Source organism: Haliaeetus leucocephalus, unplaced genomic scaffold (assembly GCF_000737465.1).
Source record: "Haliaeetus leucocephalus isolate CR32 unplaced genomic scaffold, Haliaeetus_leucocephalus-4.0 Scaffold184, whole genome shotgun sequence".
Taxonomy (NCBI): domain Eukaryota; kingdom Metazoa; phylum Chordata; class Aves; order Accipitriformes; family Accipitridae; genus Haliaeetus; species Haliaeetus leucocephalus.
The window spans coordinates 2889432-2961520 of record NW_010972620.1 but is presented as its reverse complement, the minus strand read 5'-3'; the positions used below and the strand labels follow the sequence as shown (position 1 = coordinate 2961520).

The following is a 72089-nucleotide window of genomic DNA, read 5'->3' as shown; positions in this document are numbered from 1 at the left end:
GGATAGTTGCTGATAGTATTCAAGGTAAAACAGAAGCTATTTCCTAACTTAAATATTTGGAATCTCTTTAGAACAAAATTCAGTCTTTTTTTTTTTTTTTTTTTTTATTCTAAGGTGCCTCTGTCATTTTTGGACTTTTCCATGAAATTGATTGATTTCTTCTTTCACTCCCAACAGCCCAGTCCTCAACCAGCAGACAGTAAGAAAGGCAAAGCACATAATATAGGGAAGAAAGCTCCGGTAAGAAAAGAGGTTTTCATTTTAAGCCTTCAGCGAGGTATTAACAACAGCAGGGAACCAAAATGTTTTTAAGACATGAAATATTAATCTACATTACCATTTTGGAAAGGTCAAGGGAAGACTTTTAAATATTCCAAATGCTTATATTTTACATAATAATTTGGATTCTTCTGACTATACCTTCACTTCCTGTGGAACTATAACAGAAAGGGGAAATTTTTCTGGAATCTGGTCATTTTTCTCATATAGAAATCAGTCCTGGTAAATTATCCAAATAAGCATTTTGCAGGCCTGTAGCACCAGCAGAGAACATGCCCTTTTGATCATGTAGGCCATAAAACAATTACCTGTAAGACTTGCATATTGTGCTGTTTCCTAACTCTGGGAGCATAACTCCCCTCTTAATCATGCTGCATTAAGCTCCCAGTTCCTGTTTGAGGTTATAGATAATGGCAGATATGATCCAGTAGGTAAAGGGCAGCAATCACAATAGTGCACAGGGCATTATTTTATATGACTCAAATGATCTTTTTTATCACTTCAAAACCTGTAGTTTATAGATGAGTTTTCCAAATAGTGGGAGGGAAATGCCATGCTGGTTTTGCTCTCCATTCTGAGACGACTAAACTATTATCAGGTGAGAATCTTTGCCGTTATGGAGTACACAAAAGAGAGGATGAATGAAAGTTTTCCTATTTTTTTGTTGCTTAAACAACACAGAATTCATCATCATTAAGCAGCTGGCCAATGTTTTCCTGGTGGGTATTTTCCATATTCTTATCAGAATATGTACTGCAGTTGCAAGTTAAAATAATTCTTAAGATATGCACAAGGAAACAATGCATTAGATTCTCTGAAAAAGTTCCATTTATTTCAATAGGAGAAAACTAAAGGAGATAGTAGTGAGACTGAATTTTAAACTGATAAAAGCACCATGTTAGTTTGAACTTTCTGGGGCAAAAAAAAAAAAAAAGGAAAAATTACAAAGTAGGCAGTGAAGAAGAAGAACTTGTTTAGGTTATAGAAGTAAAGACTAGACAGAAAAAAATGTTTTTCTAAAGATAGACAATGCTTTTAATAAAATGTAACAAGGCACAACATGCGGATGCCTTGAAAATTACATGAAAATGCAGACTTAACCTCTATCTCACATTAAATGCAGGGAAACTGCAGCATTTCTTGTTGTCTATTGCTGCAGCTTAGTGCTCCAAAAGCAACAAGTCAAATAGATTGTCTCTCCTTGCAGATTGCTCAAAATAATCTCATAACAATTTGACCTGCATTTTATTCCTAACTTTTTATGTGAAGGAACATTCATGCATCCTCTGTAGCTAGGCCTCTGTTCTGTCTGCTGTAGTTAGTTCTCTAACTCTTGTCAAAACCAATGCCTTCCAATTAACTTCTCCAGTCTAACTCAGGATTATATCCTGCTGCTTTCTGGGCAATTTAGGGTCATTCTTTATAATCCCAAATTTACAGACTTTAAAATTAAAAATCAGTGTTTGAAAAACCTACAAAAAACCTGACAACAGAAGGACACGTGAAATATTTGCTCAATGCACCTCTGCTTGTGGCTCATGTCCAGGAACACTGTTCCTGAGGCAGACAACCACATGCAGCTTTGCTGGAGGTATTTCCCCCGTATGAAATCTGTTCCTTCTAGACATCTTGGAAGATTCTAGTGTTTCTTAACACTCCATAGAGGCAATATCAAAGTTGTTGTTGAAGATAAATGAGTAAAAGCTGTTTAAAAGTGGAGAATATGTTTTTGTGGCAAAGGGATGGTCTTTTACATAGCATCCATGACAACTCGGTGGTTGTTAAAAGTGCTTTTAAAATCTTTCTGTAAAGCAATACTGGCCATATAAGAGAGAGAACTACATGACTAGACGTATTTGCAAGGACTATTCATTAGGACTTGATTACCCCTCATTCATAGAGAATTGTCCTTAAAGTTGCCAATGCAATTTCTGAGAACGGATTTATATTTTGATGACTGAATGCAGACTGAAATGATAGTGAAAAATATAAATATAAATATTATATATATACATGTGTGTAAATAAAGTGATTATTTTTGTTTTACTTTCAGCCGCAGGCCTTAAAAAGAATATCACACTTAGGTTGCCTAATAACAGGATGTGATAATCTAGAACAACCGCTACTCCTAATGCAAACAGCTTGCAACAATATGGGTCTGGAGCTAGGAACAGACATGCACTTAGCAATAAATTGTGCTGCTCATGAATTAATGGATTATGTAAGTTACTTTCTATAACTATTTTTTTGTTGTTTTTTTAAAAGGAATGTAGCTATTTGTTAACTTCATTTATTATTACATTGCTTCTAACTCTGTTTTTTAAGGTAGCAATCAAGCAAACCAGAAGAATTGTCTCTGCATTTATAAATTATGGTTGAATCAGTCCTACAAGTGTAGTGGATATGTATTGGACTGTGAGTGCAAGGGGACAAGACATGCAGACACCATTGTGGTAGCTTGATGCAGTGGGACCAGAGAGAATGCATGTATTCCTCCTCCCCAGCTGTACCAGAATACTGGTGGTGCACCTTGTGTGGGATAAGGCTCACTGGACCAAGGCAGACCTCCATTACAGCTTGTGTCCTGCCTACAGCAACTCTGTTACTTTCATAATTTAACTTTAATCATTCAAATGGTATAAGCCTGCCTGCATCAGCCAGGTTTATTCCTTTTCTCTATTTATTCAGTAAGGTTTTTCAGATCAGTCTGTGTCAAATACAGTGAACTGTTTTAATGGGCAAACATCTACTACATGTTCTACTTAACAAACCAGCTTCATTTCACATTACATCTCAGACAATTTTGAATTAAAGTATCAAGTGGCAAATCCTGTTTTGTTTTGGTTTTTTTGCTTTCACCACAAAGTATAAATGAAATAATTATCTTCTATCCACCTTGCTTTCAAGGATGAAGAACACGAAATTACTTACACAAGTATACTTCTGTAATTCCTTCACATTACTAGATGCTTATTTCTCCATTATATTATGCTACATGTGTTGTGTACTTCAAAATACCTTGACCTTTTTGTGTATTTTTACCATGGAATGTTTGTACATCCACTAACATTCATTTCATTGTGTATCAACATTAATTTTTTAATTCTTATTTTTCAATATTTTTATTTGACAAAGTTTATTTATCTCCAGCTGAAGTCTTAATGTTCTTGCCCCTTGTTCCAAGAGCAATCAGGTTTCTTTCTAAGCAGAAAGAGAAACTTCCTATTCCATTTAATATCTCATGAGATTTTGTGTATTTGGGTGTACTACAGTGACAAACCTTCCATTACTAATATCTTTTGTGAAAGCAGTTGCTTTCCTAACAGTCTGTGATATCAGAATGAGGAAAATCTTAACCAATGAATTATCAGTAATTCTGTAACTTTCTGTTATCGAACTGCTAAAAGTCACTAAAGCAATGAGTATTCTGGCACAGTTTGACAGTGTGCCCTTAATAATCCTCATATGTTGCGGTTTGTGCTTCCCATAATGATGAGACTAGTTTTAAACTAGTCTTTTTTTTTGAAAGGGGAAAGAAGCAAGGAAAGGCAGTGTCTTGTTTTTGAGCACGGAGGGTGCACTCTTTTCCTCTAGCAGTGTTTTCTTAATGAAAATGTGGACAAAAAATTAATTTTTTTTGAAAAGTGAGATTTTTCATGCAAGATTCAATAAAAATGACAAATATTGCTAACTTTGTGAAAAAGTACTGTAAAACTGTCAGTGTTGCCTAGAAAATGCTGAAATAGATCTCCCTTGTTTTGGGAGTGGCATCTTTCAGAGACTTCGGCATGAGCCCACTGGAACCCACTGTTACTTTAGGCAGAGTTTTCTATAACAATGTGCTGACCACTTAGACATAGAGTAAAGTAGACAGGTGAATGTGTGCTTATTGAAGAACACACAATTCACTGCCTTAATAGAGATACTAGTGTCACAAGATCTGTATACTTATGTTAGTACTCTGGGTTTTAAAGTATTACCTTCCTTATCTTTTATACTTTTTACTTTACTTTCTAGGTTAAAGGAAAATATGAAGTACTCACTGGAATGTTCAAAAGTCCTGACGAAATGGTTGACATGTATGTGGAACTGATCAATAAATTTCCTTTTATTATTGCATTAATAGATCCCTTAAGAAAAGAGGTAAGATACCACAGCGCAGTCCTTGAAAAATTGATAATACTGTTAAGTGGCATATCACTGAACTTTTCACATTTTTACAAACCATATAAAATATGAAGCTTCTGTTTTCAGAGTCTTTAAGCACAAAAATATCCCTATAAAAATGTATTTAACAATTCATTTGCATATCTGTAATTGACAGTAACTCTAAATTTTTCTATACTTTTGACATAATTCCTGACAGAAAATAATACTGGCATGAACAGAATATGGTCAGTACAAATATTTTAAAGAATTACAAGCATTGGGGTTTTTTTCTGACTCTACTTGCTAAACCACTCACATTTTTATTACATTTTCCTTCATATGTAAACAAATAATTCAAATTATAAAACAAAACTATAAAATTCAAGTGATATATAAATTATATTATATTATATTATATGGGAGGAACTAAAAATTGGACATAATTGTATATGCCTTAGAATCACCTAAAAAAATTATAGCTGCTATTCTTTATGATTGAGATTTATACTCAAAGCCAGAACAAACCTGTCACTGGCAGCAATGCTCGGCAGAATTTTTAACATGGTAGTAAGATACTGTGTATTTACCACTGTGATCAAAGTTGGAGGAGTTAATTTAGTGTGGCCAATAGATTACAACAATAAAGTAGAATACTATTAAGCATGCTATCACGTTATAGATGGATGAAAGAAACAAATTGCATAACCTTAAATATTAGCATTTATACATAAAAGATTAAGTTTCCATCTATTACAAAAAAGAGAAAAACTTAATTGTAGCAGAACCTACAATTGTAGACCTAGATTCTTCACTTGCACAACTTAGTAAAAATTTGCTTTTGCTGTCAAATTGCACACTTTATCTTCTTTAAAATAAGTACATGGGGTTTGTTTTCATGAACAAAACATGAAGACTGTGATTGAAGGGGGATGCAAAGTGATGTTGTCTTTGTGCATCTGCCCAGTGCCTGAATCAATAATTCGAAAACGGATGAACTGCAAAATCCATCTGATTTTGTTCTTAACTGGAACTTTAAAAGTTTATTTTTCTAATATCTGTGTTTACTGTTACCTCACTCTGGTTAGCCTTGCCTCCCTGCACTGTTTCAGTCTGACTCTCTCAATTACCCGTGTTCCAAAACATCAGATTATTCCCCACTCCTGCCAGGCCTGAGAATCCTTGAGAATTCTTATGAAGAAACATATTTGCAATATGAAAATCTGCAGGAGAATTACAACAGGTAGTGAAGTACAGTTTGAAATAGAATACTATTAAGGGAGATGCCTTTCCTCCTCCTCCCCCCTCACAAATCTACAGTTTACCCATGCCCCATCTTTGCCACAGATAATTAGGTCCTTAAGGATTAGCCCTGGTACCAATTCAACAATTCATTGCCAGACAGCAGACCACTTTAGTGCTTAAGTTTTAACATTTGTTCAGGTGTCAAAAACTTCATTTTCACTTACATGTGGGCTTGAAATCCTTATAGGAATGGACCCTTAAACAGTTTGCAACTATGTAGATACAAAAGTCTCTCTGATCTGCAGACCAAGAATTATTACTGGCAGAATTATTAACTAGAAAAGTAATTTTTTTTAATGTAAGAACTTTGCATTCTGTGGACACAAAGAAAGCAAATTAATTCATAAATTTCTTCTTTCAAATTATTTACATGTCCTTGTCCTTTATTTATCCTTAAATCTCAGTACCATGTAGACAGTGCATTAAAATCAAGAAACAAAGACCCTAAAAAAATGGAGCTTTGCTGGAAAGAGAGCATTGTAGTTTCCTGTTCCCTATGGGTCAGTCTTACAGCTCTGATCATCCTGTCTTGATAGGTGTCATTGAGTCTATGACTGCCTCCTGTTTCATTATTTTATATTCAAACAAATCTTATGACACTTAAAATATTAACACAAGAATGACTACTCTGAATATTCCATTTAAATTAAATACATTTCAGGAAGGAAATCAAAATAGCAAACTCCTAGTTAATTTAATTTGAAATATTTTAAACTCTACTTGTATGCAACTAGCTTGGATTAATTCCAGATTAGAATTTATGTTTTCTAGCAAAATCTTAAAATCCAAGCAAAATTCCAGTGGTATGTTTTTCTTAGGTGGACAGATTTAAAATACAGTATAAAATATAATATATTTATATGAAGGGTACCTTTAGGATTAAATCCAAATTTTTTTTTTTTTTTTTTTTTACCTCCTCAGTTAGGCTTTTCATTCAGTTTAGTTTTTTAAACTCCAGTTATTATTGATTGTTTATGCAGGACAGACAGCAATGGAATAACATATGTTGTGCTCTTGGTTCCAAATGTTACCTGATTGCTGAAGATGCTGCCAAATATATTTCCCAACTTAAAATTGATGAAAACATAAACATACCAATGTGCAGTGGTGTTGTCCTAAAATATATTAACCAAACTAAGGTATCAGACCTCATAGAACTTACTGGACTTCTAGACGGTGAGTAGAGAGGGGAAAATGCTGACTTTCAAACGCTGCAAGTCAATAAATAGTGTTGTTACACCTGTAAATATTACATCTTTTTATTTAATTATTGCGACTTCTAATTTAGAAGGTGCTTGCCAGCAGAAACTAGAATTCATGTTTTCATTCACAAATCTCTGTTCAGGAGCTTAAAACAGCATTCAAGGCTTCAACTATAGTAAATTAATACACTGTGGATGCTTTGAATGTGGGTGCCCTTTGACATTGCAGCTCAGTGTCATGCAGTTAGATATCAGAATAAGACAAAATAAAAAAAGATGTAGTTGAGTAATCTGAATTTTGACTAATACTAGTATTAATAATTAAGAAATCCAACCAAGTCCAAAATGTTTAAAATTGCAGTTTATGTAGATTATTGACTACGTATTATTGAGCCTTTGTGGTAACAGTACTAAGAACTTGTGCAGTTTCATATGTAAGATTTCTCTTTGTATCAATTTTTCTTTACTCATTTTTAAACCCAAGGAATAGATGGACAAATCTAATATATCCAAGTTCCTTCCTTATTCCTTCAAAAAGCCCCGAATCACTATATCAAAGCAAGTAAATAGCAATGTAAAGATTTAATTCAGTCAGGATGGTAAACTCTTTTTTGCAGTGAAGAAAAATCATTACTCTGGTAAGGAGGAGCACATTTAAAATAAATAGAACAGCTTCCCAGTCTGTAGAATACATTACCAGACAGATCAGTGAGAGACAGAAATTAGGATAGGTTGTTAGATATTCCCTTAGCCATGCTGAAAATAATATGTAATGTTAATGTAACAAACTAATAGAGTTTACATTGTTACGAGATGGGTTTTGTTGCTTTTACTCCTGTTTGTATTTAAGCTTAGATAGCCCAAGGGTAAAAAAAAAATGAAAAGTCCAAACAATTTCTGTGCTGAATATATAAAATATACACTAATGAAGGTTTTACACTCCCGTTATATATAGGTCAAAGACATATTACCATATTAGGAAGTCCAGATGGAGAATCTTCTGATGATAGCCTTGTGGATCTGGTAAGTATTGAAAGCTGTTCAATTGCAGAATTGCCAAAACACTGCTTTTAACATGAACTATTTTTTAAGGAGAAAGCCTGTTTCTGCTTGAGAAAGAAATAACGCTTTACAAAATGGGCTTTTTCTAGAGAGTTGCCTTTTTTCCCCACAGATAGTTAATCTTTGAGTTTAAAGAGAACACACAGGAAATTTGCCAAAGCCAGGAGTATATTCAAAAGTGTGTATGATCTCTTTGGTTGCATTAGGTTATAAAAAAATCTGAGTTACTTAAAACATTTCTGAGTAGTAATAATATTTTAGGCAAAAATTCTGAACACTAATATATTTAGTCTTTTTGTATTAAAGCTACATTTGCAAATAAAATTTCACTTCATACGCCAGTGAAAATTACTGTTTGCATCCACAAATCTTTCATTAAGAGATTTTATTTCTACTTAGAGGAGGGTTTTTATCTGTAGAAAGATAAGAGTGTTAAATTAGAAGTAGGATAGCATGCTTAATAATTAAGAATGACTTCAGTTCCCAAACCGTGTAGTTTTAAAATATGCACTTTCTTGTTTAAGGCTGTTGGACTGGGTGCCAGGTTTATCAAGTTGGGAGGTCTTTCCCGCGGAGAAAGGGTGACCAAATACAACCGCCTTCTTGCTATAGAGGAAGAACTGGCCAAGAATAGAACGCTACGTATGAGCTTCTTTCTTACTTTGTTTTCAGCTTGCAATGAATACGAGAACAAAGATTGGAGGGAGAATGATTGAAACTGCACCACAGGAGGGAAGCGAAATCAAAAGACTATAAATAAGTGGTGACAAAAAAAACCTAGGATAGCACTTGCCACAATGTATATTGTTGTCCTAATGGATTATCTGTTTACTGAATGTTAAAATAGACCCCTTCTTGAGGAGTAGCCTACATTAAGCTTTTTCCAGAATTAATTGGTTGGAGTCTTGAAGACCACAGTGCAAAAGGAACAAAACAAAAACCATGCATATAACATGCCGAAAAGCTGCCAAAATGGAATTTTAGGCCAAATACCCCACCTCCCTCGAGCCCCTAAACATATATTGCTAACAAAACTTCATTTCACAACCCTCCTTTGTGCGTTACCTTCCCAGCAAAATGTGTTTGGAAAGCTACAATTGCACGGGTAAGCACTAAATAAAACCGAAGTTGACGATGCACGTTCAGCCTTAGCCACTTGTATGCATCTGCCTGCATTTCAGAATCTGCATCTTCTTTTTACACTATATGCTACACTGTTAAATGCTTGACAGTTCATTAGAGCCACTTCTCACTTGCTCAGGTATCAATCAAGACAGAATAAAGGCATACAGTCTGAAGGCGAGGCAGAGAGGCAAGGAGAGGAAGAAAGGAAGGAAAGGGTTTGCAAGAATTTATTATGCCTAAGAAGAAGAAACACGAAGGAGATCTAAGTCATTTTACCCTCTTGTTTCTAATAATTTTCAATCTTCTGTACATAGGATAGCAGCACTTGACATGCATACTGTAGAACAAATGTTTTATTTAAATTTTTTTTTTAGTGAAAATAGTCTGAGTTTTCAGAATCTCCTCCTTGCTCATATATAATCATTGTAAAAAACAGAAACATAGACAGAAATTCTTCTTTTGCTAAGAAAGTAGTTTCACAGAATGCACTTTTCAAAAACAAGACAGATAATTATAGAACTATGAATTTTAACTGCCTCAGCAGTATTAATATATTCCCTATTCAAATGGCATAGTCTAAACAAAAGAGCTCCAGTTTGACAAATATTTAGACCTGTATCTCATAAAGTGAAATAGCAACAACTCCCGAAGCCGTTAATCGTTTGGCAGAAATAAAATCCAATAACTAAATCAACAGCAGGGAAATACTGAGATAGCATGTCTGAGCTGCATACCAAACTCTTCATTTGGCCGGGCCGCGAGCTACGGAATACACTGGAGAGCTGAGAAGTAGAGGGCTCTGTAAAGTGGCTCATCGACGGGAGGTGACACTGACCCATCAGGAGTGCCCCCCAGGAGTGACTGAACGGGGCACGCAGCTGGGCCCAGCAGCACCGTAACAACAGGCGTCCTGGGCTTGCCTGCTGCCTTGCCCCCTCTCCCTACGAGTAATTTGGGTTGCGCAGGAGCCTCGGCCTAAGCGGCAGCCCCGATGCCGATGCTGTGTTTCAGCCACCGGATTCATCTGGAGGGTGCGTGTGAACTGCTTGCCACCTGAAGCACAGACCCGCCACCCCTCTGCTGAAAAGTAACGGGTATAGCTGAGACGTAGTCAGCGATGGGGTGGGCATTCTGTAGGTGGCAAAACGGGGAGTTAGGTGGTGAGCTTAGGGAGGAAAGAGTGTCACAGCATTGGGAAAAATAGCAGTGAGAAGAGAGCTGAAGTGGTAAGCTACAGGAGCAACATCCGAACGTGGGCTTACATGAAGTTGTTAAAGGCTGGGGTAGAGAAGCAGCACAGTCAGCTCATGGGAACTTTTGCAAGAGCACCAGGGCAGAGGAAGATGGGTGTTCGAAAAACGGAGAGCAAGGTGAGATGATTAGTGAAGAAGGGAATGCAATAAATATCCCAGCTCAGGCTGCTGTGCGCCATGCCCTAATCCTGTAATCAAAGTGCAGGACTGTCGCTCCTTTGTTTCTAAGGACCAGACTTTTAAATGTGTTTAGAGACTCTTGTAAGCATCACGTGGCATTTTAAAAAAATCCGAGTGCACCAGAGAACATTACAAGAAACAGGATTACAGCAAACATAAGAATGAGTTTCTTTTTTCTCTTCTATTTCAGGTGAGGCAAATCTTGAATTTATTGCTTTTGCTGAAGAACCGCAGCCAGAAAAACAACTTTACAATGTACTTCCTCCCCCAAAGCAGGACTCGTTGCCTCCACAGCTCTTTCAGCCAGCCCTGCAGGTTCGCAGCCTGCCTGCTCAACTCCCAGAGAACAGCACACTGACCTAGGTTGTCAACATTAACTTTTGAGTAAAATTCTAAAAAAAAAATTCTAGTAAGAAACTCGTATGTTAACTATTCCTTAATCCATTTATTTTCGAGCACTTTAGCCAAACATTCTTAAAAGCATTCAGATACTAGCTTCTCTTTTCCCAGGAGACCATTGCTTTCAGCTGAAACCAAGTTAACTGAGCAGTGGCTTTAGTTTGAAAACACCACAAAATTCTGTGCTGTATTTACAAATTGACAAAACAAATATCTCTGTGTTCAGTCCAAAACTAAATGTTTGTTTTGGGAAAGTTGAAATCTCTCTCCATACAAAGAGCAAGCTATTGACAAACAGTAAAAAAACCATTTTACAAAAAACAAAGGCCTTGACTGTTATGCTGCTCCATCCCCCCACACACCCTCAATGCTGCTCTTAGATCTAGCCTACGAGGGAAATTTTGCTCCAGTTCTAGCTAGCTATCAATACAAGCACATCAGTGCAAACCCCAAATGTAGGACACAAAGCTGTAATTGGCATCACTAGGAAGCTTGCTTCAGTCGGAGGCAGGGAATAACAAGTCAATTTCACAAGGTCTGGGAAACTTGTCAGGAGTCTTTTTAATAAGCAACAGTGAAAAGATAAATAATTTATGTCCTAGGTAACAAACAGTTTAAGTAAAAGAAATACTTCTTAAAAAACTTCTGGGTTTTGTATAATTTGGAAATTTGAACATAAAATACAGCAGCAATAATTTGAGGAAAAATACATATATAAAATGTTGCATTTTAAATTCAGTGTAACAGATACCCAAGTGAAAAAACCACCAGAACCAACCACCCCCCAGAAATGAAGATATCAATGAGAGACAAATTTCCCCAAGTTTAGGAATTATAATGTAGTTCAGTAATTAGATCAAGTCCAAGATTTTCGTAGCAAACATGCAAAAAACACCAAAAAAGATGTGAAACTACCACACTCGTTACTATACTTTTATTTTTAGGAAAAGCACCATAGTTGCATGCAGAGCCAAATCAACAAACTCAGAACATTCATCCTTCAGTGCTATTACTGTTTCAAATCATTAAATAAAAAATATTCCAAGTGCATTCAAGTACTTTACCACCCAATTTCAGTTAACACCAATCTTTAGGTAAATCCCTGATTACATTTGTTCATTCATTATAAAAGAACGAGATACTGTGTTGAATTTAAAAAGAGACTACAATGGAATGTGAATTGGCAGTGGAGCAAATCAATTACGTACCTATCTCACTGTCTTCACAGGCAATAAGGGCTGAGGGAAACTGGGATTTGTGTCATCAAATACAGACATCTAAAGTGTTACCTAGTAAAGAAATTAATGCCACCAGTGTGTACCAGGCTCAAAGCAAAGGCTTATTTGTTAGTGCTGCGAGCTTTCAGCTGGGAGTTCTCAAAATGTTGATTCCAGATAACTTGCAATCCTAGAATGACTGAATCCCAAATCTAATCCATACTCACGGGAGCCTAGGATAAGGTTTTTCTGCAGCAGCAGTAAACACAAACTCCGGTTGCAGTGGTTCCAAACTTCGCTATGTAACACTGAAAAAAATACCAGGAGGTAAGTCCTCCTCTGAAAAGCTTTTCATCCAAAGGAGAGCACCAATCTCAACCCACAGACTTCTGACTTTGGCTATCGTTACCAAAAGTCTTGGTACCAAATGACATGCTGCACTGCCTCTGCTTTTCAGTCTTTGGGCTAGCTGTCCACTGAGGAATCTGAAACAGAAATGTTATGCTTGTGCTTTTAATTTCCTCACAAAGGTGTGTGTGCAGACAGCAGTAAGGAGACCTACAAGATCTTGGTTTAAGTAGATATCAAAATATTTTTAAAGCAATGTGTCTAAACACTGATTTTTTAATAAGTAATAATACCCCTCATACTAAAGCTGATGCGTGTGTAATCACCTTCATAGGGTCTAACCCAAATGTGTCCAATTCATGAGGGATGCAAGGGGCTTCTAGCAAGCTTTAGAATGGACCTTTAACAAGGCAGCTTCTCAATAAAAGAATAATTTTAAAAGCCTTTTCAAATACAGTTTTAAAGTAAAGGTAACTGATTCTTATCTAAGAAAATAATAACCATTCCTGCAAAATTAAAATGGGAAAGGGATTCTGAGTGATACATAGTTATTTAATACTTTAATGCATATAACAAAACTGCATACAAAAGACCATTTCAATCTATATTATTGAAAACTGTTTGGAGTACAGACCGTAGCCCCTAGTAACACACCTAAGCAATTTACATGTCCAGATAATGACTCCCAAAAGTTACAGCCTTTCAGAATAACAATTAACAGTTAGAACTGTCTGTTTCTTTTATTTTCTCAACATTAGTTTCTTTATGTGGCAGCTTCCTTTTTTCTTCTTTCATTTTATTCTGATTCAGCGTGTTTTCAGACATCTGATCCCCACTGGTGGAAACAGGATCTAAAACTACAACGGATTCTGTCTCTTTTTCACTGCTAGAAGCTTTTCTTGTCAATTCTGTATGACTAGTTGATCTAAAGGAAAAAGAATAAAGTATATGAATACAGATAACAGTTCACATATTTGGGAGAAAGAATATAAATATACAGAAAAACATTTCTATTATTAGTAGCACGTATGACCAGGACAGGTCTACTACACTAGTAAATAGATTCATACATTTAACAGCAGTTACATACAGGTAGTAGCAAACAAAGTGCAACAGTCACATTACTCTTCCTGAATCATTTGTTAAGCTAGCCATGGAACATACTCAACAGGAAAAATGAACTCACAAAGCACTGAAAAAATCCTTAGACTTTGAAAGAATCAGTTTAAAGATAGTCTCAGGAATTTATTTTCCCTCTGCTCATCTGAGAGCTGGATTTAGGTTCCCCATAGAGAAAATGCTACCAGTTCCTGTAGTCTGTAGGCTAACAGTCCTGCAGCCTGAAAGGAGAACGCGGCTTCTCCTCCACACCTCCGTCCCAGAGCAGCTTGCGCAGGGCTTTCCCTGTACTACACTCTACACTAGGGCAGGGAGGTAGAGGCAGCGTAACCAGATTTTCCGCTGTGGCTCGGCACCAACGGGCTGCTCATGGTCTCACTGGGAGAGTGCAAATGATTTCTGAAAATTCACCGACTGGATTTTCTGAAATACAGAGGGCGTTAGACCTACATTCTGTACTGCAGAAATGGGGTTACGTCTTGATTGCTTGCAGTGCAGGGATTCTTGCAGATAAAAAGCCCTCCGAGCGGGGAGAGAGGAAGGAAAGGTCAGAGACACCAGGGTTATTTGTAGAGGCTCTGGCATCGTGCTATAAACAGTAAAAGCACTCGTCTATATTCAAAAGCTTTGTACTACTGTTGAAAACATGCAGGCAAATCCTTAGATTAGCTAGAATGCACCAGCAGAGAACAAGGCAAACACCGGGAAAGCACGACCTGAACAAGTCGCAGATCGGGGTCCTTCAGCTGCCGTCGTAACGCTGCTGTACGGGCAGGCAGGCAGCTTGGAAGCGTGGGCTCACACCTCCTCCGCCGCGCTCCCCAGACCCCGCCGCCCCGTGCGCCCGAGGGCACGTAACCAGGCATGCTTCCAGAGGGCAGTCACACGCGCGCGCTGGGCCCATCTTTAGGCAGGGCCTTACACATCAGCATGAACACCGTATAGATGTCCACGCCAACACAGCTACGACCACCAAACTGGGCAAGCGCAAAAAACCCTAGTGCAGCGAGGTCCCACACGCACCCGTGGGTGTGTGGCTCCGCTCTCCTGGGAAGGCTGAATGTAGAGCTGCTGAAGGCAACTGCATTTGCTAGTCCAGAGCCTTTTATTTTTATTTTTTTTAATTTTTTATGCTTACTCATAAGGAACAGCCTTCCGTACTGCTAAGATAACACCCTTGAAAGGAAAAAGTAGAACCAACTAGAGGCCAGCGAAAGAAATTCAGCTACTGGATCCATCTGCTATGAACTGCCCTTTATTGTGACAGTCTTTGTCCTGGAGAAAATGACAAAGAAAAAAGAGGTCACCCCACTCAACAATTAGAGCACAGGGCGGAGAATGTACTGGCTCCCACCTGACGGGGAGAGAGTAAATGTACAGGTTAAAAACAAATAAATAATCACAGAAACAACAATTGTTGCACTTTCCATTTCAGGAAGAATTTACTCAGCTTGCTACTGAAGCACTGGATATAGCAAATGAAATTCCATGTTCAAGCTTTAATTACAGGAATTGTCTCTAATGTTAGAACTTTGGTGTAAGTTAATTAATGCAGAAATTGGTGCTAATAGATACAGTTTCAGACTCATTTGATTATCATCAGAAGCCAGTGATTTCATAAGGAAAATAATGCTTATTTTATGCGAAAGTTGCCAATCATTCCAGAAAATACAAGGTGGGGTATTTTGAATGTTACAGCAAATTAAACTTTTTAAAGCAGTGTAACCAGAAGAGGGTTATTTTAAAAAGTGCTACCTCTGAAAAGCTGATTGCCCAACACTATAAAAATGGTCACAGCCATAAATGCCAAGTTCATTTTTATTTCACTTTGGAGGTAACTATCTTTCAAATCCCAACAGCTGGACTATTTAATACAATCTGGTGAATCAAAGTATAATTCTTCACTGGGCTCACAGTGGGGAGTCTGCATTAGTGTATGGCAGCATTCCAACAACTGATGCACAGCCAAGCGCTCTGAAGTCTGTTTCATTTATAACAAAAATGGATAAAATGGCAATCATATTTACCACCTTCAAAGGACAGAAAAATGAAAGATGTCGATATAAAGTAGTTTAATGGAGAAAACCAGTGATTAAATCAGCGTTTCAAGCATAAAAATAAGAATTACTGTTCAGACTTCCTTGTACTAGCATTCCCTTCTTCAAATCCTTTACACTGTTGCAGCACCAGCCTGACAGTGCTGCTGTTACAGCTGAGGCATTGTTAAAAATTATTAACCCTGTTTCTCAGGTATTCATGGCTCATTTTCAATAGTTTGTCAAGAGCCGAATGCAGACATAATAAAGTTTCAGTGCAAGAATGAACATAATTTTGGTGCTCCCTTTCAAAAAACAGGTTTTACTGCTACAAATAAAGCTGGGAAAAGCAATTAGTACAGATACAGTTAGCCACAGTTTTGAACAATTACAAATTTGTCCAGCCAAAGTATTTGCATTTAGTTCTATGCAAAGCTCTTCCCTCATTAAGATTGTTAATGTTGTTATCAGTATTCTTGTTATTTGTCCAACTATATACATAAGCCAGAAATTGAAAACCTAGTTCTGTTGTACCCATTCATACGTAATTGTTCATAAGTCTGCGTATATTTTTATGACTAAACACATAAAATTTGTACTGTGAAATCCAGATTTAGATGATAAATGCATTTTAGATTAATTGTATGGGATGTGCAAAGTCCCATGCAGTACTGAGGGCTGCTTGTGATATAAGAGTATCAAAAGCGATATATTCTATTTATATAGTTACGGAAGCTACAGAAGGTGTAAAAATAAAGGGTTACGCCTGACGGGCCATCTGTGAACTAGTACTGCCATACCCTTTGTAAATAATTTACAGTAGGAGTACAAAAGGACAAACTAAGGATTGGATTGTCCCCTGAGACTTGGATTTTCTTCGTTTCCTCTGGTTAATATTATAATCTTGGTATTATTTAACCTTGCTTGGTGCTCTATTCGTGAAATCATTGTAATATGTTTCCATTAGAAACCAGAATTTTGTGTAAATATAATGGAAAATTTTATTGGATGAAGTCCCATCCAATTTTCTAACTATATGTAAAAGCAGAAAGCTAAAGGAAACCATTCAAGGAAAACACTGTAGGGAAATCTGTGGGGTTTGCAGCATATTTAGAAAATACTGTCAAAAATCTGTTCCAACAAAGACTGGTTTTGCAAGTACGTAGCATAGGCAGGGGAGACTCCATGCAGATACTTACTGCCTGGAATCTGAGATGGTACGAATGAATTAATTTCTGCTACAAAAGCTGCTACTAACATGGCATCAAATTAGTGTACTTTGTCTTTCAGTGAGCTCCCTAATCTAGTGCCATCATCCATCTTCAAAGCCAAATTGCTTTCAAAACCAAAATAAAACTCAACCGGTGCTATTCCTTACTCGCCAAAAGATGAGATCTGAAGCATTAAGCTAATTTGACGGTTGCTCACCACCAGTTGCTTCTTTATATCATTTAAAAACCATGCCTCCATGTCAATTATAGCTTCCTCTTTGCCTAACTACCTCCCACCCTGACCCCAGCATTCCCATTTTCCTACAAGATCCCCATAACTGAGGACAAACATCCCTTGTGCAATAAAGCTCACACTCCAATCTGTATGTCCTTTCCAAACTACCACGCTAGGAGGGTTTGCCAAGTAACAACAGCTCGCCTGTCCTGTGTCAGACCCGGACCAACCAGCCCACGGTGTCAGGCTGTACAGGAGAGTGGGTCTCAGCTCAGCGGAGTGCCGTCGTGGTCTGTCCGGGGCATGCCAGACCACAAGAGGCGAGTCAATTTTATCCTCAGTCAAAAACCTTTATTGAGAATAAAAGCTGAACTGCAGATGTGTTTATTAAATATCTTAGAATTCTTAACAAGGCAGGGGAATACAACTGACAGGACCAAAGGCTAATACCGAACAACAGTAAAAAATAACACCAATTCCAAGTCTTGAAAGTCTTCAATGAATAGAAAATTCCATCACACTACAGTATTTGTCAAAAATAAATTACAGGGAATACAAACAGTGACACTAGTGAATTAGTCTGTTGGTCCCCCCCCTCTGATAGTACCAGTACTATCTATAACACCAGGCATCTGTGAAGAAAGTGCAAGAAACCTTCTCTGTTTCAGGAATGCCCCTGCTAAATCTAGCTGAGTAGAAAGGTGGTCAACATTGCAGCGAGTAGAACGGAACTGCAATCTTTAGTATGGAAATTGTTCCCATTTTTAGGTGCTTTTTTGAAAGTGCTCAAAAAGATTGGCAAATTCATTTAAATGAGGGATCTTGGAGAGCTTCTACCTGCACTGAGAGAGCACACAAAAAGTACACTCTAAGAAAAACGCGTGACAGTAGCTTTTAAAACAGTTAAAACTGAGGAGACCCCAAACTTCCAGAACATCCCATTGTTTTCTTCATTTGTTGTTCAAACTAAATTGCCCATGTTCAAGCTGCACTGGAAAACCTTTGCAGTTCTGTCTAGCTGAGGCTGAGCTGCTTCCCGCAGAGCTGGTAGATGATTCAGAGGTACTAAGATTACAGCCAGGAGAAGGAGGACAAATCCTTTAATTGTATAAAATCATCAGATTAAGACTAACCCTCTCTGTGGTTCACTGTGTTAGCGGAGAACTCTGCTGCCCAGAAACAAAATGTTTACAAAGTGCTGGAAAAAAAACCCCAAACCCAAAACCCAGGGGCAGAGCCAGACACACCTTTCCCTTCTGTGTCTACACACCGCAGGGAGTCAGGGGAACTCTCTTTGCTCCTAAGGGAACTAAATTGTCACCTATTCTCTTCTAAGCAATTGTCACAGAATTACACTCATGCTGGGTTAAACATTTGGGAAGAGATTTGCAGAGGAAGTTACCTGAATACTGAGGTAAGGCCTCAATTTCCCTACAGGACACACATTATTGATGTCTTCCCCCTCAGCACCACCTCAGCAAAACCACACATTCCAAATCACCTCCTTAATGGCTTCAAACCCTTCTTCTAACAATCTCCTACGCTGAAATAACAGCTCACCTAGTGGTTCGAAACCCAAATTTTTCTTCTGAATTAAGTTCTCCGAGCTATCATCACTTAGTGTGGTTACAGGAAAGTTTCAGAATCAACCGGTATTTGTCAACGTTACAACCCTTTTCCACAACCCCTCCTTTGGCTACTGACACGAGTGGCCCAGCTGATTCAGCTGGAGTCCAGTGCTTTGGTAACGCTTAACCACAGGAGTAACCACGTTAGGTGCGGAGGCCTACCTCAGCCAAAGACTGAAATTCCTTACCCTGTGTGCATTTAGGTTGGATCGTCACTGACTCGGGGGTGGGGAGGATCCAGGGGTTTACTCAATGAGCTGACTTCTGTCTACATGCTGTTCACAGGTATATTTTCAAGACTGGGTCTTTTTCAAAGGCGTCCCCTTCTTTCTCCACGAGAACAGGTGTGCTGAACTGTTACTCAATGTGAATAAAGAATGATGAATAGGGCTGTTTGCATTTAAATGTCTGTATTACCTCCTCCTTCAGATTACAAGACTTAATAAATGGATGTTGCAGCAAAGAGAGATACCTCGTGCACAACTATTCCTAAGGTTTTCTATAGGAAGCTGTACATTAAAATCCAGGTGAAGAAAAAAGAATAAACACTGCACTGCAAGAGACATCTGGTAATTATTAGACATGTAATCCTCTACTGTGCTATAAAAGGTTTGCTTAGCTGCTGCAAACAGTTGAAGCAGGTCACACCTTTGTCAGTTCTCAAGGAATTGCAAATGATGAGACAGCTGCATCCTTTTACCTCAGGTGTGAATACGGAGAAGAAGAGCCACAATAAATCTTTTGTATGCCTTTGTCATTTAGGGTATCTGGTCAAAGCAGCGTACTGTTTGTTTAGTTAACACAGCCTACTTTAGGAAATAGTGTGGTGCAACAGGAGCAGATGCGTAGAGGGAAACAGCCTGTGTTTCAGACCCATGTCCTCATAACACACGTTTCAGGGGGGTTATTCACTGACCGAGCTCTCTTGTGGCCCCTGGGCCAGTCATTAAAGGCTGGATCATGTCTTCTGGTTTAGTTTCACTCACCTAATGAATCCAGGGATCCAGTTTATGCACTAAGACCACTCCAGGATACAAACCAAAGCATAGCAAATGGGGACAATAGGGAGATTTGCTTCAGAAGTGCTCTGCTGATCCAAACTAAACTGCTAGTATAGCTGTACCCAGGGAAGCCCAGAAAACTGCCTAATTAGAGAGCCAAGTTGTCAGACATGTTAAGACAAATGAACTTCCTTCTGATATCTGCTTCAAATGAGCCCTGTTTCAAAACAGCGCTTGCACACCTTGGAGTCTGGAGGCTGCTTCTACTAACCTTTGCTGCAAACAGTACCCAGGAGAAAAAAGAAAAGTAACTGCACTTCAACATGGTATGAAGCATCTAGGTTATTTCTGCTCCTCCCTGCCAGCCCAGCAGCAGAAGAGTATGAGAGCCCCAGCACCTTCCCTCTCACTGGAAAACCATCCTCAACAATCAGCCTTTCCCATTAAGCAGGTTTACACCAGTGACTGATGCAAAGCAGCCCTGCAGCACTAAGGAATCTGGCCCAGCACATTTGTTTTAAGGCTTTAAACAGATAAATTAAAGTGAAATGTGTCTTTTAGGATGTCACTGTATAGGCAAGCTGAGAAATAAATTGAGCTTCACATATGCTTTTATAACACATAACAACTGTGACTGTCAACACAAGATCCTTTTCACTGTCAATTCACCATGCATTCTGTGAGACCTTGGGGCCTGCAATTATTTCATTTCCTTTCTTGTAAATGCAATTTCCACTTAGTTTGGTGGAATAAAGGTAGGCAAAAGGTGGTAGGAGTTGCTGTATTTTCTGATTAAGGTTATCTGCTCAACATTGTAGAAATCCACAAACTACAAACACAGTATTTTTCAAGAAGAACCTCACCTTTCTGTCAGGGTAGCAGTTCAAGAAAATGCAATGGCATTATTCATGTCAAATTAACTGTTTAACAAATCTTCATCTTTCTGATTAAATTAAAATGAAGATCATCTTTCTTCTAAGGATACTTAAATGAAATAAAAGGGGAAAACACATATGATTGGAAAAGGCATTCTGCTTTTAAAACTTGGTGCAAATTAAAGAAAATTGTAGAGCATAACAGGAAATTGGGCTCTTTATCCATTCAAAAATAAATGATAAAAGTACCTGCGGAGAGCGAAGTAAATATCAGTTCATAAGAATAGATGTGAACTGAATTTCCAGTTCATTTGTTGTGACTTACTCTTTTGAACCAAGCAACAGACACTTGCTAGAATTGGTACTGGTGGTATGTTTTAACTGATAGAGCAGGAAATCAGCGGTTTAATTAGCCATGATTACAATATTCTGCTGATCTGATTTGTCTCATCTATTTCCTTTTCTTGAAGTGACAAACCAACAAACAACCTGGCAAGGCAACTGAAGCAAGTGCACAGCCTAAGTTCAAAAGGAGCTTGGTATTGTAAAACAAACCAATCCTCCGTGGATCTGTCAGAAATAAATATTTCTGAAGCAGGTTTAACTCTTTGATGCTTAACTGGCACCTTGGGTCTTCAAACTGTTGTGACGAAAGATTATTCTGCCACCTGTGCAAATGCAGCACTAACTGTATTTTTTGTTTTTGAAGAATCTTAATCTTGAGATTTCAAGGTAATTCAGAATTTTTAGCAACAAACATTTAAAAGTAATAGTCAGGACTTGTTTTGGTCCAACAGATACTGCCCCACACACCTGCATATAGACCAATATGACTTACATGACTCTATTTTTCACCATATCATCCTAGAATGACCTTTTTTTTAAATCAAGACTTAACTGTATAATTATCATCCCTCTTCTCTTCAGGATATGGAAAAAAACCCTCAACCTTGCTATTCCTTAAAAACTCTTTGAGTTCTTTTTTTTGGCAGAGAAGATGAACTTTTTTTTTGAAGAATGTTCACAGATTTTATAGGAAAAGAACTTTATTACAGAGAGTTTGATTTCTACCTCCATGTGAGGCTGCAAATTATTTAAGGAGTCAGTGGTAAACAGCTGCAGACTGTACATTTATCCTGTTAACCAAATTTGCTATTAAATCACTTTCAAAATGCACCAGCTAAACAGATCTGGTACTCAAATATATCTAGAAATCCATATTCTACTTACTGTAATGTAGGCTTGAAGCCCGTGACACCCTTAAGCTGGTTAGAGACAGGACCTGAGTCAGGTACTTTGGAACTGAATTCCGTCTCCAGGTCTTTCTTGTTCAACGCTGTTTGTGCAGCACTGGCTCCCAAACCTAGCACAGGCAGAGATTTTGATTCTGATGTGGCCAAGGTTCCAGTGGGACCTAAAACCCAAAGAAAGTTTAATGCTTCTGTTATCCGGATTGACTGGTCTAGAAACAACAAATAAGCACAGCAGAATTCAAGCTAACTGCTTGGAATTTTAACGAACAGCATCCAGTGCATGCAGAGTATCAAAATACTGTATTTGCAGCTTCTGCTCTCCCCACCAGGATTAACCCTTTCTTGTACCACAAGCAGGGCTTGCTATATTGACACAGTCATGCACTCAGTCCCCTTGCCTTCTGGGATGGTAAGTCCTGCTGCCCACACAGCGCTACCAAGTCACAACTTGCCAGTGCTCTCTCAGCCTGAAGTGCAACTGGAGCAAGAGCCAGCCCAATGACAAAAAAGCCTGTTCTCATACTAATGAGAAGTCAGTGAACTGTCTACCTACAAAGTCCAAGCTAAAACCATACAGTGACATTAAAACCAGCCACATCTGCATCGACTATGGCATGCACTTACACTTGCACAGACTGTGTTTCTAGCCAGGCAGAACATTAACGGGTTCTTACCGATGATGATAGTAAAGCATAGCTTTAAAAACTGCAGGCGCTTGCTCTGCAGAAGAGGTTAATTCAAAACATTAGTCCTAAATCCTCATTTCTCTGGTTACCATTACTTTCAAGAGTATTTTCACAGTAGGCTCACACTATTAGCTCCAATAACAATGTCTGAGCTCCAGGCAGGACAGAGGAACCTGTGTATATACGGCTGTGTGCGCAGAAAATCCTGACAGAGGCATCTCTTGGAGAAAATGGGGATGAAAAGCGACAGGTGTGATGGGGAAGTGAGTCACTGTAGAAGTAAGCAGGGTTCTCCGTAATGGCTGAAATGGCAATGGTCTGGAAAAGAAAGTAAAGCTTCAAGAGTCACTTAATGCAGGGAGAGGAAGAGGACTACAAAGGAGTCCAGCCACTTACTGCCACTGTCCTGGTCAGTGGTTACTTTCCGGCGTCGCAGAACTCGTTCCAGCTCTGTTTCACTGCTGTCTGTTTCAAGGGACTTCAAGCTTCGGGAACTAGTTGATTTATTCAATGTTTCCTAAAGCAAGAAATAGGCATGAAAAGCTCTCTGAGGACCTATTATGCCTTGCCAAACATCTCACGTGCACAACGCAAGAACCTTTTAAACTGCAGAAAAGCAACTGCAGTTCTAGACCGGTGTGCAAAGCTCTTCCATTAGTACAACAGCGAGCATCTGGGGATTGGCTCACCAGTCTTCCCTCCCCTTACTTGGATTTCCCACTTTAGAGATTAACCATACTTACCTACACATTAGAGGGTTGATATCAGGCTTGAGAGAGATGCTCTGGATCACTACTGAACAAATTCTGATGTTTGCAGGGAACTGCCAATTTCCTCCATCTTAATATTTAAAGGATCTTAAAAAACTGCTACAGCGTTATCAAGCCCATAATTAACCTCTATTAGCAAAAAGCCAAAGATCCATATTTTACGGCTCCAGCATGTTTTATATTTTAGCGTGGTCCTTTGTTGCTGCATCCTGGTGTGCACACGTATCTGTAGAAGTCAGTACGTACTAGCTGCAACTGCAGCACGTCATTATATCCTATAATCCAGCTGATCTGTCGTAAACCTGACCCTATATCCACATACTTCATGGTTTCTCTTACGCAGAGAGTTAGATCTCAAGTTGAAACAGTTTTTTTATACATACAAAATAGAAACGCATGCTACTGCTGCCTTATGCCAAGGTTAGTATTTTGTATCAGTGAAGCTGCAAGCCCAGCAGCACTTTTCTTAAAGGGGGGGAGGGGGCAAAGGCTTTAATCAAAGCCTGAAACCTCCCAAACTTGCCCACAGGAATTTTAACATGCACATAGTGCATACTGCATGCATTTCCCAACTGACAAGAGTCAGTTACTGGATCAGCACCCACTTGACTGTAAAATTTCCCCAAAATGTTTACAATGCAACTGAAAATTTGGGACCCATATGCTATTTCATTCTCCCTCTGAGTCTTGCCATCTTTAGCAATGCCCAGGAATCCTGTTTATTCAGCCTTCCAAAACGTGTCAGACTTGTATAGAATTTTTCCAGAGCTTAAATAACATATTCTTAACATCTTTTGTTGACAAGCACATAACTTCTGAGCAGAAATAGCAAATGACAAAGGAAATGGCATCACAAGTTGCAAAAGCTGTGCTACTTTCAGGATCCCAGCAAAGTAACTCTAATTCTAATTCTTCACCCCTGCCCCCAAATTAAAATATTTTCTTTACCAACTATTTGAAATTTAACTGAGAAGGTACATTATTAATTAGTAGTATGCTCCAGATCTGTACAAATGTACATGTACGAAAGCAACTTGAACAACGAGTCACTCAAACTCTGCAATTTGCAGAACATAAATGTGTTTTGTTTGTAACAACTATATGGAGGTCTACATGAAATGCATAATTAGCATAGTAACAACAAACGTTTACTCCATCACATCCCACCCCCATGTTTGTTGTCTGACTGTGCATAATGATTGGTCTCAAGAATAGACTGGAATTGGATTTTACACAGTTTGTCTTATACTGCAAATATCCTGAAGGGCTCAAAAGCAACAAGCTAGATACAGAAGTACAGTGACTGCAGGTTTCTCTCTGCTTCCCCTGAGTACATAATCAAGTCTCCCCTAATGGCAGTGATACAGTGTCAAAGAAATAAAACAGCTATTAGAAAACGAAAGGACCTTCGGCAGGATCATTCAGCCCAACCCTCACTGGTCCAAACAGCACACCATATCAAACTATTCCTATAATTAGAGTTCAATTTAAAACATAATCTCTGTGTTGCATTTTCTATTTATCTCCACATTTAATTATGTGTCCCTCTAATTAGAGCTCGGCATTAAGGTCTGGTGGCTCTCTAGATCATTTCCTCCCTTCTTCCCCTGCTTTCATGTGACTGGAGAACAGTAAGTTTAACACGTCATTGGTGCCACACTCGTGATTTTAAATCACAGCACAGGCTGTGGCTACCCCCTCTGCTGTACTGCCTTGCATCACCCAACACAATACTGAAGTTATTTTTATAAGGGCTGTTTAGGTGCTATTATGGATGATTAGAATAATTAGCCTTACCTTCTGCAGAGTGGATGTGAAGTTCATTGCTTCAATACGGGCAGAATTTCACCATATTTCACCTTACAAAGGCAAAATTTCACCTTGTGCGCCAAAGCTGCACTTCAACTTTAAAAGCTTCAGGGTCACAGAAGTCAGGGAGCAAGAACTACAGCTCCTTCTGACTGTTTGATACAATTTTAGCACTCATGCAAAAGAAGCAACCAGTTAAATAAGCAATGCAATGTATGAGTAAAGGACAGAACAAGAGCAAACTTAGCATGTTGCTCTGAGGAGGACCAAATACATGCCTGAAGTTTTTATTTAGTGATAAATGGGTATGTGGACAGCTATTCAGAATCAATTTTGTCTACATATAAATGCAGACAGACTAGAGAGCTCTTACTCTATTTAGGCTACGTCTACACTAACAAGAAATTCGGTGCCTCAGGAGAGAGCAGGAGATCAGAACAGTTGATGAGGAGAACCCTACATCTACTGTATGTGCACTCCAGGGGCTTTACTTTGGACTAGATATATTCAGCTGCTTCTCCCTCCCTAAGCATCCTCACTGTGAGTACTTGGAAAGTTTCCAAAGGATCTATGGCAGATGCAGACCATAACATCCCCTCTAGTGGCAGGAACATACAAACCCAGAGCAGAGTTAACAGGCTCGTTTCCTCCAAAATACATTCTGTTAGCAAGACCAGAACCAATCTTTCAGTCAGACCAAAGTCAAAAGTGGAATCGGCGATTCACTCCAAAACTGCTCTACAGCTTCAAACCAAAACACTAATGCAGAAGTTTCAAATACTTAGCTATTTTGCACAGAAGGCCCTGTCAACTCAATGAGAAGAAAAAACTGAAATATAAACTATGAGTTTTCTTACCAGAATCCCTTTTAATTCTTTCATTGCACTTTCAGAGGGCTTTGGTGTTTCTGGCTGTAAACAAACACAACACATGCATGTTAAAAAACATGTGAAATGGACCGTGACAGACTTTGTACTTGAAGACGGACATCGCACAAGGGTCTGCTGCACAGGCATGCAGTTGTATTATGTTCCTCTGCTCCCTCCTCTCATGGGCACAGGTCTAACATTCAATCTATTTTCTTATACAGATGAAGGGAAAAGCCTTAGCTCTTAACACTGTGAATCACAGCCTATACATAAAGAAAGAGTATGCTTTTGTGAAGATGGTAAGCAATAGCTCCTAGAAGCCAAATTCAGGTAATAGTGCTAAGTGCTGCATAAAGGAAGAAATACTACTAAATACAGTCTACTTCTTGATCACCCCTTTACCCAGTTCAGTTATTCTCTCTGTGCTTTTTGTTTCTCAGTAGCTATTTGTTTACAAGATGTTTGCTTTAAGTTCCTTTCTGTGTCAAAGAAACTGGACTTCTATTTACTTACTGTTGGCTTCACTTCTGTTTCTGTTCTTCAGATATATGTTGCTCTAATTCTGAGCAAAGCAAATGAGGTAAGTGAAGCAAATGTATTCTTTTGAATGAATTTTACAGAAAGCCTGATTTATTTTCAGTGTAAATTACTGTACTTCACTAATATTGCTCTGCTATTTATTCCAAACCTTTGTTTTAGGCCTGCTTGACTGGTTGACTGGTCTCAGATGAACTCCCTTTTTAATTCTGTCCATCATTTCTTCAACAGCTTGTCTCTTCAGATCCGTAACTTCTTCACCTGTTCCAAAAATCAAAGAGCATATCACATTCCAGATATGAACAACAGAGAAATAGTACAAAGAAAAAAAACATGTTAAACAGATGGCCTCCTAAACAGCTTGCTTGCCACATACAGCCAGTTACCATAATCATAAATTAGTTTTAATGATGAAACAGCATTTACATATACAACGTACTTAGTTATACTCCATGCAGTAGGTCTTCCTGCCTGTACGTGTCATGCATATTGCTCATGTACTACCCAAATGCATGGGTTTTCTCAGTTTTATTAAAAATGAAAATGATAAGCATAAATATACAGGCTTTTTTTTCTCCCCATAAGTGGGCTGTTCACAGGGTCCTTCTTACAGGACCACTGTCTGACTCTTAATTTTCCCCACCACAAAGAGGCACTTTACCTTACACTGCATACAACTATATGGTAGCAGAAACCAGCAACCTCATGTCTCGTTAACAGGAATTCTGGTTTCTGGATACAGCGCTATTAGTGATCTTTGCTATCAGCTAAACTGTCACAAGCTCTTCAAGGATAAAATGCCAATCTACACAAACTGAGGATCCAGCTGTGGACTTCGCAAACACCAAACCGCAGTGCTTGTAGAAGTTTGGACAGAAGCAGGGCCCAGATCCCGAAAAATGCAAAGCTCCTATAATTGGAACTTGGGAATTGCAAAAGCTCAGTGCTACAGGCTGAAGCACCAAGCACTGAATAATACGGCCCCAATTCCACTGTATCTCTTCACTGTGGCTCAGCAGAAATTTCTACAGCTTCATCAACACAGGCCAAGTTCATAATGCCCCATGGCGAGGCCTGTATGCAGCCCGTCACAAGACTACCAAACGCGTCTTATATTTCACATGGGTTTAAGAACCCGGCTGGAACAACACACCAATATTTCAGACTGAACTAAAACCACACATCTGAAGAACACTGCATCTAGTTAAAGGGCAAAACTTAAATACCATGAAAGGAAATGGTTGCTTCTTCAAGAGATTCAGTATCAGGACTGCAAAGTGTTCAGATGAAACGGGAAACTGTGTGATGAACCTAAACAATACCTGTTAACTTATCAGTGTTCTGGATAACATTAACAAAAGACACTTAACGTGCCATACCAAAAGGGAAAAAAAAGAGTACTTAAAGCAAATACATGGAGAAATATGGTTGACACTATTCAAAGCTGCAATGTTGTACCTTATATAACAGTAATTTTAAATAGACTTTCGCTCTCTCACTTGTCAGGGTACTATTGATGATTCATAGAAATGCAGTTTCTGTATTGTAAGCTGATTTAATGTCAGGCTTTAATTTCACAAACAGGCTGTTTCAAATATAAAAGCTTAATTGATGGTACGGGATAGAAACCACTCATTCTAAGTCCTTAACAAGGGTCAAAACAAGCCTCAAGTTGGATATAATAACTAGATCAAGAGAGAACTTTCCCCCTTTTTTTATTTTTATTTTAAGAACAGCTCAACTATTAAGAGAAGAAGCAGTTTATATGTGATTGAAGAAAGGTCAGAACTGTTAAAGTTTGCTAATAAATAATGAAAGAATGGGGTGTAGAGAACTTATAGTGAATTTCATAGTATTTCCCGCAATCACTGTTTGTAACAGTCTCAACAAAAAGGTGTAATCAAAACATCTAGGACACTTCAAGGTAAGGAAACCTGATAAATGAAGGCAACATAATTGAACTTTTACTGAAAGATAAGATTGACTCTTCATCAGAGATCTCGGTACAAGGTCACTTCTCTAATTATTTCACCCAGACCAACAACCTCACTTCTCTCAGACTGGTAACCAGGTCCCAAAGATCCCCCCAGGGACCTGCCCAAGTCACCCCATTCCTCAGTTCCTCACCTGAAAAATGGGAGGGGTAATACTTCCTTCCCCCACTTTCTGCCTGTTGGTCCCATCCAACAAACCAGCCATGCTTACATACCATTACAGTCTGCTAACAGCGTTTTTTTTAACAGTTATATCCTATACCTAGAATTTCAGTCAGGTTCCCTTCTGCAGCCCCCTTCTTTGTTTAAGTGGCAGCAAATAGGTTAAGCAATTCACTACAAACAAACTCCTGCTGTTTCAGAAGGAAGATAGGAACAGCGAGAAAAACCTTGGTTATTTAACTGGCAATGCTTGTCTAACTAGCTCTGACTCCTCAGGCACTCATGATCTGTACTTAAATCCTGTTCTCAACCTACTAATCTTCCAGCTTCCATTAACAACAATAAAATGCAATTTCAGCTGTTACTTTGCATGCAGAGTCACCTTAGTGCAAGATTCTGTTTTGTTTTAGGTTTTCAGTATTGTTAAAGGATTAGCATTACAGTCAACTCCCAGTGGTAATTTTGCAAGATATGAATTGAGGGATGAAAACTGAAGCATTTAACAAACTAGCTCTGCGGAGAGGCTCTGGACAGAAGAAATCAGAAACAAGAAGCCATTTGGAAATTGGAAGCTTCCCTGTATTATGCTGTATATAATCTGCTCTCCGCTTAATGCTTGTTGGGTTTGTTCTTTTGCCTCTTCCAGATAACCTGTGGAAGTGCAAAGCCCTGCACACACTGTAGCTGCAGCTACATGCTGTAGTGTCTCCAGTTTGCAGGCACAGGCTGAGCCTCTCAACCCTGCTATGGTGCAACTACTACAGGCAGTACCAAACTGCCAGGGTGGAACTCAACAAGCTGCACGGAGTCAGTGTAACAGCATGGGGCCTAAATTGAACCATCCTGTTCTCCCCATCCCTCTCATCCAGCACATCACCATACCCAGCTAAGTACTTCTCTCGTCAGGTCCTTCTGTGAGCCTCTAAGAAACTTGACCACCCTCTTCCCAAGGGAAAAAAAAAGAAAGATTACTTTTTCTGCCACATCAGTGAATGAAATCAGCTCAATGACATCTCTGATAAGCATTAGAGCCAGAAATAGGAAGATTAGAACTTTTCTTCAGTTACAGCAAGTGCTAGGTCTTCCCTAAAGGTTTTTGATCTGCAGCCTCAAAGACTGTTCATACTAAAATCTACTGGAAAAAGTAAATTGGATGCTGATCATCAGCTCAGTTGTAGAGGCATAGATGGCTATGAGGGCTACACAAATTTGCTTGGGATCTTGAGGAAGCTTGCAGTAGAACAGAATAGAATAGAGTATTTCTGTTGGAAAGGACCTACAACAATCATCTAGTCCAACTGCCTGACCACTTCAGGGCTGACCAAAAGTTAAAGCATGTTAAGGGCATTGTCCAAATGCCTCTTAAACACTGACAGGCTTGGGGCATCGACCACCTCTCTAGGAAGCCTGTTCCAGTGTTTGACCAACCTCTCGGTAAAGAAATGCTTCCTAATGTCCAGTCTAAACCTGTCCTGATGCAGCTTTGAACCATTCCCACGGGTCCTGTTGCTGGATACCAGGGAGAAGAGGTCAGCACCTCCCTCTCCACTTCCCCTCCTCAGGAAGCTGTAGAGAGCTATCAGGTCACCCCTCAGGCTCCCTTTCTCCAAACTAGACAAAACCGAAGTCCTTAGCTGCTCCTCATAGGAGTACCAAAGCTACAGTACCAAAGATACCACTTCCTATCTCAGAGCACATATACCTGAGCCGGAATCACATTTCTGGACTGCAAGGTAGATGAATACGCTGGGACATGGATAGCAACAGTTACTGTTGACAATTATAAGCATTTGCATCACTATCTGTACCCACAGTTCGTTTTCACCAGCTTTATCTGCAGTACCTAGTGAATAATCTGCAAGACTTGAGAAAGGATGAGCCATACCTGACTCCTGCTGAGGAGGTTTCTCCTTCTTGCTCACATTGGTGTTGGAGTGAGATCTCTTGCGAATCATTGACATGAGAGACCTTTGAGAAAATGAAACTGCAGATTGTCATTCTGTCCTGTATTACACACTGTTAGAATGAAGTTGAACATGACACACAAACAGCTTGCTTATACCTGATTATACAGCTACTTACAAAAGACTCATTTAACAGTTCTTGAATGCAGATGTATGTACTGAATTACCCCCCACAATTCCTCCCATCAAAATGCACCAGAGAAATTTATTTCTTTTTAACAGACATTAGGCACAAATCAAAACACTCCAGATTTGAATATTAAAAGACAGTGTCTCATTGTGACACATGACAAATTGAAGCTGCTCTGGCATAATAAAAGGAAAGAAGAGCTGTAGATATTGAAGTATTATTCTCCAGAGGACACTTAAATATGGTGATCAGTATCTCCTCACCAACTCCAAGTTTGTAATCTTCTTACAGTGTCAAATAATTATCCCTTCACTATAGTCAAAACGTAGAAGTCCAGACAAGGAAATGATTCATCTTAAAGCCCAAGTACAAGCTCCTATGCACATCTGATGTGTCAGTGGGGCCTATCACTCCCTACTGAACATTGCTCCTTACAGAGTAGAGCGACCCACCTGACATAAAGGGTCAAAACTCTGCTCCAGACAAGAGCAGCATCCAGTGCTTAGGCTCTGAAACAACCTCTATGCACATAAACATCACAGTGCATGAAGGAAATACTCTGATTTAGCTACCACAGGGCTTAAAAGGAACAGTGTTATCTATTCCAAATAGTAAAGGGCACAAACTTAAACAAACCAAACAAAAAAACCCCACAACACCCACACACAGTTAATTCATGCTACACATTAGTGAGAAAGAAGCGAGCAAGCCAAATAAGTTAACGGACGTAAAAGAAGCAGAAGACCAAACGCAGTTTTTCAGAACATGTTTAGTATAGATCTCTAAAAACAAAGCAAGATGCACAAAGGGATGAATTCTCCCTACTAATCATCTCTATTCACACATTTAACACAGCAGTGAACACAACTCCTGTATGTAGTATCTATTACAGAAGGCTAGAAAGTGTCATCAAAGTCCATTTATTTTTAAAACCAAGCAAACAACATGAAGATTAGCTGAGTTCCTAAAATTTACTAAGCACACTTTAGGGCTCAGTTAATTAATTTGGATCTAATGCCTGATACATAATATATTGGTCAGCCTCTTTCACAGTCCTTTGCAAAAATCAGGCTTAATTTTGATAATTTCACACAAAACTGCTTGATGATGGGGTGGTAATTTTCTGGTGTTGGTTTTTTTTTTTTTCTTTTTAACTTATGAAAGCAATTGTGGGAACTCAATGGAGTCTGCATTTTCGTCACCAGTACCCGACAGGAAGGGACACACTGTAATCCAACATATCCTTTAGTTCAAAGGGGTTTTCTTAGCAGTAGATTCAGACAAGCATTTCACAAGTCTGTAATTACAGCTATCAGGTGAATAGAAAAAAATAAATCTCCTAAATTTAGAGGAGACAGGTATCCCTCCTCCTCCAAAGTCACAATCTAGACAATTTGTTAGGCTTGGCAAGGCAGACACTGTTCAAAATTGGTCAGGGTGTTAGTCTGTTGGCAGGTGGGGCACAGAGTGCATCCTGCTGGTAAAGAGCCCAAGAGAGATGGAGAAAGCCTTTTTTTCTTTAAAGACACTCTTCCTGCTTGGATGCAAGCTTATGTAATGTATTCTGCTTCAGCAAAGCATTAATGCTGTGACCCTTGATTTAAGCACTTACCGTATAGGGTTAGGAGGAGGGGGAGGAGGAAGAGGAGGAGGGGGCGGCGGTGGAGGAGGTGGTGCAGGATTTTCAGACTGCTGTATTCGTTTTTGAAGTTCATCAACTGCACAAGAGCAATAAAACAAACTAGAGCGAGTTCTTGGTTTCTCACATCTGCTCTGAAAACCAACTCTGATGGTTTAAGCAAAACCAGCTACTAATTAACTAAAAACCAAACAACAAGACTAAAACACACAGCTGCTACGAAGTCCTATTTTTGACAACATTTTCTAGCAAGAACAATGTCCTAGATGCACAGGATTCTCATTAAACCAGTTTATCTCCAACCTAAGTTACTTTTGAAACTAAAATGACACTCTCCCTCCTACAGGATTCTTCATATAAAATGATAAAGTAGGGAAAAGTTTATCGCATTCCTGCAATGGTCTATTTGAGAATGAACTAACAAGAGATGAAAGAAATAGAACAATTTCAGCTTCCACACTTATCTCTGTCTTGCTGATGGTGTGGGTTTTCCCCATAAAAATGGTCAAAACCAAGCAGTGGGCAGAATGGATTCTTTCTCTCCTGTGTTTGTGTCAGATCTAAAATGTCGAAATTACTTTCCTGCACCTGAAATGTTGTCAAAGGCAATTAACTGGGGAAGGGTAGAAACAGAGGGAAAAAAAAGTCTTAAATGTCTTTAGGTTACAAAAATTCTTAGCAATTGTTCTGAACACAGTGCGAATTATGGCAGAAGTACAGAATATGATTTCCAAAGTAGATCTGGTTCTTTGTTCTCGTAATGATGGATTCAAATTAAAATTACAATCTTTAACATTTATTTTTAAATTTAAAAAGGAAAAAAAAAATAATCAACTGAGTGAGTTTAAATTCCAGGTACAATCTTTATGCTGATAAATTCCTTATGAAGGACAAATAAGCCTGGAAGGAAAGAATCTGCTCTGAAGGTTAGATTTTTTTCCAAGGCAGCTGAAGAGAACTCATGTGCTGCCTAGGCATATTTTTAAGGCTAGGTAATGGGAAACTCTAACACAAAGCAGTTCCAAGCAAGACTGCTAACAAGCTTAAAGATAATCCTGCTCTTAAGAACATGTTTCGGAAAAGCATGGCTATACGTGGAGTCTTAACTAAGGATAGGGACTTTGGCCTCCTCTGAGGGGGGCTCAGATGCTTCTCTGACCAGGTATCATACTTAAAACTAGCACCTGCTTAGACCCTGAGCTGAACAAGGACTGAAAGCAAAGGCACATGGAAATACTTAACCAACATTCTCTATAGCGAGGCCATACACACCAGTGGCCCTTTTTAAAGGCAATTTTAAATAAAGAGCATTCGGTCAGAAATTTCCTCATTCAATAGATAGGATGCAGACAAGCCAGGCACCATCCTGACAGCAATAACTGTATGAACACCTGCACTGCAACAAAATCCCTCCTAAATACTCTGTGAATCTTTTCTGCCCAAATTCTTTGGGCATTAGTTTAAATCTTTGAGACAGACACACACAGTAGCTAGCAAGACTGTTTCTTTCCTTTCAGTCACTTGACATGGAACAAAATATTTGACTACAAGTAAGAGATTTAGATGTGTAATTCTTATGGATATGAGCCATAAAAGCTCACCGGATTTGTTTGGCTAACTCCTTTTGTAGGGCTCTGAAGGCAGTACTTACCCTTCTAAATATCTGTTTAAAAAAAAAAAAAACAAAACACTCCCCCAGACCCTCTCACATCAGCAGAAATTGTTTTCTCACATGTCAATATGAAGGGCTAAATCATGTCTTTATTTTCACTGGTGTCTTCTATTGCAAGACTATTAAATGGTTAGGTAGCTTGATAATTATGGGATGTTTTTGTACAATTCATACAATGTAGTCTCCACAGTCTGATAAATCACTGTGCATCTTTGCAAAAAAAAAAAAAAAAAAGAAGAGCAGAGTTATCCCATTTTACTTATTTTTAAAACTCGGTAAGAATACATTTTGACTGAATATGAAGGATTGTGTCTTTCACATGGAAACCCACTCACATGTATCGATCCATCTCGGGGCAATCTAACAACATTATTTTTATACCTTATGGAAGTTTTACAAGGTTATTCTCTCACACACATTCTGGACACAACTGTTCTGTGGCTGTACTTTGTCTTGTGAAGCACAGGTCTGGATCTCAGCTACACAAAAGCTGTTGCTTCTGGGGTCTCAAACATAACATGTATAATTCGATTAGACATGCACCACTCGCATCCCCCCAGCTGCACATCTAAAATGAAAGTTATTACATGATTTTACCTGAATGCTTTAGGTCTCTAGCTTTTTCTTCTGAGTTCTGACACTTGAGCTCTAGTTCTTTTTTATCTTCTTCCAAAAGTTCTAGTTGCTGTTTAAGACGACTAATCTCCTTATGCAGTGCTTGATTCTCTAGCTGCTCTTCCAATTCTTTGATCTGCAGTTGGCAAACAGCATTCATTACAATAAAACGTATTTTCTGTCCTTTCTTTTGACAAATAATCCATTAGGCACAGTTATTCCCAAAACCATGATGTTATACTATAGGAGTGAACTACAAGTCCCAGAAAGAGGACAATTTTTGAATGAGAGCTGGACAGATTTTTCTGAAAGATGTCAGAATTTTCTGTTATGATCCTAACTTGTTTTATCTCTTCTTTAGAATACATCTTTAGCTCCAAAGTACTTAAAGCTATAAGATGTTCCCTTTTTTCTTTTTATAGAGTTTTTATCACATAATTAGAATTTAAATTCAGAACGTTTCTTCATCTGAAGCACAAGAACATTGACATTTTTGTTCTCTTACTGACTGCTTCCACTGACAGGCTGGTTATTTAAACCCCCTTGTCTCAACTCATGCAGATGCCAGTGGGTGAATTATGGAAGATCAAGTTTAGAGGCAGCATTGAGGTGCAGAGTGGCAATCACTTCCCAACTCCCTAAATATATACATTTTGCTCTAGACTTCAAGGAGCCAAAGATGCAGAGGTTTTCTATGAACCAGCAATTATTCTTCCAAAATACTCATTCAGAAGCATGTGAGATTACCTATAGTCTTAGTATGGCTGCATTGATGAAAATACAGGAACTGTCTACTTATTCCTAGCATTACTCTATTACCAGAGTTTTAAGAACAGGCCTCACAGCTAAGGGAAAACTCATTTTCAAGCTTTCATGTGAAGCAATGGTGTTTTCTCCTAGTTAGAGATTGACCTAGTCCAGTTTCAAGGAATGTATTTGTTTAGATCCTAGCACTTCAGATCCTATCACACCACTTTGCAGCATTCACCTAACATTTCCCTGCTCCAGTGTGTCTGGCTCTTCCTCATGCATTTCTTTAACAAGTGACCAGGCTACTAATGTGAACTGCCTACCTCTCACCTCCTGGTCTTCTTAGCTTATCCCCAAAAAACACCCTTTACAGTACTCAACGTCCAAAATATTCTCCTGTCATCTCTTCTTCACTTAATGGAACTTGACTTAATGCTTGTAATTGCACTTTACTGGCATCTGGAATAAAATACTTACCTAAACCAGAGCCTTCAGGCTGAAAAACCTTCAGGTTTTGTACTCATGTCTTACCAGTGACCCAGAAGAAGGAAATCACAATCTCGTCTGAAGTTTAGTTTTTAGATTGCAAACTCTTATGGGGGACAAGATTTCAAATAATTCTGAACATAACAAATACATGATACTCCTTAAAATCACGAGGCTTTCAGACTTCTGCACGAGATGAAAAGTAATCCTGTTTTACCTTTTGTTGGTGTTGAAGCCTCTCTTCTTCTAATGTGTGGGTTAGCTTAGCATTGTCATCCAAAGCCTTCAAAAGCTGTTGATCAGGAGCAGAATTTTGCAGAAGCAACTGACTTTGCCTTTTCATCTTGTTTTGTTCAATAAACATCTGCCAAAACAAAACCCACCCACAACAAAAACAATACTTAAGCACAGTCTAATGCTATCCTGGAAAAAATAGCACTTGGAAAGAAAATGAAGAAATTAACATCATGTTAATATGGTAGGGATAGTGAGGAAGAAGGTGAGAATGAAAAGGAAAGGAAGTTTGAGGTAAAAATTACAAGAGCTAAGCTCACACTGAAAAGAACCAGGTGTCTGCCAAGAGAATCACCCACTGCTACACCTCAATTACCCACATGTTAGTGGCACTCAATTTGAATGCATCTCTGAATTTTGTTTCCTGTAAATGGGAACAATCTGATCTCTATTCTGGGAGCTCTGGAGAGATTAAAAGAACTCTAGGTGGAGGAAAAAACGCCTAGGAATTCACAGGCTACCTCCTCAAACACGTCTGCAAACCTTAGCTTAAAGCCCATTTATTTGAGGGTTACCTGGATATGTGAATGATGGAGAGTCTTCAGGAAATGAATTTCAGTTCGTGTTTGTGTCATCAGTGTATGCACTTGCCCCAGGAAAAGGCATTTCAGGGCAATTTCAGCCTTTTAGCTGATCCTTGTGTTCTTTCCTCTTCCCCAGTTATATTTTTGATGTGGGGAAGGGATACGTTAGGGGATAAAAAAAATTAATCAAAAATTCTAGAGACTTGACACTGATAAAAATATCACACATTTCTCTAGGCTTCACCTAAGAAGTGCAGAGGATGTCAGCACATGCAGTTTCCATGAGAGGTATGTTCCTTCCAGACTGTTTAAGAATGAAGAAAAAAAAGATTGCTTCCTGCCAAAAAAAATTCCTAGTGAATTTATTCTGCATCTTGACATCTCTTTCAGGTAGAGTGTTCCCCCCCCAGGCAACAGGGGCTTCCACTCTTGACAAACTCAGCTGTGCCTATTCTTACAGCAGAAACAGGGATTGGGTCATGCTGAGGTTTCAGATGAGTATGCACAGGTCAGCAAAGCATGCCACTTATGGCAGGAGAACAGAGAACAGCCTGAGAATGCAGACACTCCCTCAGACTGTAAAAACACCATTGTATAGAACAGCAAAAGCAAAAAGATATTTTAAGAATAATTAGAAATACAAAAGTTCCATGAGATCTTTTCAGGTTCCCACACTATTTATTCACAAACCAAAATTACAGATACAACATATGGTTTCTTCCTGTCTGGTGCTACTGCAATGCTATGCTAATTTTTTAATTTTTTTTTTAATACAATTGGATTTTAAAGAAATATCAGCTGTTGCAGTTTCATGGCAAGCATTCCACCCAGTGCTTTGCACGGACACTTCAACTGAGTCTTCGAGCAAGGAACTCTCTCTCTAGCCGTACATACAGACCGAGAAGCCTGCTGACTGTGCTGAACTTTTAACTCACAACGCAGCCTGCTTGACCCTGCGTGCCAAGAAGAGTCAATTGATGCGGCCTTAAGCTAATAAAACCTACAATGAACACTTCACTGGGTAAAGCTGTGACATGGGGGTAGGCAAGAAAGGACTGGAAGTATTCGATGAAGAGGAAATGATGAATACAGGCTCTAGTACTATACTTCGTTATAAAACAAACAAAAACAAATTTATGACAATACACAGGCCACTGTGGCGTGGTGCAAATGTGTGCCGGACATCAGCTCCCTGTCCCAAAATTTTGCCAGTCAAACCAATTATGCTTGTGTTACCTTACACTAGTAGGGTTGTGGCAAAAACAATTCAAAGGCAAGAGAAGTTCAGAATCAAAGCTACCCACCCCAACCCATAAAGATTTGCCTTTGTACTGCAAATCATCTACTTGTTTAACATTTTATCTTCTTAAAAGAAACAGCATCTTTGAAACATCATACTTTAGAAAGGCCTCTAAATCACTGCTAAAGAACTCAATACTGTCTTAAAGCCTCCTGCTTTCCTGTTAAGTCAGTCAAAAGTTATTTAACCCTGACAGAAATAACATCTCCCTCAAAGCCACCTTTGGCAAACATCGCAGTTTACCTACTGTGAACCTTCAAAGCAAAGTGAGAACTTGGGTTTCATTTTTTTGGAATCTGAAAAATAGTTTGAGGTGATAATTCCAGATTTTTGCTCCCTGAGTTTTTGCCACTAAAACCAACAGAACCGAATTATTCCATCCTGAGTGAGCAGAAAGCTGCTGAAACAAGAAGAAATCAAGTAGAGCAACCTGATTTCTTCAACTTGAGCAGATACTTCACCAAATGTAGAAAATTCATATTCACTTTGTTTCATGCTCTTCTGCAACAAAATGAAAAAAAATCCTTTTGAAGACTTGGGTGAAAACCTTTTCATTCAGAAGTTTCCACATGAAGCCCTGCATTTTCAATTAGCTTTATAAATTGCTTTCATGATATTGCAAATATGTTCCTGCTTACAATATACGTGGAAGTGTCTTCTGCACCACAAAAAAAATCTTGTTGCTTATAACAATGCTGTAATTAGACACATGGGAATCAATTTCTCATGCGGAGTCCCATCCATTTCAGAAGTTACTCACACATGTCCTTGAAGTACTAGCATATTCCAAATGGAAGGGACAAAACTAGACAAGACGGTAGTGGTAGATAAAGCAGAAAGCAAGCTGGTGATAAACTGATTGCAAGTTTTTGAGAGGTTGCTCTGTGTGTTTGACACGGTACAAAAAAGACCCTTCAAAATTAATTCTAATTTAAAATTTAAAAAACAATTCCTGCTTCAGCAGGGCAGAAACCTGGCTGCCTGCACAACCCTGAATATTAATTAAAGTGACTGCTGAAAGGGCAAAACAGCTACTAACAGGATTATTTGGACTAGGTGGAATTTAACCCATTGATGGATTAGTTCCGACTTTACCACCTGCTAGACAATTATCTGCAGAGTATCCCAATCAATGCTAGAAACGTAAGGCAATGCTGTAGGAATCTACTGAAACCAAAGGCAGATCACAAAGGACAACAGTTTGCTTACATATACCATTTTCATTTAGAAAATCTCCAAGTGTTGTGCAAACCAGCTACGTCTATTTTCCTCTTGAGTTTACAGACAGAAGCTCCAAAGTGCAGGAAATCTGGGACTCGGCCACTTTCCATCAGCAGAGTTTGCACAAGAACTGGGGACGGGGAAAGAGAAGGGGGCGAAATCCTGAAAATAACAGAAGTTTTTCCCTTGACCTTAATGGGGCCACACCTCATTCTCAGACCCTTGCTCTAACCATTACCATACAGAGCATTCACTGCAGCTGTTTTTTGTTTACACCAGAGCTGAAAAAGGAATTCTTCCTCATTAAAAAACTTAGAAAGCAACTCTGTTAGTGTCAAGTCCCTGGGAACTTCGATCGTCGTTCAAGTAGCGTTCAGGGTATAACTGGATGCTTTCCAACTAACTTCTCTCCCAGGAGCAAAATGAGGCCAAAGGAAATGCTTTGATGTCCGTATCTTGCTACATTTCCATCTACACATCATTTGGGTACTCACTCTGTAGAATAACTTTTTTGTCTTAGCTACAGCTTGAAGGGGGAAGAATGTCTCAACACAGTAGCACTCTTATAATGAGGTAATCATTGGCTGCATAAAGTAAAATAAAAATCAGTGGCAAATGCTGCCCACTATGAATAGAATAAGAAACGGTATGTAGCAAGGCAGAGTCAAACTTCGGAAGTCTCAAACAGAAAAGAGACGATCAATCAACTGAGCAGTTGGTCCTGATTTCAATCCTTGGCAGCACTGGTCCATCCCCTCCACATCCTAGTGAGAAATCTTTATGGAGTGGTAACTCACTCATTTATATTTGTCTTAGTTTACAGGAGCTGATATCTATTGCATTATGTGTACCCTGAGGCATTATAGTCTTGTGTTCAGACCTGAAATAAGTCTCAACAGAGGTAGGGTCAAGGTACTTTTATCTCCCCAAAAGAACAGGCTGTTTGAAGGATTTTATGTGATGGGGGGGACAGAGTGATCTTGTCCGATTATGGCTTGAAAGGGCACTAAGTGGCTTCAAATTCAGGAGGTACTCAGTTTAAAATATAAATCCAGGTGTGGATTTTAGTTCAATGACTAATCAGGAAAATTATATATATAAACTCTAACTTCTAACTGTTTACCTGTACTGTACTATATTTTATTTATATTAACTTAACTGTACTGTATTATTACTGTACACCTGGGCTTCTGAGCTTCACTGCATATAAATATTACAGCAGGAAACAATGGCTAGTGGTTTTTTTTTGATACAAGAGTTGAGAAACAGATGTATCTTATTAAAACACATTAAGAAACACACCCATAGTTTGGACATTGAACTAGAAATGCTCTCTCTACACTCAGGCTCAAAGCTGCACATCAATGGTATCAGCCTCGTATGAGTTACAAATCCCTTGCAGTTTAGTGGGTTCATAGGTGTCTGAAGCGCTACTCAGGAAAAAAAGCTACAACAAATAAATGGGTTCTGCAGTTAGGACACAATCCAGAAAACTTACTTCAGCACAACCTGAATTCTAAGTGCATGTGGCATTACTCTTGATCTAAAAATTTTTTATCTGGTGCTTATATTCTTCCCCGCCTGGGAACTGCTTCTATGGAAAGTAACTGTCATGTGATGTTAGACAGAAAGAGAAGACTACCCAAACGGCTAGTATCAAGGGTATGGAGGGCATAGGACAAGACTCTAACAAAGAAAAAAAAACCAACCCCCAAGTGAAGTATGGAAAACCAGAGCAATGCATTTCTGACAATGTGCTATGACCTTCATAGACTTCCTCCTTCAGAGAAGCCAAAGATTCAAAGACTAACCCTAGCTGGATTTTCAAACTTCCACAGAAAACTGAGCAACATGATCATGAAAAAGGACATATGCACAGTAATGGACAGCCAACACTCACTCCTCTCTCTCTAGGTGATTCATAGTATTTTATGGTTAATAGTTTTTGTTAAGACCTGCATCAATTTTAGACTAATAAAGATATAATAGTTGCTTTAGTTATTTTGCTAACTGCCAGACAACTTCTAAAGGGACTATTTCTAAAGAGCTACAGGACGTAGCATTCAGAAGTTCTGTGGCTCAAAAGAAGAGGTCTAGTTTACTCAGAATGGGGGAACTGGAGTAGATGAGTTAACCCTACTTCTTGTCCATCATTTGCTTCTCACCACAGAGGTGTTTGGACCATGTGTTTTGAGTGTGAGAAAACTGAATCCCCATCAGCATTGTGCCTTCCTTAAAAACACAGTATTATTTATTTTACCAGCCTGTCCTGTACAATAGGGTTTTTCAAACTATGGCACTCATTCTTCACTTATGAGGCATAACTGCCCAAGGCCCACAATAAAGGGAAAAAAAAAATATATCTATTTTTACTTATTTCTTCATTTCCTGCAGTTAACTGTTTTCTTGGTAGAAATATAGTGATACATTCTCTAACGCTCACAGCCTTACAGCATTTAGACACCATCTAATATATTCAGCAATAGATCATATACCACATGAAAAAGGAGGAAACCTCTTTACTTTTTTTCCCCAATAGATTAATTGCCTGAACAAAAAAGAGAAAGGAAAAAAAAGAGAGAGAGACCAAAGGGATAGTTTCCCAGAGCATACCTCTGTTACTGTTTCAGAAGCCTGTTCTTGGGAAAAAGCTTGATGAAACATATTAGTGTTACATCATGCTTCAAAAGTGGTAACATTCAAGCTCAGGAGAATTCAGGTACTAACCGCTTATCATGTCTCTTTAATTATTATGTCCAGTTCAGTCAGCTGGACTGCAAATTAATTATCTGCAGATACCAGTTGCTGTTGAACTATCCTTGGTAATGCACAGAGTGTGGTACTTGCAAGCACTGAGTTGCTCCATGAGTGCTGGTTTTGCAGTATCCACTCACAGATGTAGAATGTTTATGCAAAAGTCCTCACAAATTAACCCAAAAGGTCACAAATGCATCTGAGGAAGAGTTCTTTGGGAGCTCATGTCATCGAGATAACCAAATCCATCGCACACAACCTCATGAGTAGCGCACACATCTGTTAAGAATGACAATAATTTTTCTTAAGTCTTATAAAATGTTAGACACCTTTTATCTTTCAATAAGGGAAGATTCAGTCCCAGATTAAGTAACATCAGCTGTGCACTGGCCCAGGCACAGGATGCAGGCATTTTGAGGTAAACAAGTTACATGCAAAGATGATGTTGTGTAATAGTCACTTAGAAACACAGACACAGGCATGGTATGCTGTTTTAATGAATGTGTAAGTGTTGAGAATTAGAGGGAAAGTCAAGGAAAAGGTGAACAATGCACATTACAGATATCATAGATTTTTTTAATCCATCTGGATCACAGTTCCTTTGAACGCAGCCTTTCAAACTCTCAAACCACAAACTATTCTACAGATAACCATAAACACTTGGGAAACCCTTCTGGTTTTTTTTCCAGTTGTGTGTTTTGAGAAAAAGCCTATGCTAGCCTCAAAAGTGAGAGGAACCCCAGCAAACCTGCTCAGCAGTTTGACACTTCATTTCTATTTATCCAGGACACAGAGGATAGAAAACAATAGCTCAGTACTAACTTTGAGAGCACACTGCCTCTTCTCCGGGAGGTTTCCAGAGTAACTTTAGGTGCAGGGGTTGTCTCCATGCCAGCGCACACGACAGTAATAAACTGTTCACTTTACAAAATATTGTTGCAAGGCAGGATGTATGCTTAATAAACCTTTTATGCCAGATTATTTTGTTAAACTCCTGGGATTTTTACATTGCTAAGACTTTCAATTCACTTCTCTCACTGTGTTCCTCCCCTTTTGGCTTGCTTTGGCTGTATGTATTGTATTTTGCTCATCTTTGTGGAAGAGTGCTTTTCAGGGCTAGCCTCTACATTACTGCGATGGCCTTCAAGATACTCTCTGCCTTCCTTTGTTTTACTTATAAACTGCTCCACAAAGAGCTGAGAGATCTTAAAGTGTCTCTTAAAACATGACACTAGAATTCTGGTAAAGCTTGCCAAGATTCCTCTGTTAACAACCCTGTTTTATTCAGGTAGGTACAGATTTTTCCATGCCCCCACCCCTTATACACTCTATTTATTTTATGCAGATTCCTGTACCTTTCACAATGGATTGTGACTCACTTCAAACCCTCTTTCTTTTTCCTTCCCCCTCTCCACACCACGGCTGACAATATTTACTCAGTTTCTTTAGAACCTCTAAAGAGCACGAATTCTAATGTTTGAAGTTGGATCATTTTTGATTAATTAAATATATATTATGGTGGTGCCAGCAGCATGACTATAATTAAAGCTGTATGGGATTTTTTTTTTTAAATCAAAAGCTCTGATTTTCAAGTGTTCGCTCACTCCTATATGTGCTTGCTCCCTCCCTCTCTTGCTCCTTGTCTTTCCTCTCCCTCCCATCTGCGTTCGCTTCTGCACACACGCTCACCCGCCCATCATCCATATATCACACCTGCACTCCCAATTGCTCACGTTCTGTGGCAAATCCTCCTCACTTGTCAGAAGGGCAGGACGCCAAGGGCATCCCTTCAAAAAGCAGCCTGCACCAGCCACTGATCCGGTCTCCTCCCATCGCAACCGCGATGCAACCCTAGGAGGGCAAAGCTAAAAGATGAAGCCAGGCATGGAGAAAAGGGTCAATCTGAACACATGGGCCAACTCCCCCCGTGAAGGCAAGCTTCAGATACCTCAGCCCCTTAGAAAGGTAACATGCCCACCACCAAGCAAGCCCCTCCACAGGCAGTAAGCCCATATTTCAGTAAGCTAAAAGACACATCTAGGCTGTTTGAGATGTCACAAACAGAAATATGAAACACTAAGACGTGCCATTCTAAAGTCTATGCCATGGCGCTGCGGTGACACCCGCGCTACTTGGAGCCTATTTCCTTTCTCAAAGTGCTCCAAACAAGTCGAGCACAAAGCATTGAAGGTGCAGTGTTGACCTTTACTCAAAGCTATTCCTTCTCCCAACATTGCACAGCTTATCACAACCAACTATTGCAGCTTCTGCAAAATCCAAGCAAAAATCCAGCAGGATTTTTGTTTTTTCAAGAAACATTTTATAGAGACAGAGAAAACATGTGGCTGATGAAAGCAAGCAGAAAATTCCTGCACATCTTTAGCATAATCCAAACAGCTCCTGTAAGCACATCATCGAAACCTCAGCTCTCAAAACACAGCTGCGACCTTGCGGCATGATCCATGCGAGAGGACGCTCATACAACTTCACCCGAGCATAAAGCTTTGCTGTTGTGGATGCAGTTGTGGGCCAGAGCCTGTCTCTCTAATGTCTCAGGTCACCAAAAGGACACCATCAAGTGTGAAACCAGGCCAATGATAATAGAACTTTAAAGTAATTTGAAATGCTACTCGTTCCCCAAACAGAATTGAGCAATGCCTTTGTTGTCACATGCTGTTGTATTTTTAAAAACTTTCCAAAAATCGTGCTGAATAGCATAATACAAAAGGAAAAGAGGTAGGTACACAAAAGGAAGACTAACACAGGCCTGAAGCTCACTGTTCTAATGGCTCCATTTTGGACTGGAGAACTTCATGGAATGAAGAGCCTCAACTGAAGAGCTACACTGTCAATCTGTAACAACAGGGACCCATATTTTCAGAAAAGACAACAACGAAGTAAAGACAAAAACCAAGAAGTACTTGTTTGCAAATAATCAGCATTTCTTTGGCATTGTACTTAACAGCTTGCCTATCAGTCAAATATAAAAAGTACTTTAAATATCATCTTTCAAAAAGTATAGGTGTCTAAATGTTACAGTTATGAATCTAAACCGAAGCAACAATCTGGTCCCAGAGTATCAGATTATACTCTTTTATGGTCTGAAAACCAGCCTAACTACGCATTTATATATTACTCATTTCTGAGAGGTGCAAGACCTTTACATACAATCTTCTGTTGTCAGTTAATGAACAGAAGCACATAATTGTTCTTTACTTCAGATGATAAAGCAAAGCAACAGCAGGAGATGCAAGATAGATACTGTAATAATGCATGCTAAATGAACATTCTTAGAAATTTGTTTTCTGAAAATAACAGTTCTGCAGATATTACAGTCAACAAACACCGTTAATAAAACAATAATGCCTGCACAATCTCAGGAGGTTTAAAAAAAAAAAAAGCATTATAAAAATAGTTATCATAAAAGCATGGGTAATGAACAAATCCAGGTTTCCTAAAATTTAAAAATAGTTGCAATAAAGTAATATTTTGTAACACAGACTGGTAACAATATTGAAAAAAAATCAAATGAATATTTAATAAACATAGGCAATATTTTGTTTAACAACCTTTGGTCACTAATAAATGCCTGTATCTTTAATAAATTTGAATGGAATTTGCAGATCTCATTTTTATTTCTGAAAAACCACAGTGAGCCTTTGATCAAAATGTGAATGGCCCAATGGCACTGAAGCCGTGGCAAAGGGAGGTATCCAGTTCTGCTCAGCAGAGGAATTTGGGCTTCGTCCCACAAAGCTCTGTAAAAGTGGGGTTTGGAGGAGGCTGCATGTACAGCCTCTTTGATTTCTGAAATCAATCCTCTTGAGTGATTTCTCTCCCACATCTCTTGACTCTAAAAGCATCCTGAAAAGTCCATCTCTGTACTGAAAATTTGGGAGTTAACAGGGCATTTTAATAATTAGTAAATAATTTTCATTTCTATCATTTCTTATTCCCTTGAGGGGAAAATGTGTCAGCTGCTTTAGCTTTGCCTGTTACATTTTCAACATGTGGCAGAAATACTGACAATAGGCAGGAGACTGCAGGTATATGTATACATACCAGTTACATAAATTTAAATTTACTTCAATTACAAGTTGACTCATTGAATGATTGACACTTCAGTAGTGGAATTGATAAGCAGTAGTTTTTCTAAAGCTAGGTTATACCATACACCTATATGAATGAAAGAGAATCTGCCAAAGCTTAATACACGTGAATTTGCAAATACCTTTCTCCTCTAGGGTGAGCACCCAAGCCTGTTACTCAAATGCAAATTTTCCTATTAACAGAAAGAGAAATTGATCTGTACCTAGAAATTATTAGGTTTCTGCCAAGTTAGCTCCTTCAGTGGGTTTCCCAAAGGGTCAACGGAGTGACCTTGCAAAGGAAAGAAATGGGAAGAGTGGCAAAAGGTGGAATAAGGAGAAAGAGAGCCAGCACCCTTGGCCCAGGTGCCCTGAAGTTCTCCAATGTTTGTACAAAGCACAGAGAGAGAGAGCTCTAAGGCACGAGACAGTGAGTACAAGCAACATCAGGGTTGACTTCCTCATCCCATCTTCCAGATTTCCAAATTTACTTAACAGTTCATCTCAAATCCCCCAAAATGTGTTTGTTTAAAATCTTGCTATATGATTCTGTTCATATCCAAAACACTCAAAATACCCAGCAAAAACCACAAGATTAACAGAACACAGTAAATCTATTCACTGTTTTCTGTACGGCTTCAAAATGTATGCATGCCTTACAATCGCTGACTGAATGCAGTTAGCTGTAGCGGAACTATCAAATACATTTTTAAATTTTTTTTGAGAGAAAAACAGCAGCAGCAAAGACAAAAAGCAAAAGAGCTCTCTGCTCAAACAAAGCTGACTTCCTGAAGGCTAAATACCTGCTTCCTGGCAGCCATGGTTTCAAAATCTAAAATCTACTTCATATCAAATGTTAGATGTTTCCCTTATTTACAATATTTCAGTACTGATGACTCATGTAATTTTGATACATAATGGCTTTCTTTAAAACCTGAACTCCCTGAAAAATTATTACTTAGGAAGGCCAGCATTTATTAAAGAAAATGTTGATGCATAGCTTGGGATAGAAAAGCTCGAAAATATAACTCAAGTGCAGAGCTCTCAAAATCCAGACTGCAAATAGAAAAAGCACACGAGAAAAAACAAAAACAAAAACAAAAAGAAAAACCCCCAGAAAACAAACTCATGATTTTATAGGGCTTCAGTCTATCAAGAAAATGAAAGAGTTTGTCAGCATTTTCTAAGGCAAACATTGCCAGTCACAAGCCATCAGAGCAACCACCAGCCATTCTATAATACTGCCCAGTAACTCATTTTCCTCTTTGGGCATTTATACCTTTTCTAAAACACGGAAACAATTTTTTTCAGCTGGAATGCTCCCTGCAACAGGTTATTCAAAAGGCATATGTTAATAGCAGCCAAACTTGCACAAACTCAACTAATACTGTATTTTGCAACGCTTTTTTTGTGAATTCACATATTTTTCAGGAAAAACACAGTGCTTCAAATTATATCACTAGAAAGACAGCTAATCCTTCCCAGATCCAACCCCTACATATACCACGTTGAAATGTTGTGGCTGACTAAGCCCATTATCAATTTAAAGCCTCACTTTAAAAGGGGAAAGAGGTAAGACTGCATGGATAATTCTGAAGTGCTTTATAAATGCTGTTGAAACAGTAAACCCATTTTACGGATGAAGTACAGATGTTAGTTAAGTAGTACGTGGACATTCAAAGTCATCTTTTGTACGAGAGCTGGGAATTGAAATCAAGTCATCTAAGCTGGCAGGGTTTTGCCCAGTTACAATGTCTTCATTTTATAAGATCTCTTTTTCTTGACTACTCACCTCTTGTGCAAACGACTCTGCTTTCTTCCGCAGGTTCTTTTCCAGTTCAAAGTTTACGTGAAGCTCTTCATATTCCTCTACTGCCAGCACAGACACTGTTTATAAGAATAAAACAAGATCAGAAGTGGAATTAATCAAAATAAGAAGAAAGTACTTACTGCTTGATTTACCCAGGTAAGCTGTTACTCCCTAGTACCATGAATCCTTAAATGAAGGTGTAACGTAGTTTTACATTTCCGTATACAGTCTGCTTTGCAATATTTGTCCTGTTTGCTCTAAACCTCACCATATATATGCACAATTACTGACCTTCTGAATAGAGTAATACTCCTCCCATCCAGACTCAAGATCTCCAGTAACAGCCATCACGTAGCACAGATCGTATTTTGCATCTTTGGGTGGAAGCGACCAAAGACTCAAAAGAGCCTTGCTGAATCTACCAAAGATTATTATGTTATTTTGGAGGCACCTGTATTTGCCTTCCTGGTTGGAGTGAGGCTTGATGTGTCCCCTTACAATAGAGATTTAAAGGAGTCTCAAGAAGCAAGCAGTGCAATTTTATGTTGCCTGTATTTAAACTGTGCTTACAAAAGTGAGGCTCATACGGGTGGCTAAAGCTAACCATGGCGCACGCTCCCCCAAACCATTCTAAACAGTCCTCAGTCCAGGACAGCAAGGATCATTTGTTAGTACTCAAGCATCATTTATTCTTAACATGTCTCACTGACCACTTACATTATCTTGGTAAGCTTTAGCTCTTACTGGCTGAAGACTAGTTTGCAGGGTGATGACATTGGATTTCTAACACTAACAAGTTCCTTGCTTTTTTGGAGATGAGTGTAACAGTTTTTAAAGCTACATACAGTAAGTGGTATTTTAGACAGTGGGATACACACCCCAGCCCACCTGACTCTCAAAATGATGTTAGCTTAAAAAAAAAAAAAACCAAACCATGCAAAAAACCCCAACAGACAACCCACACACTTAGAAAGATTTAAGATAAATTCACCAACGCTGACTGAAATGTATTGGTTACACAGCTCCAAGACAGTGCCACATAGACATGGAATACAGTAGGTATTGAACAGATACTTTGGTAGCTCATTTCAAGCATCCAAAAAAATCTTGTTTTATGTTGCCAGTACATTAGGACCTAGCCTGTATAACTCCTAATTCCTAGAAAACAGGCAAATGTGAAACAAGGGATTGTTCTTTTGATCATGCTTAGAAAAAAGAAAACATTTCAGAAACTTTTCATCTGCCACACTATCCCATCAAAAGCTTCTTCAGGCTGATCTGTCTAATCAACCTATCTGAAGTTTGGTGTTTTACGAGTCTTCAAGTACTGCCTGTCATAGGCTTACGCAATGCGGACACATGGAAGAGGTAAGAGATGAACATTTGATGGAAGCTTACAGGATATGCCCTACTATATCTTGCCCAGACCCGCTGTCCTCCACTTCACTAAAATGCAACGCGCTTGCCTTTTCCTCATCCCCCTCTGAACATACAACGAGTTGCTCCCAGGTCTTCAGATACTCAAAATTATTAGCTGTGGACATTCTGAAATGTCCAACTGAAAGGAAGGCTGATGTAACAGTTTAGGAAAACAGGAGATTAAGGCTCAAACTCCATCTCTGTGAAGGACTGCCTTCCTGCCCTAGTTTGCTGCTTGTGTCACAGAGCAAAAAACTTTCCTGTTCTCATATATAACTTGCTATTTACCCTGTCACATTTTCCTGGAGTACAGACAGTCTAGAATAATCCATGTGTTTATGCAGTGCCTGCAGCAATAACGCCTACCGTCAGATCTGGACCACAGTCACTGTTCTTTAACCTACTCTGTACTACAACATAAAAGCTCTGAAGCTTCTGCAAAGGATGTAGCAAACTGTTACAGAACCTGCTTAGACCACACACCTCTGTTACATTTCTCCAACAGTTTTTGCTGCTTATTAACTTCTGTTGTCAAAACAGCCTTTTCTTCTTTCACTTTATTCACCTAGAAAAGTACAAAGAACAAATAAAAAATAAGACTATTTCAGTTAGTGGCATAAGGTATATAGCACATACGTAATGTAAGCAATATTTTGCTTTCAGTAATTCTGTTTCTTAGGTTTGGCTTGATGTTAGGGCTTCCAGTGTGATGGAAAGCATTTTTACCCCAACTTACAGACCTCATAACAGATGTCATAAGAGGGTTATGAACTAAACCTCCCATGGCCCAGTCACATGGCATGTACCAGTCACAGCTGCAAATATAACATTTTTGGAACCTTTCAGGATGAGGCGCCATAGCACCTTGTTGAAAAGTTACTAGCTTGCCCTTGACTGTTTGCGGTTTGATACAGCCAGGCTGCTGGTTTGGGTTTTTTTCCTGGGCTCTGTTTATTGTCCAAGAGCGGTGAGCTGTGTCTTTCTGAATGCAAGTGTTGCATAGACAGGAAGAGCCACTAAGTCCTGATTTGCATCAGTACATGGCTTATCCAGTTTTCAAGCAGGAATGAAACTCTGCTGGCTCAAAAAGCCAATTTGCTGGTCTAATTACCATGACAGGGCACTGCCAATGGCTAAACTCAAGGATACGCTCAATGAAGTAGCACCAGTGATTAAACTGGACATTCTCCAAAAGTGTTTCTTGCACATCTACAGGTTTAAGGAAATCCAAAAATCCCCTCAGGCTGTGATGGGTGAGGGGCTGTCAGGAAGGGGAGATGAGAGTTATAATATGGGCATTAGAACAGATCATGAAAAGTCATGTGCCAGCAATAGCAACAGACCAGACTCTGACACAGAAGGCCCCTTCTAGGCATATGCCCTAAGTGGTCCATCATATGGGAAGGCCGCGATTAGATGGTATTCAATTAACTTCACAACTGAGCATTTTTAGCAAAATTAGATACAAAAAGTACAGACTACACGCTAACATGGTCTCGCCTTCCATGGTACAATACATACTTCTTCAATTACTTCTACAAGTTTGCACCTCAGGTTTTCCAGTTCAATGGCTAAGGTCTTCTTTTCCTCATGAACAGATATGATTTGATCTCGCAGCTCTACAGTTTGAGGAAGGAAATGAAAAATATATTTTATTCTTGGAAGAAAACAACAAAGGAAATGTAATAGCAATCCAATTACAATGGAGTATGAAGCACCTTGCCTGCATACAAAGCACCAGTTGTATTCAAGGTGCATCCTCAATAATTTAGGAACTTTGCGTAAGTGTCAAGTAACAGATCTATAACTAGGCCACCGTTATAGATTTACTCTATTGAGGTAAGCTGCCTTGCTCAGTACTGCCGTCTTTATTTGCATTCTGAATGATTCATTTCCTGCCATAATGGGGCCAATCCTGCCACCACAGAGTGTCCTCAGTCCTACTCAGGAGACTGTCACATCACAGAGACTCTGGTACAGAGGTAGCAGAAAGCAATTTTTAATAGGTGTCCTTTAAAACAAATTAATGCACTTCAATTCTTTTTGGATCATGAGTTCTCGTCACAAGGGAAATAAACAAAACAACAGGCAGTTAATACTTGGGAGGTTTTCACTGAAGAAATTGTCCTGAACAGCTGCCAATTTATAGTCTTTGTAACATTATGTGAACAGAGTCAGAATATAACCTTTACTGATGGAAGAGCTAATACTTGTAATTTTCCCCTCAGAATTTTTGTTCCTTAATTATCAAAATATAAAATAAATTAAATTCACAATGGAATAAAACATTTGATTATAATCACTTCTTAACGTGAGATCAGTTTGCATACATAATGTATCAAGGTTTAGGGTAACATAAAAACACCACAAAAATACAAATTTATTGATATATATTAGCTTCCAGTAAGTGCTCTCATTCCCCACCTGCTTCCAGTATTTCATAGCACTGCTGTTCGTTGAATACCAGCAACAAGTTGAGAAAATTGTTGCTAATCAATTGCAGATGATGATGACATGCTGGATGTCATTCTTTTTGGTCTCACCTCTTAGCAATGTTGATTCTACCCCAGCCCCTCCCTCCCATTCAGGAGCCTCAGTTTTATTTTCCTCCAAATTAAAGGCACACACATTCTCAAGTAAACGAAAAGACTCGCTTTCCCAGAAGATTCTTGTACCAAATCATCTGTTTTATGGATTTGTGCTTTCCAGTGAAGTTAATGGGAAAAAATGTCTCACTGACATTTATGGTAACTGGACTAAGTGAGGTCTTACAATAAATATATCAATCTCATACAAGGAAGAAAGCATATCCATATAACTAAATCTTTATAAATATGTACAAAAAATGTTTCTTTTCAGACACAGGGTATGCACTAAACTGTTTGACCCACACAGCTGAGTTTTCACTTGTTATATCCGAAAGGTCACCTAAAAAGAAAAACAAAATCCAAAACCTATAAATGAATTTCAGGTACTACTCTGAGACCACTCTACACTTCCATTAGGAACAACAGCTTTATTATCACCTTTCCCTAATGTATGAGATAGCAAAAATAGAGGCAGATATGTGAGGGACACAATTTTAACCCTTTAATAAATGAAAGGGTTTTAATCAAAGAGCCTCAGACTGTACTACCTTATTTGTATACCCTTACAGAAAAGTGGTGGGAAGAAAGGAATCATTCCAAGAAACATCCAATATTTTACTGAATGGTGAGAAGGCTAAAAGACTTCCAAGATTCCCAACAGAAAACACAACTGCTTAGAATAATAAACATACGTAAACCAGATTTCACCTTGGGCAACACCACAAAGCATTGAGGGGAGTCTTGAAAACACATCTTTCATTGCATAAGGTCTTTCACTTAGCAGGTAATCCAAGACGTAACTTCAGATTTTTCCCTGAAGAAAAATGCCATGTAGCTTGGCTTAGGCTAGGGACACAGCCCTAACACTGCCTTTTGGTGCATGTTGTCAGATCACTCTGCTACCATACACACAAACGCTTCTCTCCAGGCACAGGGATGAAATATCTTCCTCTAGCAAATGGGATGCCAATGCTTTTAAAATATGCAGCACTTGTTAAAAGTAAGGTCATTAAGATTTAATAATAAGGCCAGAGAGAGGAGCAGAAGCCAGAAGTTCTAAATCCTCCACAACATGCCACATTTTGTTCTTCAGTGAATTCATCAGCAAGACAGAAAGCATATACTTCAGAATCTTTCTTGAATTATCTATTTGACCCTGCTACCCTCCTCCTAACCACGTTCTCTGATCTGCAGCCAGAGACTTTGCTGTCTTTAAATGTATCCTTGACATCTTTCTCCAATAAAAGATAGGAGGAACTCCAGTCTTATTTCCGATTCAGATGGGTTGCATGGTGTGGATCATACTGTTCTCTGCCCCTTTTACTACATTTATAGGATGGAAAACTGCTTATTATAGAAGGGTACTGTGACATCTGATTTCTTTGGTGGGTTCTTTTCGTGGGTTGGCGATATTTTTAAGCATTTTTAAAACAGTCATTCTTTTTTCTCAGTGATACTTTGTACCACTTCATTGAGGCTGCTGCATTCAAACAGAAAACAATTAACAAGGTCAGGCTGAAAGTTCAGGACAGCTGTACTTAGACATTATTTGCTATTGTAACTTATTATCAGAAAAAAAAAAAAAAAGAAAGCTTTTTTTTAAAAAAGTGAACCACTTAATTTCTTTCTCTGTCACCAAATGCAGAACGTGGGCATTCCCCTTTTTGGGATACTATGATATAACAATATACAGCATCACAATTACTTCATCACAGAGTTAGATGAGAAAGGAAGGCAGATTTTGGATTATAGAAATATGAATTGCCTTTCAAAAGGGAACTAGAAATTTCTTAATAAAGCACAGATTTCTTTTATCAATGTATTTCCATGTTCCCAAGCCTTGCTGTTTTACCTGGTCCCTTTGCTTGTTTGGTAATAGCTCTGGAATATGAATGAAGTTAGTGCATACAAAGGTACACAATGGAAATAGAAATGGAGAGTCCTGTCTTACAAGCTTTGAAATAGTAACAATGCAGTTGACCTTGCATTGCAAGGTGACCTTGTCCTTCTGCTTAATTTTTACTTTGTTAAGGATCTGAGGAAATATTTCTTTTACCAACTCAGTAACGTTGAACTCTCTTAGCTGTGTAGATCCCATTTTTTTATTGCATTGTAACTTACTTTGCAGGCTGTATATGCACCGTATACCTTACACAGTATCACTACAAGCCTACCATGTTCTTACGGTATTTCCTGGAAATCCTTTGATGACCACTCTCAGAAGCATGACTCAGAGCCAGTCAGATCTCTGGTCCAAACCACTACAGCCATTCTTTAGAGAACTTTTGCCTTGTATGGTAGTGTAGGCTCAGCAACAACGCTCACCTTTTATTTGCTGCTGACAATGCACAGAATTGCATGATCCAGAGTTAGCTTCTGTATCCGTGGATGAATCGTCCTCATCAATGTTAATCTCTTCAGTGATAATTTCTGGGCCCAGTTTTGCCATATAAAGCATACTAATTCTTTTCAAGGTCTTATTTTCTTTGTTCAGCTGAAAATTGAGAAGCACAAACAGTAAGAAGCTAGTTAGTCTGTCTTTAAGCTGCTGTACAAGAAAAAAAAAGTCAACTGTTTTTTTTTTCTCCCTTATCATTAAAAGATCTATCAAACAAAGAAGAAAAAGTAACATTAGATTAAATGCTCCATTCAATATTAAAATGGTCTGAAGATGGGAAGCTTGCCCACTTTCTCCTCTGAGGAGGCTTGAATTCAACATGATCCTTCATCCATGCCTTTCTTTCCTCTCTGGTACTTCTGATTAATAAATACCCTGTGTAGGTTCAAATCAAACCAAATCAACTATCAAGCTTACTTAATGCTACACATTCTTTGTGATAGCTGCTTCAGCTCCTTACCCTTTAGCATGTACCAGCATCAACAGGAGCCCTAACTGAATGACCTGAAGAAGGGCTTGTGTTCCTGAAAGCTCATCTGATTTTGCCAGCTATATCAATTAGTCAATTAAAAACTCTTACCTCCTCCTATGCCCCTATTTAGCTTATAAACTACAAACACCACAACTACTATACTCCCAGTCATGACAGAATTACCTCAAAACTTTTTTGAATTATTTTAAATTCTCAGAAATTATTACTGTAAAGTCAATGTATGTAAGATGAAAGCCATATCATAAACCAACTCTTTATGGGTCAAACCACAAATCAGAAACCACTCTGGGTTGGATGCTTAAACACATGACTGGTTGGTGGATGATACAGAAGAGGTTCTGTAAGGCATCTCCATTTTGATCAAGGTGCCAGGAAAAATTGCACAACAGGGATTGCTGCAAATGTTTCACTCTCACCATTTCTTTCACTGTCTTGCATCTAGACACCCCATGCCAGCAGCTCTCAGCAAGCTTAGCACAGTCTCAAGGGTGTTCAGGCGTATGTTGGGGCCACTGCCCACCCACCAGCCAAGCATTCCTTGTATTCAGGTCTAAGAATGAGACTTGATTTTCTACTAATGGTGTACAACATGTCGAAGTCAACATGCACTTCAGAAGTCTGATATTTACTTTCAAATAGAACATATACTGTACAGTTAGGCTGACCCTGAATTTTTACCTGAGCAATCATCTTTGATCCCCCTTTTCCTCAGCCCCCAACTACAGGAGATTTACTAGAGAACTTCCTCATCTCATTCCCAAAGAATGAAACTGAGCAAGTGGGAAGGGTGGTGTGAGGAATCTTACAGGGTTTAGTCAGCTCACAGCAACAAACAAAGCAGCTTTGGCAAAGCAGCCCCACGGGGTAAAGCTAGTCTTTGGACTGCCCCTGTACGTGCGTTACAGGAAAAGTGCAGAGAAGAAGAAAAGTTGCATAAATACGTTCATTTTCTTACTTATATGCTGATTGTCTATCTTATGAATTCTAATATAGTGTCATTATGCAAACAATTAAGTAAATACCTCCAGAAAGTACATTGCTAATGCATCTAAATTAAAGTGATTTCTTGCTGGTGTGATTTTTACCATGTCTAAGGATGTACTTTGGGCAGGGGATGGGGGGGCGGGGGGGGGAAAGGCCGTCAGCATTGCTAATGAAATTTGGTTCAAAATTGCTGTAATCCATTTTCTGATGAAGTGGCTCAGATGCATTTTACACAACCAAAAATATATAAGAGAGATAAAAACATTCTTTAATAATAATGCACTTCTGATGAGATGGAATATAGAAAATTACACACTTGCTAAATTCATCAGACTAGACGCAATCAACAGAGCAGTGGAGGTCACCTTTCCCCTGCCCTCGCTTTGCTTTCATAAACAATCACCTGAAATGTAATGCAGTGGTTGACTTTTTCCATTTGATTTAGACACTGAAATGCTCATTATTGTTTTATATCTCACACAGGACAGTTCTAAAATTTGTTTTCCATTTAACCTAAATGCATAAAAAACCCTAGATATCAAGATGCTGGTCCATGACTTACTGTTCCAAAATAGAAACTAAATTAAAAATTTTTTTTTTTCTTTAAATGCAGGAATTGTATTTTGCATCTTGCATATGGCTTACAGTTTTTGCCACTTCAAAACAATTTCACAGATCCACAAGATTATATGAAAACACATATGGGACATGCATATAATCTCAAGTTAAAAAAAAAAGAAAAAGAAAAAAGAAATTGGTTGAAACAGAATCACCATAATTCTTCTCACCTTAGAAGCCAAAGCCTCAGCACTTTCACGGCACGTCTTCTCAATTTCAAGATGGTTCTGAATACAGTTCACTTCCTCAATAACCATGTGAGAAACTAGGGGAAGAGTTTAAAAATTAGTCAGTATTTTCCTGCATCTGACACATGCATCCTACAATCAGAAATACTACATCTTTTTCTGTTAACTTTCTATGTAAGCATTTCAAATACAGGGAAGTACATACTTAGATAATCTCCACGGATAGGAACTCTTTTGAACATTGAATATTTGGTTCATTGCCTTAAGCAACTCCTTCAAGCCATGTCTACAGCATTAGAGGGGGAACTGGAGAACTGAGCATAAACTTATGGAAGTAGAAGGCCAGCAGGAGCCTCCCTGACCATCGTCATTCATCATCTTTATTTCATTAACACTTGAGGAATCAGAGTGAGACCATTAGATTGTCCCTTAAGATTGCCATCATAATCCTCTTGAAAATTTGGTATAGATGCCATTTTCAGAAGATTGGAACCTCGATATTTTTAAACAGCAGGATTAACTCAGGTGTGTTACAAAGATTACTTTCACCTTCCAGTCTTTGGGTTTATATAGTATTCTAAGTATCATCACACTTGCTAAACACACTGTACAAGAAGAGCTGCAGGATGGACATATAGCCCAGGCCTGGGGCAAGTTTACTAGGAAATGGAGAAAGGGGTTAAGTGACTGAAGCCTCCATATTCACAGTGCCTCCTACAGCACGTGCTCCAATGAAGTCGAATCATTACTACAGCACAGTTCCTTCATCTCTTTCTGCCCCATCAGCTTCAAAGCTTCCTGCAGCAGCTGGGCTACACCCTGATGGATGCAATCCTGATGGAAACTCAACATTGCGTGCACTGACCGATTTTTGACAGCCTCAGCTGAACAACCCAAGTTCTGTATTACTATGTGGCTGTAGTGTCTGAACTCGTTCTTATTTGAAGTCTCTCTGTGCTTGAGCATGCCCTAAAATAAGCACCATGGTCTCACAACCTAACCTTCACAGTCCACAGCAAAGATTCAGACACCAGCATGCCACACACAATCTTCCGTGAGACCAGGGCCGACAGCAAGCTGACTGCATCTGAAATACATGGCTATGCTAGTACATTTGATGTCACAGCTGAAAGAGCAAGAGACACATCTGTCCTTTGCACTTACAGGATCCCTATTACAGCAGTGGGTACACATCACTATGTCAAAGATACACAATATTCTTAGAGTGACCAAAAAGTTATGGAACAAATCTTATATTGCAACATAGAATACCAATGTGAGTTAGAGGAAATATAAAAGCACAGATAGGTTTTGGTTTGCAATTCCCCTCAACTTCCAGCAGTACATAGCTACTTTACTAGTGTTGGAAGTCGTCTTCTAGTGGCAAGCTTCAAGTCGCACAGGGAATCTGGAGCAAAGCAGAAAACGCAACAATAGTTTCCCATTTCTCAGGCTAGCACCTTGCTCATCAATGCAACTCCTCCTGGCACCCTTATCCATCCTAAGGAGCAGACTGGACCCTAATTCTGCAAGTCATTTCATGGCGCAGATTCCTCTTCAGCCCGATGTCAGATTTTCAATGTGCAGAAAGGACTGTTCACAGCTGAACAATACTTTGGAGTAGGAACAAGGCCGGCAGAATATCATGTAAATATGGAGGACTTTTTCTAGTATGTCCTTTCATTTTCATGAAGATAGGCTTTAAAAACTAGTGATTTCATACCACTGGGTAGAAGATCCTGCCTGCCCTCTTCCAAGACTTTTGCCTAAAAACTGAGGAGATATTCTTAATTTCTCTTTGATATCCAGAGGTCATCTTAATGACTACAAAACAGGACTTTAGAATAGGAAAAAGCAGGCTGTTAACAAGTGTTATTTATGCAGCTTTATTGATACTTAGTTAATATTAACTAACATTTTCATTGACAGCATAGGAAACCAGCAATACATTGGAGTTTGCTGTCAAATCAGTAGCTGCATGCAAGAATCAAGTTCTACAAAATATGAGCAGCCAAAAAAAAAAGAGCAGGGCAGAATATTGGGAAACTATATTCACGTGAAGTCTTCTAACAGCAGAGCAACCACACCTCTTTCTTTGGTTGTCTTTTTATTTCCATTTTTTCTAGCTTTGGAGAAATTATCTGCTCTAAGTGTGCTGTACCTGCTACATTTAATTTGAGAGAGGAAAAGCCTCAGGTAGTACATGTCCATATCTCTTCTGTTTTTATTCTACCTAGCTCTGGGAATTTGGAGTAATGAAATGCTTTGGGCAGGATGAGGGAACAGTGGAGATACGGAGCTGCTCCCATTTTACAGACAGGATTCTAATAGCCTCAAGCAAGGCTAAAGTTAGGAAACAAGGGTTGGGCTCACATGGCAGAACTAGGGATTACTCTTGGTTCATTTAAACTTAATTAACCTGCAATTATGATTAACTCAGGGGAAAAAAATCTTTCCAAATTAAATACAAAATTTATATTATTTCCTAAGTCTGTCCAAAGTTCTTATTATGTCAATATTAAAATTCATAAAGCAGCACTAAGTGGCCTGAAACATCTCTAACCTTGACAGTTTTTTTCAGGGGTAATAATAATCCGCAGCAAATGCAGGCCAACCAAAAACCACTTAACTAATTAGTAGTTGCAGTCACCGAGAAAACATGAATCAACACTGTTATTACAAGTGGCACATTTGAGTGGCATCTAATTATGACTTGATGAGCACGATACTTGCATTATCAACATTACTACTGCATCCCATCAGGGACTAAAAGCCGCTGATGGCATTGACTGCGAGAAACTCCCACTCAATGGTACTGCAGCACCCAACAATCTCCTTGGCAGGGGCACCCTCACTAAATGACATGTTAAGCGTAATTACTGGTAGACATTGTAAATAAACAGGATTGGAAGTGAAAATTGTACCAAGTGCATAAGACACAATCTGACACATTGGAAGTGGCAGCCTTAATTGAGAGTTTCTTTGACTGCTCAAGATCATTTCAACTGCATTTCTCGGAGGACAGTGATTATAACTGTGGAGACAGACGGCATAATGGTATCAGCACTGCTGACAGAGCAGTGAATTAAATTGTATCTGCTGTTGTGTGAAAGCCTTGATGAGAGGTACAGATCCTTAGTGGTCTTATCATTATAACACAATGGTCATGTTGTCATCAACCTTGCTGGCTCCAATTGAAAAGGAATGATTGTGTGTTGAAGCTTTCCCCCCCACCACCACCTTCTATCTCTTGTGCTCAATAGAACCAATTTTCAGAGAGCTATGAAATCACGCAATAGGGCCTAAAATGCAGCTGCTTGGCATACAAACGGGGCCCCATTAAACTGGAATCACACACAATATGTGTTTATGCCAGGAGAACAAATAGAAGCTGAGTACAGGCCAAGTTTATTCACAGACACAAAGCCAATGTAGCTCTTCATCAATATAATTGCCTTTTATATTGTCGTTTAAATAATGGGCTCTATTATTGCCTTAAAATCCTAATATTCCTGGCATTTTATCACTATGTTTACAAGGTATGTCCTTTAAAAATGTGAAAGGAAGATAAAAGAAACCTATAAAATTTTACAACATCAAATATTACTTCAAATTTTAAGTCTTAACTACTTGACATTTTCTGCCACACTCTGGTATTCCTTATATCATAACAAAAACAAAACAGGCTGCAGTTTTTTCGAGAGGAATTAGACTTCTTGGAAAACATTCTTGCCTCACACAACAGTTATCTAACATCATTTAAGGCAGTAGATGATTCCTGTTGATTTTAGATTATTTTCCATAATTGTATCATATGAACAATTATAAAATAGAAGTGAGCAAATTCCTCTATTAACACAGTCACACAAAAGTATAGACCATGTGATTTCCTTCTCCTGCATTAACTTCATCCACATTTCTGATGCTTCGCCGTGCAGTTCACCGTACTGGCACAAACCAGACATAACAGACCACAATCCTATTGTAATTGTCGCTTCTAAAGAGCTATTCCACTAGGATACTTCCACTCCCATTAGATGTGCTTTGTTGCTTCCAGACACCATACAGTTTCAATAGAACCATTACCATAAAAGTGTAAAACTGAATATTGACATTCTCACAGCCCAGGCAAGACATAACTTGCTCTAAAAATTATCAAGAGACAGCAGTTCATCCTAAAAACCTTTATTGGTGTGTCTGTGCTTAAAGTAATTTTACTCCTTCTTCATAAAAAAATTACCATTACTATTATTATTAGCAGCAATCTCAGCAATAGGGTCAAATCCCACTCATCCAAGCATATATCATTCCAAAAGTCACTTGCAGAATCCACGTGAGAGAGTGCTACATTTGAATTAAGCCATTAAGAATGGCTACCTGTGTCAGAGCATATAAATGCTGTGACAGCAGTTAGCCTGACAATGGTCAAAGTCTCACCAGATTACCTCTTTAAAACAAGGCTTTGAAGGAGAAACAGCAAGTGGACCTAAATCTCAGTATTCTTAACACTGCTGTAGAGTATGCAGAGTGATGTTCATAACTCTGTACCAAAAAAACCCCACTAACGTTATCAGCTTACTTTTCTGAAACTCCTCCAGTTTTTTGACAGCCTCATCTCGTTCTTGCTTGATTTTGTCACACTGTAGGAGAAGAGAAAATTGAAATGAAACACTGATCCCAGTTATTTAATTAGCAGTCAGTCACAACATGCAAAATGAAAGATCAATTGCCAGCAAAATAACATACAGAAGCCTACCAAAGCATCGTTTCTTTTTGCTCTCAGTCATGTAAGATCGATGGAAACTATGCCAAAAAAATTCATTACCCAGAGTATTTCCTAACCAAACTGGCAAGTTGTACTTGATTTTAGGTTCCAATTCAGAGCTGCTCTGAAAATGTTGTAGAAGAGCCGTATTATCCAAAACTGATATAAAGTCATCCATGCTCCATACAACAGTAAAAGCAGTATTTTACATGTCAAGAATACACTTTAAGTCTAGTTTCTTTAACACAAATAGACTTGGAAAAGAGGCCTGCATTTCTATACCTACCATGTGCAAGGAAAACCTCAAAGCCAATAAATAGCAACATGCTGTTCAGTGTCGTAATACCATGAGCAAAGCTACAGCCTTGAAGAGGGGAGGACACTCATTTTCATACTTTTAGGATTTCCCATCACCCCAATTTTATTAATTCTGGGGCTAATGCTAATACTACACAGGGCTGCAATCACTGATCTTATGATGGAAAGGTTTCTTCAAATAGAAAGAATAAAACAGCCGTTAAATAGACTTCTCTAAGAAAACGCCTTCTATAAGCAAACAAAAGAACTCAAAGAAATGAGTAAACTTCACAAGAGACACAGTCAGTGATTAACCACACTGTGAAAAACACATGACCCGGCGGGAACTATGACTGGCACACAACGTGTCTTACACACACAGCATACCAGACATCCTTCCTCACATGCAGCTGTGTATGTTCACAGTAATAAATCACCCTAAGACCATGAGTTAACTTCTGGAAGAGATCTGTGTGACTGAGCTCCTTACCGTGTAACTTCAATTACAAGGATACTGGTCATTGGAACAGAACTGGGAAAAAAAACCCTGAAATTATTTTGCTCCATTTTCAGTTTTTCCACATGAGGACCCACTTTGAGTTAGCTGGAAAAGGAGCCTGCTGTTAAGTAACAAGAAGGGGGAGAGTCTGATTCAAAGGCAGCCAAATTCAAGAGAGCCCTTCTATCAGCTCTGGAGGACATTGGATGGGACCCAAAGAAGGTTCTGCTCTTGGGCCAGGAGAGGATGCCACTGATGTCACCTCAGGGGCAGCCTCCATGCAGGCTTTGGAAGCTGCTGCCGATAGCTATCTGTGGGAGCAAAAGGAGCTGCACTCAACAAGCAATCTCTCTTGTCATGGCACTGGGGTGATGAGGCAAGGGACAGCGGCTGAGCAGGGGGACAGGTCAGCCACCAGCTGCTGTAAAGGTCTGTGAAACAAGGCAGAGCTGCAGAAGGAGCAAGACGTGCTGAGCAAGCGGCACCGATCGAGGACTCACCGTTTCATCTGGCCCTGTTAACAAAGAAGCTGTTTAGAGAATCTTGCGCAGGAGCGGTGGGGAAGGGAAATCTGTGCATGTGTCTTGCTGCTTGCTGCCCTCCCTCTCAGTTTCCTCAGCAAAAATTTGCCTTACCTTACCGGCAGAAGTGCAGTCTAAGAACAGAAGGCAGTAAAAGATGCAGAAAGAGAGTATTTCTGATTGCTCCTGCAGAGCACAGCTCCTCTGCAAAAGGGGGACCTGTGTGAGCTGCTGCCTCTTTGTATTTTACAAGAGAGACACTGTAACCACACTGGCATACTTCACCCACGGATTTTTTTGCAGGCTGCAAGCTTTCAGCTCACTGCACATTAAGTGAGCAAGCGCTTTTAATGCTCAGTTTAAAAACTAGGAAGATTAGCGTTTTAAGGATCTGATCTGTTGCCTGTGGAAGTCAACAAGACACTTTCCTACTGATGAAAACCTTCATGTAGAGGATGCGGTATACTCCCTGTCCCAATGATAGGAAAAACTCCTTTTGAAATCCTCCCTCAACAAGCTGTAAGACATAACTCTTTCCCTGTGCAGCCAAAGGGGAAGTTAAATGACCTATTCCACTTCACCTTGAGTGCTATTTGCAGGGAGAGCTCCATTTGGACCACGGCAAGCTGACAATTCTGATAGCCACATGTTTCTCTACACAATTGGAGTCTGTAGGTTTGGGTCTCTGCAGAGCAATTCCTGCTCTCCGTTGCAGCTTTCTGAATATTTTCCTTTCGCTGCTACTGTGCTTCAGAATGAAAGAGCAGGAAGAAAAGGAGAGCGGGAGATTTGCCCTTGCTGAAACGATCAATGGAAAGCACTTTGTCTTTTGTCTTGCAATCAGACCCGTGCAAGTAGAGCTGTTACAAGTCCTACCAAAAAAACTAGTTTATATCCAATTTAGCTAAGAATTAGAAAAAGTTGAGTTTGTCTTTAACTACTCATACTGTTTCAAACTGGAAAGTTATGCAAACAAAATATTCCTATAAAAGTAATTAAATTTCATAATAAAAAATATTGTCACCCCTTAAAATAAATTGACCTTACCTTTAAACCAGTAAAGTTTAAAAACATCAAAATTTAGAAGTCTTAGCTGCTCTCAAAAAGCTGCACAGAAGCCTTCAAAATTCACAACCACCTCATTTTTCAAAAAAGCAGTTTGAGGCATATAGAGTAGAATTGTTAATTGACAAGAATATCACTAATCCTAAATGTTAAAAGGCAAATAGCATAACACTACTATAAAATCTACTGTTCACTTTTCACATTCAAGTGCATGCAACTGTTGAGGAGAAACAGCTTTCCAGTATTTACTAAGGCTCCCCTTGTCAGTATTAAAGAGATAGCTCCATACTCAAGAGTACCCTCAAATAAAAAAAAAGTCAAGAACTTCTGGATTATTGGTCAATCTTCTGGTTTTAACTTTATTTTGTTAAGAGTTCCAGCTTCTCTGCAGAGGAAAATAAGCATTTATACCACTTTATTTACTACATTTTTAATCTAATATTTATAGCACCATTATCCCAATAAAAAAACAAAGGTAATACACAATATTCCCATTCCAGTCCTGAACTAGCTATAGGAGTCAACAATAGTTTCTTGGCAATAAAAAGCCATCGCATGTGTATTTTTATAAATAAATTAACAGTTCAGTTTCCAAAATTAATTTTGTGAATAACTCCTTACAATTCTTCATCTTTGCAGGAACAAGTTCAGGAGCTGTGCCAATCCCACTCAATTTCAGATTTTTGCCTTTGAGGTACACAAGATACGAGGCAATACTTTCATTTCTAGCACGAAGAATTGATATGCTGACTACTTACAAGTAAATCATGTACATGTCAAAGATCCGTGTCCAAACCAAATATTGCATATATAGCAAGGTGAATAGCAGTACACGAACTTGGCCTGTACTTGGAGCTAGCACAATACCAGGATAGTACCATGCCATCACGGGAACTTGACACCACAACATCATGTTGAGAAGTCGAAGCACACAACCACCTGGAAGCCTACGGATACACAGTCTCCACACTCCCACTCCCACCAGCCTAATGACTCTTTGCCAATAATTCCAGGGAGGCCTGGGTTTCTTGTCTATTCTCTTCTAACAGGCTTCTTCGCCAACTATTTTGCACATAAGCTCCTACTGACTTCAGTAAAAGGCCTTCAAAGGGCAAAAACAAGAAGGAGATTGTTCAGTCCAGATATTAAGATGCAAGAAGTTCACGTAGTAGCCATATAGTCAATTAAGCCATCTAAGCAACACAAGATACATTCTTTCCCATTTATACAGATTGTGAAATTTATGCAGATTTAATGCTTGTTCTAAAATTATGAGTTTGGTACAGTGCTCAAATGTATCCTATGACATTTGCTATACTCTACTTTCAAAAAGAATAAGCATGTCATCAAGGCAGAATCCCTTCTCCGTTCCCATTTGGTGACAAAACATATAATCCACTCTATACATGTGCTTTAACAGAGCAAACACCATGAATGATGTATCAGAGATCCAGTATTACACCTACTGTTTTGGAAAGCTGTCTTGCCTTTTTTTTTCCCCCCCTACTGGCAGCATGACAAAACACTGTCAAAACCAGTGCTCAGAGTCATTTCTGTCTGATTAGCAAGTAGTCAAATATTTATTCATGATCTGACTCTGAATACGTCAGAACTGCATATTAAGTTATCTACATTTATGTGCAGCTGAATGTTAGTTATCTATTTTTGAGTGACTGGTATGCATGTTTAGTCGGCTACTTAATTAAAAGGATGACCTAAAAGAAGTAGTCTGCCAATGTAATTTTTGCTCCAAATTTTGAAAGTATTTAAAAATACTAACAAAAAAAAAAAATGCCTGCACCAATTTTGTCAGAGACCCCACCAGAGGTCTCCAAATTGGCAGTTTAAGCAAAGCAATGAGGAACAGACACTGTGGATCAAAGTTCTTATACTTTGCTCCTGAATTTTCATGGTTATTAGCATCCTTTTAAGCAGCAGTGCTTTGAACAAAGTAACCTACGTACAAGTCAACTTACTTTCTAATCTTAAGAAAAAATAAAGAACAAAGAGAATAAATTTTCAAAATTTAAAATTACATCTTAAGTTAGCTGCCCATTATCCACCAAGTTCCATGTTTCTAATATAAACTAGGATCATTTCTCCATGACATAGCTCATCTTTCAGAGCCATAGAAGTGTAGTGGTGACTTAGAAAAAAATTCCACCAAGCGCATCAAAAGCACATATATACAGACTGCTGTCTAAGTCCTGTGTGGTTACTTTCCACAAACAGTCTGCAAGTCGTCTTCTAAAAAAATTAATTTTCTCTTCTCTTCCTCCTTTTGATGCAATTATGTGACCACAATTGATACAGAGGAAGCCATTTGCTTCCACTCATACTGACAGACAGTGGCAGAAACTGGAACAGAAGTCACCCACAACTTCCCAGACCCACAGACAGAGATAGCCTGTGCTATATATACTTCCTCCAGTATAGGGTTTGATCCTGCAAAGCATAAACTAAGAAACAAAGTTAGAGAGATGCTAACGAGCTTTCAGGATTACCCAGCCCTGCAATAACATGAGGAATAGTTTCTTCCAGTATTGGCACTGTAAGCAAACATAACCATGAACTCTGTATCAGTAGATTCTTTTTTTGTAGAAGAAATGCACTTAGGGCCTCACACTTAACCACTTGAGTCCAAGCACTTAAACAATTAAGCAGGACCGCTTACACAAGCACACCAATTTGCAGGATGGAGGTTCTCGGATGGAGAATACTTGCGTAACAACTGAAAATCCTCCAACCCTGAGCACGTGCTTAACTAATTTGCCGACTGGGGATGTAATCCCCATGTGCTCAGGGTTGGAGGATTTTCAGTTGTTACGCAAGTATTCTGAAAAACATCATACCAACCTTCAGAAGTAACACATAGGAGTGGCTAGAGATACGCAGTTATAGGAAAAAAGCCTTGTGAGAGAGAGAAGCAAGGAAGAAAGATGAGCAGAATGCAAGAAACAACCTCAGAGCATCTCATTTCATCTCAATTTTGGTGACAAAATTTTTCATTGGACTTTGAAGAAAAAAAATTTCTAAATAAAAATGGAACTCAGGAAAAGCCTCTTCACCACCCCCCAAGAAAGCTTTGTTGAAGAAACACCAAAGCTAGCAGGACTTGGGTTCAGGGCGAAGCTGGGGAGCCCATTTTTCCTGCAGTAGGCAGTCCTGGTGTGGAACTCCTCACATGTGATGGAAGCCAACAATCAGCACAGGCTTGGGGGTAATGGTTACAAATACAAGGAAGAGAGCTGTGGAGGGCAGAACACACTGAAATCACATGCAGCTGAGGACATCCCTAGGCTGCAAGTGGTTTGGAGACTAGAAGAGTACTCTCTGTAGGTGTTATACGTGCTCTCACACTCTTCCCTCTCTCTTGCTGTCAGAGACAGGATACTGGGCTAGACAGACTCTTGGTCTAGCTCAGTTTCATTCTCCTTTTCTTCTGAACACTAGGAGATGAACTGCCACAGTCTTCCAAACAGCAAAAATAGAGGACAGATTTCCCAGTATATCTGAGGCTCTGGTGTAGGACAGCAGAATGGGAATGCAGCAGCAAGCACAGTAAAAAAGACAAGGAGGTCAGTGGGTAGGAGCAAGTGAAGCACGATATGCTGAGCTCAGTGAAAATACACATAATCATTGCTGAAGTGTAATGTGAAGATAAGCTTCAAGTTTTCTTTAATAATGAGAAAGTAGTTAAGGACATGGTCTTCCCAATACAGCCTTGAATTACAACGTTTGTAACAACTGGACTAAAAGTGACCCTTCAGAAATGACTTCACAAAAAGCTAAATTAAACCTACATGCCTTGGCAGCTAACAGGGTTTGAAAACAAACATGTTTCTTGCATCTTCAGCTCACTAATAATGGAGAAAGGAGAATTTTCTGTTTACAATACAGTGTAGCATTGACTCCTCTGCCTTCCTCACTATCTAGAACTGATAAGAGGCTTTTAGTGGCCACACTTTCTTTTGGCAGATATCTGCTAAAAACCTTTTGCACATTGACATGGATTTATGCAACACAACACTGCCATCAAATCTCTCTCAGAGTTCTCTGTTCCCATTGGCTTCCTTGCAGAAAGCAGGTGTGTTGAATGAACAAGAATCCTAGGTGGGAAGGGATACCTTACCGAATGTGCTTAATTTTACTACTAGAAAGACACTTCATCAATGAACAAGCTTGAAAGCGGTCATTACTCCTTACTCCAGTATCTATGAACATTAAAAAATGAAGCCTGCAGTAACGTATGAAGTTCAGCCCATACATTCAAAGCTTCTTTTCAAGTTGGACACGCACACAGATTTCACAGAAGGATGTGTGATATGCTGCAACTCTGTTTTATGCTGCAGTACCATTCTGCAAGTTGAGATAACACATCTTGCTCTCCTATTAAAAATTGGGTTGGGTTTTTTCGGGGCGGGGGGGACTTCATATTCCTTCAGAAATCGTATTCCTACATTCTGAATTTTCAGAAGGGCTGGGTGAGGGGATTTGCTCTATTTTCTTTTCAGTAAGTTCCACTGTACAAATCAAGTTGTAATAAAACAAGGCTTAGATCCAAAAGAAACAAGTTTTCCTAAGAATATCTGAACACTTGAGTTGGTCTATGCTCACATTGTAATCATAGGCAAGCTGGCTACAGCAGCAATCATTTTAAAAATATATATATATTTATAGCAACTTTTCTGGAGTGGGACAGCTAGAATAGCTTCTGGCAGTTGCATTCATTGCTCCTTAATACATACAGGTACAACTAATACTTATTACTTGTAAGTAATCAGCTGAACTCACAACAGCAGACAACAACCTGATATAGCCAATAAGGTATTCTGATATTTAGCATTTTAGCATTAAAGAAGTAATCAACAGATACAAACCTCTTCTTTTGTTTTCTTATTTTCTGCTCTAAGCTCTTCATATTCGCCAATAGCTATACAAGAAAAAAAAAAAAAAGAAAAAAGTTAATATTGCAACACTTCCTTTACCCAAATTAGTTCTCCATTTCATTCATTTTAAAGCTCTTCTGGCTATCTACACAGACTTCTTAAATAACATGGGTCATAAACTTCATTAATAGCCTACGGATGTACTGGATATCCTTCTAGAATTCAAGTAATTGGAAAGTGTCTGAAAAAGCTGGTGGCTCCCAAAACAATCAATTTTTGATCAATGGAGAGTTAAACAATCTTATTGATTGAGTTCAAAAATTACAAGGTGAATGTACTGGCTTGCAGTCACCATTTTAAACCCACACTGGCTCAGGTTACAGATCAATGCTAGAAAGCATGGTTAATGCAATACTGTTACCTCCAGAGTAGCTGAGCACCCTTATTTATTTATTTATTAACATTTTCTTCCAACAAGACTCCTATGAGAGATTTTTTTCTTTGAACTCCACAGTGGAGACATGAAAAGATCGTATGATTTAGCCAAGATCACAGAAGAACTCAGCTGCAGGGATCAGCAGGGAAGGGATAAACCTCCAGGATGCTAGAGGTCCACTGTTTCAAACCAGTAAATAATATGCAGAAACAATCGATCAGCTACCAATTAAACTTCTAGTTTACTGTGTATGTCTCTGTGCCTTTCTTAAACCTTTTATTTTACTACCTTAGGGATGTGCCATCACTGCCACAACTTCCCAATTCTATTGTTCTTTCAGTTTGTCCCATGTGGGCTGTTTGGCTGTTGAGACCATAGAAATTTTATTGTCACTAGAAAGAAGCTGAATACACTTCCAAAGCTTAGAGAAACAAACAGTGCTAGAAAGGAACACTCTTCAGTCTTCAAGATGCATACTGCAAGAATAAAATGAGGGCTGTTGTCATCACTATGCATCTCATTCCAGTCCCTCAGTATCTTCCTAAGAGAAGCTACACCAGCATACAGGTTTCATTTCAAGCCAACTTAATTAAAACTGGATAAAGGGTATGAATATATAGTTTTCAGCTGATGATAGCAGAGATGTTGGAATTTCATCTTACACTTAACATGTCTTACCCTATATCTGAAGACATGAACATGTAGTCTGGTAGATTAGCCACCAGAAAACCTACTAGCCCTTTCTAGCTCTAGATAGTTAAACTTTTTCAAACAAGCAGATGTTACAAATAAAGTTACACTTTACACTGTTGTGACATCCCTCTTCTCTCCCACTCCCCAGCATTTCAAAATCTGTTGAAATAAAACTAATTCAACTCACTCCTGAAAGCTAGGTCCACAGCATCACTGTTCTACTTGCCTTCAGCATGGCTATTACTCTCAGCAGCAGCACACAAGTACCTCAGATGTAAAAAACTCAAATTATCCTAATTCCTCTTTTCTCCAAGGTCACTTCATTTTAGAGATGCATGACTGAGGTACATGAAGTCTGGGGTACAGACAGCAGTATTAGCTCCTGGGCTAGTAACTAAAAACACAGGGCTCTGCTCCTTGTGCGCCCTGACCAGCAATGGGGAAATGGCAAAACTGTGCTGCCTAGAAAGGGAAATGAAGGAACACTAGAAATCTCTTAGCCAGAATCTCAGCTCTGCTGTGACCAGCAAGTGTTGAAAAAGTTCCAGGGCTCTCAAAGAAAAAAAGTTAAATAAAACCACTGAAAACAAAGTCACAGTCCACATGCAAACTCACAGGAAATCTGATAATTTAAACAGATGGGAAAAATCCTCACTCCTGCTCATCCAAGTAAAAAGGTGTATCTAAAGAGTGGAATGAACAAAACCAGGTTTCTTAAAAATGTGCTCTGCATTCCCACACCAGTAAAACCAAGGTCTCCCATCCACCCCTTTACTTTGTCCCCACTTCTCCTTACCCACCCTGAGACCCCATCTTCCATATTCAAGAAGCAGAAAAAAAACAACAGGTAGATGAACAGGGAAGAAACCACGCTGATGCAGTTGCTCTAAGAAAGAGCACCTAAAGTGAAACAACATATTTTCTACACCACGAACACAAAAGCTATGCTTCTTGATCACTGTTCCACTTCTAAGCCAACTCCCTGTTCCCTTTAGGAAAATTCCCTTTAGGAAGTCAAAGGAAGAGATTTCTAGCATCCTATATGCAGGAAAATGAAGACTATATCATCAGACACAATTCAAGCCTCTTCATACTTGAAAACTGTTAGTGTTTGCTCACCTTTAATGCAAACTCATACTTGCTATTCAGTATTTTATAAATGACTGAAAAATGTAAATACAGATTTGCCCCACCCTTGCAGCTCTCCTCACATGCTCTGTGAACCTAGAACTCTGAATCATGAGCCCTTAAGGCATGGATACAAGAACAAGTTAACAAAAAACAAGGATACGAACTTACACAACGCTCCAGCAATCCCCAGTAAGGGCTCACCTGTGTGAGACTGGGAATTAAACTGCCTGTTCAGGGTGGCCCTTTCCTCTTTTACTGTGGATGGTAATCCACAGCACGTTTGTCGTGGAATGCAAACACAAAATCATCAGCTACTTCATGCTGCACTCACGCAGCAACTTTCTTCAGTGCCTTTTTACCGTGCCCACCCCCTTACTGTCGTTGCAAAACTGTTACTTCTTCCTTGAATACAGCTAATGCATTGTAAGGATCCAATATCTTAAAATAAGATTGTTCTTCATGGATGGCAACCTCTAGATGATGCTCCCATACAGATCCCATCATTCGGATTTTTGGGTATGGATTTACTAAACGCTAAAACTAATGAAGAAACTGCTAGTTTTGTCAGACCTGGAAACAGAAATAATAATTTAAAAATTACTACACGCATTTTCTGCTGTATATCTGCTTCTCTGCAATGGCAGAAGATGAAAGTTGGTGGATTTTTTTCTTTTTTTTAACATTGGGAGTGTTATTGGGAAGTTTTTATATCAAGTTTTTCAAGTGTTTTATGTATGATAAAGTTTTGAAGCCATCTAAAAATAAAAGTCAAGAGTCTACATAACCTTCACTGAAGCGCTAAATGGCATAAAGGTGACAATGAACTCTTTGCTCTAAGATTACCCTAGAACAATTACTACCAGCAGCACTAGACAACACTTTACATGTTCCAAACCTCAAGTAGATTATTTAGCCTTAAAACCCTCTTTGGTAGATTAGGAGAAATCATCATCATTCATTTATAGGTTGACAAGCAATAAATCCTGTTGTATGAGGACTTTCCTAAACCTTCTCTGAGGAACAGGACTATTTTTTCACCTTAACCTATGAAGGTGCTCACACAATATACATGACAACAGCACCTGAGCATCTCAAAACTTCTTACATTCAGATTATGCTATATATAATTTACTGTGGAATAAAGATATTTCTTTCCA

At 38.9% G+C, this 72089-nt stretch overlaps 2 protein-coding genes across 2 annotated transcripts in view; one reads left to right on the top strand and one right to left on the bottom strand.

Annotated features, from left to right (window-relative positions):
• ENO4 (enolase family member 4) overlaps positions 1-10915 on the top strand; it is a 23149-nt gene extending 12234 nt beyond the window's left edge. Inside the window, exons 10-16 of the mRNA XM_010564980.1 lie at positions 178-240; positions 2333-2500; positions 4297-4422; positions 6711-6906; positions 7888-7955; positions 8519-8636; positions 10743-10915. Coding sequence (XP_010563282.1) covers positions 178-240; positions 2333-2500; positions 4297-4422; positions 6711-6906; positions 7888-7955; positions 8519-8636; positions 10743-10915 — 912 coding nt within the window. The remainder of the gene's footprint in view (positions 1-177; positions 241-2332; positions 2501-4296; positions 4423-6710; positions 6907-7887; positions 7956-8518; positions 8637-10742) is intronic.
• A 1940-nt stretch (positions 10916-12855) lies between these two features.
• Positions 12856-68708, bottom strand: KIAA1598 (KIAA1598 ortholog). Its single transcript, XM_010564708.1, has 16 exons — positions 68664-68708; positions 61216-61276; positions 56619-56713; positions 54281-54449; positions 50889-50986; positions 49851-49932; positions 47931-48025; positions 36175-36321; positions 34704-34857; positions 32408-32513; positions 30587-30669; positions 26697-26806; positions 25997-26050; positions 22957-23077; positions 21852-22035; positions 12856-13441 (listed from the first exon to the last, which is right to left on the bottom strand). Exons 3-16 carry the CDS (start codon positions 56703-56705, stop codon positions 13231-13233), a joined length of 1701 nt encoding a protein of 566 aa, XP_010563010.1. The 5' UTR covers positions 56706-56713; positions 61216-61276; positions 68664-68708; the 3' UTR covers positions 12856-13230.
• Positions 68709-72089: the final 3381 nt, after the last annotated feature.

Excerpts from the sequence above, each read along its gene's own strand:
- KIAA1598 (XM_010564708.1), bottom strand. The coding sequence starts at position 56,705 with ATGGTTATTGAGGAAGTGAACTGTATTCAGAACCATCTTGAAATTGAG. Across the intron at positions 54,450-56,618 it reads CTGAGGCTTTGGCTTCTAAG|CTGAACAAAGAAAATAAGAC; the intron begins GTGAGAAGAATT and ends CTCAATTTTCAG. Across the intron at positions 30,670-32,407 it reads CCTCCTCCTAACCCTATACG|GTCTCTCATGTCAATGATTC; the intron begins GTAAGTGCTTAA and ends ATTTTCTCAAAG.